This window comes from Salvia hispanica, chromosome 3, assembly GCF_023119035.1.
Source record: "Salvia hispanica cultivar TCC Black 2014 chromosome 3, UniMelb_Shisp_WGS_1.0, whole genome shotgun sequence".
Lineage (NCBI taxonomy): Eukaryota > Viridiplantae > Streptophyta > Magnoliopsida > Lamiales > Lamiaceae > Salvia > Salvia hispanica.
Genome location: NC_062967.1, coordinates 46,671,746 through 46,743,834, shown reverse-complemented (window position 1 = coordinate 46,743,834; position 72,089 = coordinate 46,671,746). Strand labels below are relative to the sequence as shown.

The following is a 72,089-nucleotide window of genomic DNA, read 5'->3' as shown; positions in this document are numbered from 1 at the left end:
TATGTGTCGGCCATTTTCTGTGTTTAAAGAATTTTTTGCTTATGTTTTTGTGATGGCAAGCAACCACTCAACATTGAACAACAGCTGAAAAGCATTAATTCATAGTACTAGTAATTATATCTATTCATCTAATCAATTGAATAAAAGTATACATTGATGTATAGCAGTAGTATCAAAACAAGCAAACGCACCATCTAATTCTTTTAAAAGCTTGAATATGAAACTGCAACATTTAGAAGTAAAACACATTCGTTTCATGGATATTTTGTAAAAGACTGGAAAATATGTAAACATGGAACACAATCAGATGCGTTATTTATTACAGACTGGTGTACCTTGAGAAAACCAAAGTTATAAATTCCACTTCCCTTTACAATTTAACAGGGAAAAGTTCTGGTGAAACTCGGACCACATTCTGCCACTGTCAATACTTCCAGCTTCTTCCTATGTGACATGTAAAAGCTGATGAGTAATTCGTTTAGAAATAAGCAACCATGGGAAATATATTTAATGCGAAGAGGGTTGCAGCCCAAATATGTGAAATCATGTAAATCATTGGTGCAATGTGGAAAGAAGATGACAAAAACCAGGCAAGCATGCATGCCAACACGAGATGTTTCAATACAAACAAGCTTGATTTCAATACCGGAAGGAAGTAATCCTCAGTTTATCACCAGAATTTTGATCTCTGTCATCTAGTTTTTACCTTTATCAAGCTTTGGTTAGTGAACTTGGAATGATATCTAGCCAACCATGGGGAAGAGGAAAATCAATCCATGACATGGAAATGCTTGTTTCCCATTAAAAGGAGAAAGGATACTCTCAACTGGTTGTTTGTATGTCGCCAAGAGAAGAAAGTGTACTGGACTTTTGTACACTTCTATGTCATCTACATTATTTCTTTAACACAGATGAGTGCGATTTGCCAGGGTAAAATCCAGTTGTAGTGGAGACCAGGTAATTTTGCTCTTTCAAACTCAAATTCATCAGGAGAGAAACATGTCGATATTCATCAAGAGACGGACAAAGTTGTTTCTAGCATATGTAATATCTAGTTCCTATACGAAGTTGAAAAACATCATCCACGACGGATGCTGGTCTTATGTTAAAGCTGCAACAGACTTTACTTGGAACATAGCATGTTACTGCCTGCTTCTATCCTTTAAATCATCAACCAGTTAGAGATTCAATAATACGGATTTATTTTATTACTATTAAATTTTAAATCTAATTAGTTTATAACTGTTTCATATTGTGTAGTGTCATATCAACACAAAAATGTTTGTATCTAAGTCGTTAACACTTAAACTTAACAGACAGCAATTGTGTTGATATAGGGGCATGTGCTTATAGTGTGGTCGACACATGTTACACAACACACTAACACAGTTACATAAATTTCCAGCCCTAGCTTATACGGACCCAATAACTAACCTGAACACAGAGTGTTTAAAATCAGTAGATACTAGATAGCAGCGATGAATTGGATGCAATAGATGGCAGTTCACAGGAAATGAATTTTAACCAGCAGCCTGGTGCTCTACTATGTTTTTCTTAGTTAATGGCTATTGACTAAGACAAACATTACTCCCTCCGTCCCTCTAGCTGAATCGTATTCTTTTTTGGGTTGTCCCACTAGAGCTAAGTCATTTCCTTTTTAGGAAAAAAGCAACACATCTCCTCTCTCTTACTTTATTCTCTTTCTTACCTTTTCTCTACTCTCTTAACCCACTTAACACAATTTTCTTAAATTTTGTGCCCAAAAGAAACGCCTCTACTACAGAGGGACAAAGGAAGTACAGCTCTTGTACAGTATGAGAAGAAAAGGTAGCAACAGACTGACAGAGTTATTGACACACGGTGGTACTGGTTCAGTCAATGGTCAAAAGGAATAGACACTGGATTAATGAACTTGACTAACAATACTAGCAGTGAAACGAAGTACAAACTCAATCCAAGTGTGCCATGCTTGGAACAACCTAACAACTAAACTTGAATTCAAAAGAAAAAAACAGACCGTAGGGTTCCCAGAATGAAGGCCTGACCCACCCTAAGGCCTAATTTAACGAACTAGCAAGGATATTGATGATAATAGGTATATTGGTAAATCCTTGCAGCCAACGAAACTAATTTTCTTCAATCCCTTATCCAGATGACAATGAACTCTAATTATTGGTTTATAAATGATCCACAGAGGCCCTTGTGAAAAGGAGCTAAGTAATTTGACCAGAGAGGCCCTTGTGAAAAGGAGCTAAGTAATTTGACCAGATAGGCAGATATGCATCTACCAATCACTCACTTCTCAATTCAAAATTATTGCAAAAGAGTTGCTCTGAATATCATACCCCATTTTGTAGTCATCCAAAAAATTTAAGATACATTATGTATCACAGAATTTCACTACGAACTCTATTTCTAATGTATTCTAAAATCTCAATCATCCATATTACTAATCAGAAGTCATCCCTGAAGCCTAAAAACAGAGGACAACATGTTCATACTTCATAGAGAAAACAATGTTTGGCATACAAATGCGATATGATCCTCTTTCATAGCATTACCTCTTAAGCGTTCTAATTTTCTCCAAAGACATAAACATCAAATTCAGGCAGATACAGATGCAAAAATAAATCACTCAACAATGTATAGAATCCAATATTCACACATATTTACCATGCATCAATATAAACAATTCAATGAACTTCAATCATATATGCCGTTATGAAGGATCACGAACTTAATTCTAGGTTAATTTCAACAAGCTCTTTCAGGATACGTATATACATTGACACATATACAATGCGTTCGATTATCTTCAAATACAAGATCCAAACAGGGTCAACAGAAAAAAGAATCATGCTTCAAAGTTGCAGATTCTATTCCATTGAAAGAACGCACAAATAGGAAGAAGCCAAAAAACCACAAGATCATCAAGTAACCTGCTAAAACTGACCTTGAAAAGGATCATTCATCATCATCAAAATGTGGAATCAAGCATTGGCGGTTTTGGGGATTAGGGGAATGGGCTGCGACTTCGACTGGGCTTCGCGCTCGCGGATCTTCTGCATCTGGAGCATCCGTTCCATGACGAGCTCGTACTCGCACTTCTCGTAGATGTGGCGCTCGGAGCCGCACTTCCAGGGAAGGTAGAGCTCCGCCTGACGGCATTTGTTGAGGGGGATGAGCAGATGGGCGCATTGGTCTCTGTACGCCAGCGGCACTTTGGCCTCAACCATCTCCTCCTGCGTCGCTATCATCTTCTTCGATGAGCCCGGAGCCTCCATTGAATGAATGAATCGGACGGTGAATTCTGACTTCTTAGATTTGGGGGAATTTTCAATTTTGAATTGATTTTGTATGTTAGGGTTCCCTGATATTGTTTTGTCTGGGAAATTTAAGAAGCTTCTTCTTTTTTCCCCCCTTTATTCATTTTTACATGTGAGTTCAATTTGGAGTGCTTTTCATTTCTTATGAATTTCATAATGATTTGATCTGAAATTTAAAACCACGAAGCTAAAAAATTTCGTAAATTTGATGGCCAAATTTTAGTTGTCGTGATTTAACAAATTTACGATGATAGAAGAAACACAATATAACATTTTTTCCCATTTTATTTTCGAAAATGTTCAAATTGTTTTTTTAAAGCTGAACATAATGAAATTCGAAATCGAACCAACTTGAACTCAATGTTGGGTACGGTTTATTTTCACTTGTCACTCTTAATTGGTTTCTTTTCAAATTATACTATTGAAATTAATTTAAATGGTACAGTATCCTAGATAAATTGGACATTGAAATTGAAGTATATAATTATAGCATTCTCCCAATTTTATCATCATTTAATAATTGTTGAGATTTAATATTATAATTATTAATAAGGTTATTACTTTTTTTTCATAATACAAAACAGAGTGAGTTATGAAATTGAGTCTTTTGAGACATGAAGCCCAGAATCCTCTAGAGCATGGACTAGCGAATCAAATAAGTATGAACTTTCCAAGACAGTATATTTCAGGGTCCAATGGATTTTCCCAACTGGACCCAACCAAAGATTGTGAATTTGACATATATCAATCGGAATGTTTGAACTTAGGTACACAAAAATAATTTACTTAAAATATTACCACAACATGACATTAGTGAGTCTAATATTACCAAATGATCCGTATCAAACCCGCTCAATATCATTTGATTGAATAGTTGACCCAGCCATTTCAATTGGTATTTTTTCACGAAAAGCAGACATGAGATAAGAAATCCAGTGTTTCACTAAGATTTCGAATAGCGGTCCCAAATTTAAGTTGATTCTATTTCGCCTCTTCCTCAAAGAAAGACGATCAAATAATTCCCAATCACGGTCCTTGCGGATCGGACTATCCATATAATATACAAAAAGAAACTCCAAATATTTGATATCTTTCTCTTTGAGTAAGATCTCAATTCCAGTGACGATTTCATTAGATATCTTACAACTAGAATCCCTCTTTTTTCCGATCTAGTTCCTCCACCACCGCGAACCCCAGTTAGATTCAGGCATGCTACACTTTTTAGTTATTGGAAGAACCCAAGTACTCTCTTTCGGATTCAGGAAACAACTCTCAGAGATCTTTTTTCCTTTTGGAAGATACAAGAGCGAACCAATCAACCTATTGATATTGGAAGACCCAACCGATTCTTCCAAGGTATCATTGATGAATTAATTTATCTATATATTTTATTTTAAAAATAATTTAAAATTCTGTGTGGGACCCTCTCAATATCTCAAATATAGTATTCATATCTAGATCCAAACTCGTGTTTAAATATGGGCTTAAATAATGTCTTACCAATCTTAAACCATTGTTAACATTTCATTTAGGCTTAATAAAATAGCATTCGAGTCCAGGACTCAACACCAGTTGCCCTTATTTCACTTAATAGTTTTTGAAATGCAGTATCTATTGCTATAGGGAAGATGGAAAATGGTGAAGACAACCATTTTTGCCGATCATTACATGTTTTGCACGTGTCTCTTTTGATTAAGGTATGGATTTCACATAGTAGTTCATGTTTTATCAAAATATTTTTGGTTAATTGCTCTAGCATAGAATACCTTTTATATACTATAAAATGATGGATTATTGCATACATATGAGATGAGATGTGGGGCAAAAAAAAAGGAAATTATAATTAATAGGACATTGTTTTCCCAATTTTGATCACATTATTACAACAACCATTGCATGGTCCAAACACACATGCCTTAAAGAAGTTTGACCAAGGCTATGATGATATATATTGACCATATATAACTAATACTCTCAACAAATGTTGAAATTAAAATGATAAAGAAAAGCATGAGATTGGCGTGAGCCCACCACGGTAGGAGTGAAGAAAAAGTCGCCAAAATCAAATAACAAAAGGAGAAAACAGTTGGAAAACCATTAATCAAAAAGAAATAAATCCCATTTGAATTGTGTCCTATCGCCATGCAGTCAATATATACTCTCTCTCTCTCATACATATTCACATTTGAACTCTGCAAATCAAATGCATCCACGTGGTAATTGAAATGATAGATTCATTATCATGTTTTAATTACTGTAGGATATTGTTCAATGTCCAATTATACTAGTAACAGAACTACTATTAATGATTTATCCTCGAAACTTCATATTAGTATAACAAAGTTGATAATATTATTCGAACCAAGAATAAATATACAATAGAGATAGAGATAGAGTATCACAAGAGGTTTTGAAATTTCACTTTATTGTATGGAATGGAAACAAGGTATGATTAGAAGAGCAATTATTTAGTCCCCCACTTTAACCCCACCAATGTTGTAGCCCCACATAAAGATTTGCAGAAATATGAAAAAGTTAAGCATATATATTTTCCGAATCCCAAGAAAACATATCCGTCTTTATCATCTCTTCTTTCTAGCCGTTGACTGCCGATTATCTATTTCGTTTCTTACCCAAATTCATTAATATTTATAATAGTAGTAGTAATTTATTCATATAAATTTAAATAAATACTATAAGTGAATTACTGGATATATGCATTGATGATGAATAATTAATAGGACGACGATGAGAAATTAGAATATGTTTATAATGAATATGTATAGAACGAGATGTTATGTTGCATGTCTTAGGCATGAGTGGATGTAGAAAAAAGTTGTAGAGTGATTCAATATTTTATAAATTTTATTTAAATGCGGAGTATAATTTTTAACTGATATATATAATTGACAGTAGATGTTTTTTCAATAACAATTTACATCAAATTTTGATAAATTTTAAAAAATAATCCTAGCTAGTAAGGCCTTCAATACCTTGAAATTTGCATTTGTGTCCGCCCATGATCTTATGTGATACCGCTCTTGTTTATTTCATGTTAGTATTATTTTTTATTTTATCTATTTGGTTTTAAAATTATACTCTAAAATTTATTGTTGATGCCATTAATTTTCTAAATTTAAATAAAAAATAATTTTTTATTTATTCTTATACTGAGTATTTATTTATTTTGAAATTTGTAAAAGTAACGACATTAATGATAACTTTTAAATTATTGGAATCAAACTAAACTAAAAAACAAAAAAGAACTTAAGCTAACATGTGCTAAATGCGATGCGAGCATGTATATAAATAATGCTTGCATGATATCCGTAACATACTCCCTCAGTTCCACGATAGAAGTCCTATTTAATTTGGGTACGAGTTTTAAGAAATGTCTAAATGCGATGCGAGCAATTTATATAAATAATGGTTGCATGATATCTGTAACATACTTCCTCCGTCCCACAATAGAAGTCCTATTTAATTTGAGCACGTGTTTTAAGAAATGTAAAGAAAAGTAGATTGAATATGTTAGTGGAATGTGAGTCTCATTTATATAAATTAGTTTTATAATAAAATGTGAGTGAAATAAGTTGATGGAATGTGGAGTCTACTTATCATTTATGGTAGAAGTGAAATATAACTTTTATTGTGGGACGGACGAAAATAACAAAATATGACTCTTCTTATCGTAAGATGGAGAGAGTAGTAGTAACATTTATCTATATATATATATTGCGATTGGTAATAAATTAAGATAATAGTATAAGTCATCCTTTAGAAGTTGCTATAAACAATATGTACTTTTATGAAGTCAAGCATGTCCCATGTCTAACTGTGGAAGAAAATGACTTAATTCCCTTAATGCATGAATATATCAAAATACATGGACAACAATTTATGTCATCATGACTTATGTAAGTAAAATTTATCTCTCATTACAATTATTAGAACATTACCAAATTTTAAAAGAAGCAATTTGGCCGTCTTGAATAAATATACTATAAATTACTCCATAATAGGTAGGAGGGAGAGGGAGAGATAAGAGAGATAGAATGATGGAGGAACTTGAGTCCATAGCTTTCAGTGGTAATGTGCAGAGGTCATCCATAGCTCACAATCTTGGAGTTTTCAACGCAGACATGTCTCAATGTATTCATTCTTCTTCCTTCACTTTTCCCCTTTCTTCTTCTTCCTCTCTTCTACCTTTAATTTATCCTATCCTACTTCGCTTTTCTCTCTCTCACACACACTATCATGGCAACTCAAACAATTCTATATAAACACACAAACACTCTCTCTTTAGTCTTTAAATACGCATGCACTCAACAACGTTAAATTAATTGTTCCTAATTTAATCAGACATGGAGAGATCAAGCCTACAATCCTCATTTATCGACGATGAATTCTCCACCGGATATCTCCAAGATGTCCTCTTTCAATTCACCTCCAAACGAAGAAGGACCATCGACACCTCCATCAAGGTATTTGTGTGGCAATACATACATATGCAATTATGCATTGCCATTTTTAACATTTTTAATTGATTATGCGCAGAACTGCTGGACGTCAAATTTGATGACCGAATTCGACACCATTTCCGGTAATTCATCTCTTTTTACTTTTCAAATTATTATAAATTTCCAATTTGGAACTAAAAATACAAAGTGTGGCAGAATTGAAAAGCCCTGAAGATGGTGCTGTTTCGGAAACCTACGATTCTTCTTCTCAGAAAGAATCACCTGAGAAAGGAAACCTATATTGCATAGACCCCAATATTTTTGCTTCTGGTAACTACTTTTCTTTTCTATCTCTACAAATTACTCCTACTAACAATCATTTTTAATTTTGTTGGACTTAGATTTCTTTCCTTAAGAATCTTTGTCCCTCAAAGTGTTCCCTGCACTTGTCTTTTCCTCACAAAGAACTGTCCTTTAATTACAAGTAATAAAGAGAGAGACTTTAATTAATAAAGAATGACCGTATACAAATTAAAGTCGGCATATATACTTTGCTTCACATCTTATTCCAAAAGAATTTTATTTATTTAAGTATTGCTTTTCGGCTAATCAATTTATCTTTTCATATGAGAGATTATAAAAATGTAAAACTGAGTATTTAAGTCAACAGCTTCAAAATTATTCATTCATTATTATTTTTAAATTTATTAATTCCATAACTCAAGGTAAATACTGTATCAGGTGGTAGTGGCGAAAAAAGGAAAAAGAGGGTGGTGGCAAAAGTGGTATACCCATTTGCTCTAGTGAAGCCGGGGGGATTCGAAGGGGATGCCACGCTAAATGATATCAACGAGAGAATCCTAATGCCCCCGACGCGGCCGGTCCGACACCCTGTGGGTGACTTTGCTTGTCGGCCACTAGTCTCGCCTGACGGACTAGGTCTGTCCGGCAAGGTTGTGGTGGCCTTCACAAGAATTCATACACAAGGGAGAGGCACAATTACTATAGTTCGGACAAGAGGTTGATGGGAACAATAAATTAATTTCATGTACACATTTTCATGCAAGATTTGGGTATGATGAGGATCCTACCTATGTACTAGTGCGTTTCAATGCGATGGCTATATGATGTGCTAGATAATGAGATATAATTCAAAAAGATAGAGAAGGGAAATAGTATGTGTAGATATTATGCGTAAGTATGTATGTAGTATATTTGTTTTTATTTAATTTGAAATCTTAGACTTAAATTAAAGTTGAAGTGACCGTCAAGCAAGGAAAATTGCGTTTTTTTTTTTGTTTTGTTCTATATGTACATTTGTGCTTTGTGGGTATGAGTATAATTAGCATTACTATATTATGCCATGAATTCATCCATGTCTCTTGCACATAGATGAGTCATGTGACTAATTAAGCTACACAAGGTACATTGGCTGGCTACACTTTAAAATATTACTTAATTGTCTTATTTTATAATTTTCAACCAACTTAATTTCACTCATATTTTATTAGTATAAAATTAATATATAAAAATACAGCTTATCCTTCCACTATCACTTTCTAATCATTTTGCAGTATATTTCTTAAAATTCGTATAAGTCAAACTGATTCTATTACTCGCGGACAAAGAGAGCATAATACTTCATCCATTTTAGAAGTAGCTAACACACGCGTAGTTATAACATAGTAAATTTTAGTTAAAGTTGGATAGTACTAGTAATATAGTTTGTGAATGGAAAAATAACTTTATTTTGTTGTTTCTGTGTTAACTAATGTACCTAATGGTACTTGTAAATAAATTATATAAAATGAGGGTGAAGGATATGATCGGTTGATAACTATTTTAAATTGATAACCGACAATTATGTTAATAATTCACTTTATAAATGTCAATATGAAAACATTTGTATATCAACTAAATGTAGTTGACATACTTATATTTTTTGTTATCAAATTAACATAGATTATTTACATAGTTGTCATTTATCAATTTAAGATATTGTCAATCTAATAGAATCCATGAGACCATGAGAGTAAAGTATCAAATAAATGTCCACAAAAGAAAGGTTAAGATAATTGAAACAACTTGAGATTTGAGAATAGCTAAGTATGCACTACTCTCTCTGTCCACTATTAGGAGTGCTATTTTAGTTTGCCCGTCATTAGGAATTCAGGTTCACTTTTACTATAGATGGTAGGTAGAGCCCACTTTCTACTAACTTATTCCACTCATATTCTATTATAAAACTAATGTATAAAAATGAACTCCACATTCCAATATCTTTCTACACCCACTTTCCTTCACATTTTTTAAAATCTGTGTTGAACTCAAATGAGACTCCCAATAGTGAATGGATGGAGTATTTTTTTTTTTGGACGAGTGAATAGTAGTAGTAATATATATAGGCAATGTTACAATAAAATTAAGTATGCGATTGAGGGCCTATCGAAAGCTATTTATATCAAATACTCCATTTGTCCCATAATATGAGTCATATTTGGTGTTGGCACGGGTTTTAAAAAATGTAAATAATAGCGAGTTGAAAAAGTTAGTGAAATATATATGGTTCACTTTTTTATATTTATATTATAATAGAATGCGAGTGAAGTGAGTTAGTGGCATTTGAGATTACTTACCATTTATAGTAAGAATGAAATGTGACTCTTATTATAAGATAGACCGAAATAACAAAATCTCTAACTATGACCGTGAAAGTGGGACAGAGGGAGTAATATATATTCCATTTCCATATCCCTATTAAAACACCCACTATAGTTCATATAAAAGGTACAACTGCTGTTAATCACTGTATTCTATGTACGAAATCCATTCGTTGGAAAATGTATCCAATGAACAATCATTCACCTATGTTGAATAAATCAAAATGAAGAAAGAAAGAATGGCAAACTCCAGATCTGTCATTAAATTCTGGCAACAATTAAGAATAAGCATTAAAGTCATAGTGGTTAGTAGTATGTCGTTTTGTTCGCAGGGTCAAATTTGTTAAAGTCATAACTAATTATACCATTGCCTAAAAAAAATTATTTCACCTAAATATCTTCTGAAACTATCCACTATTCAACTTTCATCTGTAAAAAAGACCCAATTTCTTCTTTTGTTAATTTCAGTTCAATTTGCCAATAATCATAATACTCCTACTTATTATAAAAATCAACAGTTAAAGAACCATTATATATACGGTCATGTATATGTTCAATCAACAAAGACTGATACATTATCAAAATCGTAGTAGTATTTAATTTTTAGGTGTTATAATATTAAGGGAGAACTCCAAAAACTTATCCATATATTTTCTAAAAAGAATACAAAGTAGGAAAAAATGGATACAATTTGTCTGCATAGAGAAAGTGGCTAGTAAAAGAGTTATAATTAAAATTTACATTAGGTGGTCACTATGTTAGTGCTTTAATTAATACTTTAATTAATTAGGTAGTTGCCGTCAACTTCTCTTGGAAAGTAGAATTATTGAGAAACAGCTGTTAGAAATTGAAATTATTTATTTTCAAAATGTTTGACACAAAATCTCAATGATTCTGGCAGTGCAGGTGGAAGGCCAAGAAAATCTAAATGACGTTTTATGTGGCAGCCCACATGTTTTTTTTCTATATTTTTTTAATAATATTGTATCATTTGCAAATCAATTGATTTGTGTCAGCTCATAATTCCGTAGAGTTGTTATTTCCATGATTTCGTTGTGTACAAATACTGTATTTATTTTATCATGGACGTGTTAATGGATTTTCACGTACCATATAGCCTGACATGATATAATTATTATTAGGATCCACGATAGTTTACAACGTTAGTTTTGACTTAAAAAACAAAAACTATCGGTTTTACATTTTCTTTTATGTTAGTATCATGTAACAACTCATGCTTATAATATACTATGATTAAATCTAACATGTTCAATAACTCATTCTTTCGGCATCAAACTTCAATAAACATATTTTATGTACAAACTCTATATATATTGTATAAAGTCTAAAGTCTAAACTATTATTTGGATTGTTTGAAAATATAATAAAAAATGACAAAATATCAACAACAAAAAATATCAATATAACACCCGTCGTTGACATCTTTTGTTACTATATTATTTTGTCGTCTATTGTGATTTTCTAACGGTTCAGATCATAGTTTGGAGTTTGTTCAATATTTAGAGTTTACATTTAATTACATCCCACATTTTATTAATAACTACTGATGTAACGAGTATTTTTAATGTCAAACAACCCCTAAATATACTTTAATCATATTGATATACCTATTTTGAGTTTCGAGTTGTGTATGTTACAAAGCATCTAGTACAACTCATCCATCATAATAGGCGATTTTCCAGCGATTCAAAATAGATTAAAAACAAATTAGTTGAGGAAGTATGTGAAGAGAGGGAAAGGGAACATTCTTTCAAGGGAGACAGGAGAATAGACAGAGCATATGATATGATGGTGGGGAGGGAACACTTTCACTTAACCCCACAAATTTTTAACAAGACAAGACCCCAATAAATCACACCATGTTGTACGTGCTCCTTCTCACGCCTTTCTTCGCCCACTTGGGTTATTTTTCGCCTTTTCAGACTCACCTCCTTCCTACTGTCTTTGGAACTGACTTCAAAGTTGAAAACGATGTACTACACCCGTCCCAAGTTAGTTGAGACGTTTCTTTTGAGCATCAAGATTTCAGAAATTTAAGTTTAAAGGTTAGAATGAAGAAATAATGAAATAGGATAGAGAAAGAGAGTAGGAGTGCTGATAAAGTCTCTTGCCAATAAAAAAAGGAACAAAATAACACAACCAACTTAGAACGACAAAAAAATGAGAATACGACTTAATTATCTTGGGATAGAGAGTAATAGTATAAAATTCATGTGGAGAATAAGGGTCTACCAACATAAGAGCCAAAAGAAGATACTACCTCTTGTCTAAAAAAATTAGTCTTAGTTGTATATAACACATGTTTTAATGCAAAATTAGTAAAGTAAGAGAGAGAGAAACGTGATTGAAATATTATACGCATAACGTGGACTATGTTTTAATGCAAAATTAGTAAAGTAAAAGATAGAAAAAATGATTGAAATTTATCCGTGAAAATTACGAACCAACCTCGTTAGAAAGAAAAAAACTAAACTATTTTTATTATAAACTCAAAATGAAAAACAGAACTACTTTTTTCGTGGAAGGAGTGATATATAAATTATGCCATGCTACCATATATGTGAATCGTAAACAACAACAGTATTGTGAAAACGATTCCCTGTACACAAACTACCAACATCTTTTTATGATGTTGTTAAATATAGTCAAGTCGATAAGCGCACTCGATAACTGTAGCTTTGCTTATCTTATAGCTTGCGATATAGTACATGGTATGCTACAAACAGAGACAGAGGCAAAGTAGCAGCTACGGGGACGATTCAAGGAGCTTGGCGGAAAGACAGTCTGCTTGGTGAATCAATCCTGACAATATGTTCTTCCTCACCACCGGAATCATCACTTGATTCGTCCCTTCTTGCATGGCTTTCATCGGGTTCCAGTGCATTGCCTACTTGTTTATAATCTTGAACTCTAAATTTCTGTTTCAATGTAGTCGACCCTTCTGATTTAGCTGAAACCATTGGACGATGAGTAGGAACCGAAGGAACTCTGGGATACGAAAGACTGTGAGCTGGCTTTACTCTCGAACTTCTTAGGAAACTTCGAGTGCGCCGTCTTCGTAGGTTTATCTGATGATCAAACCGCATTGTCATTTGTCAACAAGCTACTCTGAGAAACAGTGTTTGTGTGTGTGTGTGTGTGTGTGAGAGAGAGAGAGAGAGAGAGAGAGAGAGAGAGAGAAACCTACCATGCTGCCATAAATGCCTAGCTGCATTGCCCTTGCAGACAAATTGTTGTGTTGTTCACCTGAAGTTTCCCCATCATGACGACTGGAGTTCATTAGATGTTGAGGCCAATTCATAAGACCACTATGCTCTCTACTGAAAGATCCAGAGTGACGATCAGCCGAACGTGATATCAGAGAAGACGTCCTCTTCTGAAGACTTTTGCCAGCCTCAAATCCTGCGATGTCTAATATGATCACCCTTGCCCTCGTCTCAACTTGATACACCGGAACTTGCTGATAGAAACTTCCCGCTCTGGCGCCTGCTAAATACAAAGCAGATAAGTAGTGATATGAGAATTATAGAATGTTAGCTGAAGTTTCAATTAAAATATTGAATCAACTTAATCGATCTTTTCAACTTTTTAATAATAAAATAACTGCTTCTTTCAGCACACCAGAGTGACATATCTAACAGCAGCATATCTGACAAGTGACAAGCAGTGTACCTAATGTTTCTGATTGCGAGAAACTTTGATCTAGACGTGGCAAAATAGCTGTGGGAGCTGTAAGCATCTCTTCTTGTCCACCCTGCTTTCTTATAAAACCTTCCAATAGGAAACCAACAGATTGAGGGAGTAACTCAAAACTCTCCCCTCTGATGTAAATATTCATTATTGATCTTTCAGCAGTAAGTGTTCGCAGGTCTTGCATTGACATTTTCTCAAACACGCGAGGAAGCATGATTTTGGCGAGAGCAATAATACTTTCCTGCATAAAAAGGGGTTCCTTAGTACTTCAGCTAAGGAAAGATCATAAGAAATTGGATTGCCACTTGATGCTAATTGTTAAGAGATCTTTACTGCTAAGATGGAAGATGAAGAATGCAAGTAAAGTAAGTAAAGGAAGCCAGGTGAAAATAAGGACAAAAGAAAAAAACAGGCTACTTATACCGACCCGCCAAAAGAAATCTTCTACTGCGGGATCAGATCTCAATACAGAGAGTATTTTTTCGGTCTCGATAAAGAAGCACATGACCACAGAGTTAGCCACAATATCGCAGGTGTAGGGCTTTTCAGCAAGCACTTCATACAATCCCAGAGTACTCCCATGAGTAAATGTTGGGTGCAGGAACTGCTTAGTGCTTGTATCTTTAGTCGACCACTGCCAAGCACAGGTATTCCATGTGTAAGGGATAACACAAGAAAATCAGTTAGCAATTGCAGGGCAAAAATAGTTGCAATATACCTTCACCACTCCGTTTGACAATAACCAGATACCAGTTGGCTTTGATCCCTCCTTATAAAGGGTGGTTCCAGATAGTCTCATTATTTCTTTCGTAGATCCTGCTAACGCCTCACGTGCTGTGGCTGGCAGTGCTCCCAACAGAGGATTTGCTGATATCAGATCCTTTATTTTGGGAATTTTCACCATAGGTGGATTTCTTAGGAGCTTTTTCAAGTCAGTCTGTACAGAATATTAAAAGTTGTTTATCAAGATTTCAAACAAAAACATTATACAATCATAAGCATAAGAAACTTGGGGATCGTAATCTACCTGGACAGCATCATGAAGGTGGCTCATCTCCTTTTCTTCTAGTAAGCCTATCTTCTCAAGATTATTAACATATTCAATCAAATGACTCAGCACTGAATATGTAACTTGTCTTGTTTTCACAACACGTAGCACCTGAAGGTGTTGTCAAAATAAATATCACAGAACATAATTTGCAGCATGTGCAATAAATTTACCTTCTATATACCTGAGGAAATGTAACACGAACATCTTCTAAAAAGTTTCTTGCTTCCTCACCCTCTTGCTCACTTTCGCTAATAACCATGGATGCAATCTCACTGTCTCCTAAAAAATCAATGCTTATGTGAGAAAAATTAAAAAAAGAAAAGTTAAAAAAAGAACTCAAGCAGAAGTGTACTCGAATTATATTAGAAAGTAAACTACAGTATTAGAGAAGTTAGTCATTGATCACAAATTTCTTTTGCTTAAACTCTGTAAGGAGCAAGTAGCGAATTTTATGAAGACATCCTCTGGGCCAGGAATTATTTGTCTATATACAAAGATGACGAAAGATAAAAACATGTGATGCTCACGATTTGAAGAAAATGAACACATGAAGTTCTTACCAATAAATTCATGTAGTTGCTCCCTTGCAATTCTGTGGGCACGAAGAAAGGCCGCACAAATATAGCAAGCAGACTCTAATCTCTCCACAGTAAAGTATGTAACAAGCTTTTGAGAGACAATGCTTGACTGAAAAAACTTATAGTGATTTGGGATATTCACATAAGATTTTAGACCTTTCCAATCACACAAAGCTTCACTAGATACAAGATCAAGCGCTTCGTCAACAGATCGCATTAGAAGATTCGCGGTAGTTTGGTTAATCCTTCCCTCATCAAGCATGACCCAGTAAGCTGCCTGAACACCTAAAATTCCAAAATTTCCTAAAGTTAGACCAGGTAGCAACGTTATGCGCATGAAAAGTTGCACACATAGTTCAACCAATAATACATTAACAAGCATCACAGCTTTAGCACAAGTATAACGATTGTCAATTCATCTATAACTTTTATCATCTCTGTCAATCAAAAGTTGTTGAACTTTTCCTTGCTTGGCTGCCATTTCATATTATCAATTTGATCACATGTTTCCCAACACCGACTAGTTATATTAGTTCATTATCAAGAAAACTGTTTCCTCAAGTAATAAACAAGTTAAGGTAATTGAAGAGCAACAGTACGGCAATTTAAGATTCCATGCCAAAGAGCAACAAGAACAGAGCCTTGGGTAATCCAAAAGTACATCTTAAGAACTAAAACAGCTATATTTTAGCTAAAGAAAAAGATCACAAAGAGCTTAAGATATCAAGTGTTGTGCTGACAATGGCTACAAGAATTGTAAATAACCCATTTGAACCATAAACAGATAGATTAATAAAGTAAAATACAAGTAGACTTAAGAATTAAGGAGATCAAGACACAAATTACTTACCATTTAAGAAGCGGACTCGAATATCTTTCAAATTCATATGGTCCGGATTATTATCATTTTCAGATAGAGAATGAGGGTGTATTTGTTCACCATCCGCATCATTTAGGCTCGTTATGTATCTTTTAACAGTAGGCCAGTCAGCCGGTCCCAGTTCTTCATCATCCCCAAGATCACCAAAGGCTTCCAGTGCTTTCTTTAACATTTCATATTTTGTGTAACTTAATATCCGTTTCTGAAACAATAACATAAATAAAAAATGTTAATCCTGAAAACATATCAGGAAGAGCATAGTAGGAAGCCAAAACTTTATATTGGCTGCCGAACCTGTTCTTTTTCAGTTAATTATGTTTTATTCAGCTTTAGTTATCATGAACACTACCGCCACAACAAACTCTATTTTCTAACAAAAGGATCTCTCCATCATTTCACTCGAGTTACAAGCTTAGTTTTTTTCTTGCTTTGTGTTGAAGTACACATATATTCTTGAATTATAAGCAGGAATTTGATATCTGATCAATCCGACAAATCGATTAGGCATATATTTTCCTATGCTCATCTATGAAGGAATTGGGCTATATTTTAAGTTAAAACACACAACACATAAGTAATCTAAGGTAAGATCAGAGTTTAACTTAAAAATAGTTAAGCTTTAACTTAACTATTTACATGTAAACTGTTTTATATTACTGACTAAATATGGAACAATGCCTAATCAAGAGATGCTAAGAATTAAACAAATACTAGGATTGATTACTGAGTTAAGTTATCATTAGTTATGACTATCACAATAGGCATTGGTTAAGTGCTTGAATTGCAAAATTGATACTATTTAATATCACCAGTCAACAATTAGATGAAATCTTTGGCCAGAGTTTGGCATGATTAGGCTACTCATTTGCAATTTTTTCACTCTTATTTCTGTTAATGCATAGTTTTATTTTACTTCGAGCTACAATTACATAATATAATTCAAAAACTCCTATTTTGGTTGCTTAGCTGGAGTCAGACTTAAGAAATTGTTTACTAGTTTGCTTGGATTTTACTTGATCCACTATTGCCATAATTTATTTAATTTTACAGTGTTAGATAAACCTACCTGCCAAAAAAGCACACAAGAGCAATCATGTCTTTCATTTATCAATAAATATTAAATATGTCGAAGACAATGATCATATTTGTCAGTAAAAGCTGCTTATACATTTTCAATAGCATTTTACCTCAATTATGATAGCATTTAAGTATACAAAAGTCATTGAATAGAGATGCAGATTAACACAGATGAGATAACTGTACCTTTGCTGGCGAAAGATCATCCATCTTCAGAAAATGTAAAATAAACTGTGTAGTAGACCCATTCACAATAAGCGTAAGAAAGACGATTCCACCAGTCAAAAAGACAAACTGCAAAAGCATGAGAAGGTAGGATGGATTATATGACATGCAAATATATAAGTGCACATTCAACTAATTTGCATACAATCTATATATAGATATATAGGTAGAGGATCAAATATAAAGTTTCCTCCCATAGAAGGTAAAACTCAACCTGGACTGATCTTTATGTAATCCAGGGTTATCATCTTAGTCATAATGCATTTTATCTATTATGGCAATGCATCATTTGATGAAAAATGTAGATCCTAAAAATAGTAATGATCCGAATTACGTTTTACATGCTCCGTGTAACGGGAATGGAGTTTTCTACTTGATCTTGTCCCTTTATTATAATGGGAGTGGTTTAAATAAAAATTTCTTATGGTGAAAACTGTGGGAATTATTGCACAGACCTATAATTTAGTCATTGAAACTAATGGTAATTCACAATATTTTTGGTGTATTCAGTGCAATTACTCTATAGGGTTCAGTGCACGAGTTCACACAATTCTCACAATAAGAAATGGAGTATTTGTTTTAACATCTCCTTATTTATTCATGGTGTCTTTAAAATAGCAACCTTATTATTGTGCTTATGTGAAACTGCGCTCAATAAAACGGAATTTTTGTCCCTAATGGGATTTGAACCCGGTGTTGCATTCATCCAACAAAGAGATGCATCCACCATAGATCTTCGCAATCGAAGGGCTGACAATAACAAGGTTTTTTATTTCAAAGTATCCCTATATATTTCACTTGTTCTAGTAGATCAACTAAAAGATACTTTATGTGCATTTACAGCTGAATCGCAACAATTCTAATACGACGTACCAAATCTCCAGTATCGGGAGAGATGTATGGTGAATTGTCACTGGAACGCTGAAACACCAATAAATTTCAAAGTTAGATGACAATCAAATATGGGATGCAATAAAACATATGGAAGTTGAGAATCGGCCTGTGAAAAAAATAAGCAACAATGACAGATAATATTGCGAATTGCAGTGGAAAATTGGTTAGAAATAGGAATAGGAATATTGATGAGTAAGATTGTATCTGCCTTTACCTAAAAATCTACTGCAGTATTTTCCATTTACCGGCTCTTATTTTTGTGAACCAAAAGTAAATTATGTGAGCTAGAAGTATTGATCATGGTAGGAAACTGCAACAAAGATGATAAAAACTTGCCTTGACAGAGAGTGATAGTGACAGTGCTACAGCCCCACGCAGGCCAGACCAGACAAGAATAATGGCTTCTCTCCAGTCCAGACCATAGCCAAAGTATTGCAGAAATGGATACAATACTCCAACCACAACCACTCTAGATGCTTGAACAAAAACATACAGAAGGACCAGATAACCCCAAGAATGTTCTGTGAGAAAATAATACAAGTTAATATAAATTATGTAATATAGAGAACAGATGCTCACGTTCTAAACAAATTTGACAAAGATGATAAGTGGAACTGCTACTCGAGAAAACTCAACTAATAAACTTCGACTGTGTACATTCAGTAATAGTATGAAAGTATGGACCGGATACTGTTTACAAGCATTCAGTCATCATCAACAGCTGCCCAGTCCGAGTTACATTGACTCTTTCCATATCACTCTACCTTAAAGTTATTTACATGTTCAGAAAGTAACTGTCAATTTACTACCCAAACATGAAATAACTTTAGATCCCAAGAGTCCTGCTTTCATCAACAATCATTTACTAAGGACAAAAGTAAGGGATGGAAGATTGGGTAACTGGAAGCACAGATTGATTCTACTTACTCAAAGAGAGGGTGATCCTTATGATCCAGTTAGTTTTAGATCCATTGCACAAATTTTGTCAATTAGGAGAACTTCAATCCAAAATAATTTTCAACATTAAGCACATAAATCTGAAACACACCATGCCTTCAAGGTGGGCCCATTACTAAACGTGAGGGGTGGAGTAGGGGATGGTGTAGGAAAAGTATTAGGTGATCCCCACTGTGCATGCAGTTTCCTTCAAGTAATACAAGATCTTAATTCCTTTTCCTTTGACATGGACCATCAAGAATCTACACTCAAATGGATTGGATGTATTTCACAAAAAGAAAATTTATTGTGAGCTGTTTTGTTCCACTTCAAATTCTAAGGAATCGTGAAACATGGATTCATGCATGTGCTTTGTCTGCAACGTAGAAGAAAGAATATATTTACCGTGGGTTTCAAATATGTTGTCGCTGCTGAGAACACTCTCAGCTATAACTACACCACTGCATAGAGTAAAATGCCATTAGGATCATGACAATAAATTAGGATGTAAAGCAAGTGAAGCTAAGTAAGATGTCTAATCAAGATTAGCTACACAGAAAAAACCGCTAATATGGCAGACAATAAAGTTTTGACATCATAGAGAGTGCACTGACAATTTTTCTCATATAAATGTAAAAGGACCAAAAAAGGTTTGTTTAGTCCCTTGTGCTTTTCCGCTTTCCAGAGTTCTGTTGTAACTAAAATATCGTGAACAAAACTGCATTACCCCCTCCTACAAAGAAACATATACTTCCACATGTTTATTATTTGATTCTTCTGAACCTTGCACGAGTCCGCAAGCACTTAAACAATTGCTGACTCCACATTGGTATGATATTGTCCAAATTGATTGAAGCACAAGCTTGAGTGATTTTACTTTTGGGCTTCCCCAAAAACCCGTCAAAATTCATAATCTCATGTCAAGGAAAGCGTTGATTTCCCGAAAGGTGACTTCTTATAAATGACGGAGTCAAAAAAGCCTTCACAGTTGACCACACTGGCTTTTATTTTGATTCTGTAAATATGTTAGATTGATGGGGATAAAAAAGGCTAAGTGACGTATATGTCATTTAATGCTTATCTCAAGCTTCTTGCTGGCTTTATAAAAATTTGGAAATTCTCATTTCTGCCAGAGAAAAGACTGAATCACTGAAGATGTTGCCAGTTATATGCATAGAAACTTTAACAATGGCTGAATTATTTAATACTACATCCAGACAGCTATATCACATCAACAATTCTTACTATATTTAATGTACCAAAAAATGCTAGACATGAAAAGATATGTAACTAGAGTAACCGAGCAGGATACCAAAAATGATGTAAACTTTGCTGGCTTTCCCCCTTAAAGGCAGTGCGAGCCACAGCAGAGTAGAACCTGTCCAACGTCTCTCTTTAAAGCAGCTGTTTATGAAAGTCGTATGATTAAATTATGAAAATAAAAAAAACGTACATCCCCAAAGTCATGACAGCCAAAACTCCAGAAATTTCAAATCCTTCTTGAGCCTGTCAACAGCATTTGTACTCATTTATGCTCTCATACAGTATAAAGAGAGAAAATAAATGAATATATGGTTATCCAGAGATTTCAAAAATTAATGACATTCTCAAGAGAAAAAGGTGAACTTATTAAGAGGATATATGTAGCGTGTTTGATATTTTTGTAGAAACAAGAAATGTGATAACACGTTTCAGAATTACTCAAACAATCAATTCTTTCAGATTCCTGTTCCTTATTCGGGGATTCCTTATACCTTTTTAACATTTCACCATTAGAATTAACAAATTTTCGGTTTCACATAATTATATCTAAGTCTCATGCTTCTCTAGTCGCGATGGCAACTCAAAATCCAAAAAAAAATGTTAGTATGATTTATCTAATGTTAGAAAAAACTTATGGGATTTCTCTCAATCACTTCTTTAGTAATGTTTTGCTGAATCTGGTTCAACCCTCAAAGCATCACCGCATAACATGATAAGAACAAGACAAAGGACAAAAAGATGTATATGTAAATCTCTTAAAACTGGTTTTGGTTCAAAGGAGAGTAGAATTGGCAGGATAAACGACTATATAAAGTAAGCTATAAGAAAAAAGTAACAATGAGATGGTGTAAAATGGCTGTACTCTTTGAGCTAAAAGTCTATTTTTTGACTGAAGATCATACATTTCTATATATGTTTCAGAATGACCTAAAAATAACATTACCAAGTGGTTAATGCATGACTGTCTTGAGCTGAAGGATCTTTATGTGCAGCAGTAGTATGTTATCACTTATCAGTTTCAGTTAGCAGTTAATAACTAGTCCAGATTCAAGAACACATGAGTTGAATTGTGTAGAATCAATTATAGTCTCACAATATACAAAATCAAAGCGCATTTGAGCACATTACACCAACAATTCATCTATAAGGGCAAGATAAAAGAACCTTCATGCAACATAATCCCCAGATCAACAACAGAGTGTCTCGCAATAATAACACACAGGTTTAGAAAGGTACATACAGTGAAAAATGCTAGGTAGCTCACGGCCAGTGTGAGAGAAATCTCAATAACAGTGTCATTGAATATAAATCCCAGCCACAAGACAGATGCTATTCCAAAAGCAAGACCCATAGCCACACTGTCAAATGAGATAAAAACAATTAAGCTATTTGCATCAAGTGTTGAGTCTAAAAATCTAAAGGTTTATGGACGTACGCTCCAAGAGAGACTTGTGACAAAAATTTGACTAAGCCACCCCAGTTGAAATCCCAGCCAAGAACCATCCGGTAAAACAATTGATAGACAACAATTGCTGTCCTGAAATTAAATAAGCAGACAAATAAGAGAGAAAAACAAATCATCGATATTTATATGTTAACCACTTGAAGTGTCAGGACACCTAAGCAAAAGTCTCTTTTGACAATAGTTATTGCTCAAGAAATTTATTGAAGAATATACCCATCATTCATCAAAGACTCTCCTTCAATTATTGTACTCAATTTTTTGCTAGCTCCCAGCTCTTTAAGGAGGGCTACAACAGCCACAGGGTCAGTAGCACTGAGGAGACCACCAAGCAGTAGTGATGTTTTCCAGCTCCAGTCATACGGGAAAGCAAGCTACATATTTATAATATTCAGAATACTTAAGAAAAGTTAATATTAAGTAAACAAAACCTTCAAACCTTAAGAGCAGCTCCAAGACAAAAGGTTGAAATGAGAACTCCAGGAACAGCAAGTAGAAACATTTGCATCATACACCTCTGTATTGAGTCACTTGAGTGAGAAAGCAAAGAGAAGTTAATTTATTCTATGATTCTAATCATAAAAACATCCATTTTATTGAATGACGTTGAATTACAACCAAAAAGTGAAACACTGAAAATAGCTAAAGCTGAATGCAGAAAAGATAGAGGGCAGCATAAGTAAGGTTATAACTAGAAAATAATAAATGAGAAAATTTAGAAACTCATCCAAATGGCGAAAATTAACTCTAAAAAATGAATTTCAGTAGAAAACAACCCAGGAAAGGGATTTGTAGTCTAAGCTTGAGACATACAACAGATGATATGGTTTCTTTATCTGCTTGGATAAAACTTCAAAAGAAACTTGGAAATATGGTGAAATAAATATAAGGCTGGAATCTGACACTCATTCACATCACAAGTGGAAACAAAAGAAGCCTCATTTGGATTAAGATTATTAAGTATTGTATCTACTATCTCATCTTACGTAACTAACCATGACCTTATATGATCACTACTGGGCTCTTGCATGCTTATGGTTAAAATCCATTTAATATAACATTCCCTGTTGCAACAAGACTAAAACCACTCTTAGAAAAAGAAAGCAAAAACTTGGATCTCTGGCCTGTTTTCTGCTTAACTATTCTCTACTTCTTTAGCAACCACCAAGCAGCCGAATCCACAGGCCCCTTCCCCACAAGCCAGCACCTACTCTAGTCACCAAACCTCTGACCCCTCCCCCCCAGCCCAACACCCAGAATACATTACCTACACTTCTATCACTGTTATAGTCCTATTTAAGTTCTGCATTACTAAGGCTTCAGATGTGGCTATTACCTCCTGGCACTATCACTCACTTCAAGATAGCTTTTAGGGAAGCGTTTTATGCAAAAAGCTGTAATGAGTGATACTGAAGTAAACCATTGCCTAGTCAATGTCGTGGTAAGGGTGAACTATGGAGAACTATAGTGCATCATAATTGCAGAAGGGGGACTTCAGAAGGGGTGACGAGCCTGCAAATCCAGTCAAGGTGGAATTGCTGTGCATGGGCTTCGCATATGGCTGACAACTTCTTCACACCCTCAAAGCTGATTTTCTGAAGAACATCTTAATTCTTCTTCTTACTCATATGGAGTGTCCTTCCTGTATCTGGCCGATTCTTTTCACATGACCAAATACACCAAATACAGTATAGAAGGTATAACTGTAACATTAAAATTATTATTATCAACAATCTCTCACATGTGAAGCGGGTTACTTTGGGTTAAGGCTTTGCACTAAGAAACTTCAATAAATAGGTGATCGAAAGAGTTCTGGCTCTGATATCTGAAAGCTTATCCATTAGCATCAAATTAAATTCTTCAGTAGTAATATACTATCATTCTAAATTGCTCAAATATAATTTAAACTTCTAGAGCACCTCTAGATGTTCATTACTACTGCAGGACTACTAGTAATATTTACATAGTTTAATGAAAATCATATGTCAAGAGGTGAGGACAAGGATTTTTTATGCATATGATTAAAAGAAATACTTACCACCAAATCACCTATTGTAACTTTTCCTAATTGTCAATGTCATACAGATTGCTAGACATAGACACTTTATCACAATCCACACACTTTTAGAACTTTAAGCTTAAAAAACTATGGACTTACAGCTATGTATTGGCAATGCCTTCCAAGACAATATATGCCTTGACACATGAAAGCATCAGATATAGATATAATATTAGTGCGCCAGAGTATTGTACCAGGAAAGTAGTAGATTGTTAAATTACTAACGAAATACTACAAAGATACAATTTACAGAAGAATTTCTGCAGACCTTTATCTGGTGTACTTCCATTAAAAATGAACTCTCAAAGAGAAGTGCGGGAAGGAATACAGCCAAGAGAAGTTCGGGATTAATATTAGCCCCTACACAAGGAGCGACAAGAAACATTTCATAAATAGCTGACAGATTATAATGTTCATAAAATATGTTTTACCAAAAACTGCAAGAAATATGTTTTTCTTCTTGCCGCAGTCATTTTAGGGACTTCAATGATGGTGCAGAGAATTTCACTTACAAAGACGGATCCCGTCGCCAATCTTTCCAAATTTATGGTGTGTTCCATATTCTGCAAAAAAATGTGCATGGTTAAAACCTGACTTCTCCCATCCTTGATGGACAATTGGTAGTTCATAACAATATAAGCTTTCAGTGAACCATAATTCACTTATTCACATAAAACCACCTCCCAAGCATGAGTGAAAAAAATATACTAGTATAATAACTGCAAATAGACGTAAAACAAAAAATCAGCTGCTTGAACTTGCTTCCCAAAATCAGATTTTGGTAAACATAAACAAAATTAAAAAATCGTATGTGAAGTTCACTAATTACCAGATTCTGGTCCCCATGTGGCCACATTGCCAATACAAGAAGTAGTATACATATATGTATAGAATTATTGTAGTAGTGAAACAGTTGGCTCTTTTTTGAAAGATGGAGTACTTGTTTTTAGCATAAAGCATATGCATCTTTTACTGAAAGAAATAACATCACTGCGGCTGGGGCAAGTAGATGAATATGTGCAGCCCAACATCGACGTATAACGACAAATGTGATTTTGATATTCCGAAAGTTGGAAAATTTAAGGTGAGGCCATATCACCTTTTCAAACAAAAGAAGCCAACTATTACATATTCACGGATTCTGCCTTGCTGTCACTGTCAAGTGTGAATAGTGCTTGAATTTTGTACTTAAGGAGTAGCTGCATTTCTGAAACTGGAATAATTCAAGGTCCTTATTCGGAGAGTGCTGTTGCACCAATTTGTGTTTCAACAGTTTGTCCCTAAATAATGAGAACCAACAAATCCTTATAATTACTGATTGAGACTACTCAATCTCTTATAAGTACAGAAATTTCAGTAGATTTCCAAGCTATCGATGAGCAACACGAACTAAATAGCACTAGATAATTAAAAAGGCACACTAATCTCCATATGCACAACAACATAAACACAGGAAGAGTAACCATTGGAACTCCAATTCATGCAAATAAAAATGACTCCTATGTTGCAGAGTTGGATTATGTAGCAACTGAAAATAAAATAAACCAACCTAAGGCGCCAAGTCCAATGCCGAGAAGAAGCAAAGCGACGGTGTAGGGCACTCGCGTCCCTCTGAGAGCGTGCCTACACGCAATCCCCAACACTAAGCTGATCCCGAAGAATAGCACCGCGGCGGTGGGATCAGCCTCCGGTGCAGAGTCCTGTTCCAGCAATCTCAGCGGAAACGCCGCCACCGTTCTACTAGCCAAAATCGACGCCATGATTCGGTCAACTCGGTCGATCACACTGTCATGCAATCAGCGACTTCAACTTGGCGAATCGAACTTGTGCTCTACAGAGTGAGTGGAATCAATCGCATCTCCTTTTGTGTGTGATTAAAGCCGTTGAGATGTGAATTCACATACTTTAATTAAGCAAAGCTTTATTTTATGTCAAAAAAAGCAAGCACTGAATAAAATAAAGCATTCAAGAGGTGGGGTGGCTCTGTTCAACTCTTTTTTAATTCGTTTCATGTCATTAACTATAAACAATTGAATTTGGAGGTTAGTATAAACTATAAAGTCTAGCGACAATGACATTTTAATCACTACAATGCCACACCAATAGTTCGTCCGTCATAACTATTTTCTACTAATATAATGCTCGTATATGAATATTTTTAATTATTTAATTACTTCTCATTCTCGAATCTTTTCCCTTGCTTTTTTTTTTTCACTTTAGTCCTTATAGGGCGGCTATTCTTCCCCCATCGTGTTCATGTTGATGGAGGCACCTTCCTGCTCATCGAGTAGTTGCCGCTGGCCGAGAGGGTCATATCATTCTACACCCGAGACTAGTGCTTCCATAGCATGTCATAATCTTCGGCCCATCTATAAAAGTCGACATCTTGCTCTTGCCTTCGACTTGTCATCTATTCCATATCATTGAGCTCATAGTCGTCGGTATCAAAAGTATTAGACAACATGGACATAAAACAAACAACTTTGGTATTTTGTCAAGGTGCAAAATAAAAAATTCAACTAATTATACTCCCTTAACATCTTAGTCACAATTTTCTGGGCCAATATTTCTTTGACTAAGCTAGGAAAATGTGTACTAGCCACCAAAATTGGTCATACTATATTTTATCTTGTAGACTTAAAAAGTGGACTAAAAACTCATGAAATTTGGCATTGCAGCTAATTTCAGCTAATTTTATCCGCAACTAAACTTTTCAAAAACCAAATCTTATGTGACATATCGGAATGCCTGTTTGGACTATTCAAATGTTCAAAAGAACGAAGTCCTTTTGAGGTTCTCAAAACAACGCCGTCCTCCACCATCTCGTCCACTTGTACAATCCTTCACCCAACAACCATGTTCGTGTCCAGGGGGTACATTGCCAGTGCACAGCGTTACGGACGGACGAGCACCGTCTGTGTCAATCTCGAAATCACTGAGAGCATCCGCAGCGGAGAAGGCTGCGGTGCTCGTTGGTCCGTGCTGCTGAGCATGGTGTGTCCGTCCGCCGATGACGCTCGTCCGTCCGTGCCAGCGGCACGGCGCTGCTCTTAGCTAAGAGCACGTCCGTGCCGCTGAGCAGCACACGTGGCGACGCCTCATTCGCCAACGGCATAGCCGTTGGCTTATTTAATTTATTTTTTTTTAAATGCAAAATTAATTGAAAAAAATGTTTTTAAATAAAATATATATATTTTCCATTTCCCAAAAAAAATATATCCGTTTTCTTCCCACTTTTAATTTATTTTTCAATTTTTTTCCCCCAAAATTCACATTTTCATTTATAAATACCCCTACTTCAACACAAAAAAATCACATTCTCTTCTATTCTATCATCATCTACATTCTCTCATCTTTTTTCCTCACACTCTCTCATCTGAATTCCCACCACACTACACAATGCCCGGCTCCGGCGATCACCCCTCCGGCAATCGCGATTGGAACCACGATTGGTTCGACTCCGAGGCCGGATTTAGTCCGGAAACGCAATTTACGGCCCCTCCTCAAACCCAAGGTTCGCAAGCTCCGGGTGGCTACCGTCCTTACCCGGTGCACGACCTAAACGCCTCCGGGTTCGGGTGGGCACCCGAACCCGGATCGGGAGAAGAGCAGTAGCTCTACTCCTACTCCTACTGCTCTACTCCTACTCCTCCTGTTCGTGGCACCCCACCCCGTACACTCCGGGTGAGATGATGGCGATGTTCAAAGCCTACTTGGCAGTCTCGAAGATCCGGAAGTTGGCACGAACCAGACCGGGAAAATATATTGGTGGCGCATCACTCGTCTTTACAATGAAACCCGGCCGGAGGGAACCATCTATCGCAATGATAGTAGGTGCGCAATTGCATCTTCGAAGATGCAACGAGGCAATCAGTAAGTTCCAGGGGATTTACCTCCAGGAAGAGCGGTCGGCAGGGAGCGGCACGAGCGAGCTCGACATCATCACTACCGCCTTGGAGACCTACCAACGCACGGAGTTAAAACCGTTCAAGTACCTGGATTGTTGGCAGGAGGGGCGCCAACATCCAAAGTATAGGGGCGGCATAATAGCATCCTCCTCCAGCTCCTCTAGCAAACGATCGAGGTCGGTAGCCCTATCCGACGACACCTCCGATGATGTGGCTACCCAGCTTGCCGGAGCTAACTTGGGTAGCCCCGACGCTGGCCCGAGCAGTTCCCGCCGGCCGCAAGGAAAGAAGAAGGCGACGACCACCCGCCGCCGCGCCTCGACTCCATCCGCCTCCGCCCCTGCCCCCGCTCCCTTTGTGCCTCCTCCACCCCCGAACAACACGTTGTGGACCCTCTTGGGTCAACTCTATTTGAACGATATGTCTAAGATGACTCCGGATCAACTTGCAAAACATGAGCAAATGATCCGGGGTCTCAAGCGCCAATTGGGGTTAGAGGACTAGTCTTCCACGTATGTAATTTTTATTTTCTAGGATTTTAATTATGTATTTTTATTTTTTTAGTATTTTAATTATGTAATTTTTATTTTTTAGGATTTTAATGTAATTTTTATTTTTTAATGTATTTTTATAATGTAGAAATGTTTTTAATAATTGGAGTATTTAAATTGAATAATAGAATGGTGGGACCCTTGAGCTTGTCCTTAGCTAAGAGCACGGATGTGGGTGTTGTGCTCTTAGCTAAGGACAAGGAGTAAAAGTGGGTCCGGCCCACTTCCGTGCTCTTAACTAAGAGCACGGATGGGGATGCTCTGACCTTCTTCTTTGTACTCCCTCTGTCACACAAATGTATGCACTTTTATTTTTTTAGTCCGTCTCATGCGAGTACGTAATTTTTAATTTTTGAAACTATTATACTCCCTCTATCCCATTAGAAATGAAACGTTTTTCTTTTTAGTTTGTCTCATTAAAAATGAAATGTTTCCTAAAATGAAAACATCTCTATCTCTACTTTTTCATCTCTCTTCATTTACTCACAAAACAACACTACATAAAAACTCGTACTGATTCCCTAAATGTTGCATATTTAATGGGATGGAGGGAGTACTCTATTGAGGAGTACTCTATTGAAGTGAGACATATTCTTCATTAACAATACTTTAATTACATTTTCTTCCAATCTATCTCTTACTTTACCAATTGTGCATTAAAACTCGTATCCAACCAAAATGCATACTCTTGAGAGACGGATGGAGCATTTGTATGATTATAGCATATGAAGTACTCCCTCCGTCCCACTCTATATGGAGCATTTCTATTTCGGCACATGATTTTATGTAGTGATCTTGTTGTTTTGTGAGTAAAGTGAATAGAATAAAGTAAGAGAGAGAGAAAAAAAATAGGAGAGTGATGTTTCTATTTTTAAAAATGTGTCATTTAGAGTGAGACATTTAAAAAAGGAAAAGATTCAATTAGAGTTGGACAGAGGAGGTATATAATGTATAGATTACATTTTAAATTTACTTGTGATTACATTTTTACCATTTAAGATTGTGAGTAGACACATTCAAATTTCATCAATATACTCCATCCATTTGCCATTAAACGTCACACTTTGATCTAGCACTCTAGCACGAATTTAGAAATATACTCCTCCCGTCTCTGAAAATTTGTTATTTACTTCTATTTTTCTTCGTCCCTAAAAATTTGTCACCTTTCACTTTTATCATTTTTGGTAGTGGACATTCCACTAACTCGTTCTCACTAATATTTTATTATAAAACTAATATAAAAATAGGACCCACATGCCACTAATTTTTTCATCTCACTTTTCATTACATTTATTAAAACTCGTGCCATAGGTCAAATGATGACAAATTATTAGGGACGAGGGAGTAATGATAAACTTGATTGAAAATGTTAGTGCAATGTAAGTCCTACTTTTACAGTCTTATGGAGTAATAAAATTGAGAAAAATGAGTTAGTGGAACGTGAGGTCCATTATCAAAAGTAGTAAATAATAAGTGTGAAAAATATTGGCGGACGGATCGAAAAGAAAACTAGTGACAAGTAATGGCAAACAGAAGAAGTACTCCCTCTGTTCCATGTTAATAGAGGCGTTTCATTTTCTGCACTTAGTTTTTAAAAAATACAAATAAATAGTTAAAGTAGTGAAAAAGTAAATTAAGAGAGATAATATTGTCTCTTACTTTACTCTTTCTTCACTCTAACTATTTATTACTATTTTTTTCTAAAATGAGTGCAGAAAATATAACGCCTCTATTAAAGCGGAACAGATGGAGTATTTTTTAAAGGTACAAGCATGCTTTCAAAACAGGCGACGTTGACCTTCTCCGAATTAACTATCAAAACTGTTTTAATTGTTTTAAAGGAAAATTGTCATTTAAATCAAAACTTTTTTTTGATTTCTGGTTATCTCATAAGTTATAAAGTAGCTAATTAAATCATAACTTTTGCACATTTCTCAATTGTCTCATGCAATTAAAATTTGATGAAATTTGTTGTGACTTTTTTACTTTTGGTCATAATATCTCCACCAATTACAATATAATCATCTAAAATCGACCTTTATAATATAAAACATTGCTCAATTTATCCAGAAATTAACTAAAAGTTACTCCCTCATTAGGAATCCCATTTCATGGCGGCACGAATTTTAAGAAAATGTTAAGAAAAGTGGGTGGAAAAAAGTTAGTGGAATGGAGGTCCCACTTGTATACATAACTTTTAAATGAAATGTGAGTAGAATGAGTTAGTAGAAAGTGAGACTCTATTACCATTTATAGTAAGTGAACCAGGACTCCTATTCACGGACGGACTAAAACGGAAAAACGAGACTCATTCGCGGATGGAGGGAGTACTTCATAAACCTTAATTTTAGCAGCGAATATGCAAACGCCATTATCTGTAGATTTTTTTGTAATTTGCTACTACTATATTAAATATTAACATTCTATAAACTTTTTCCATACTCTTTATTTTACACTTTCTTTGTCCCGACTAAGTTATGTCATTTTTTTTTGGACACGGAGATTAAGAAATTGTGTTGAATGAATTAAATGATAGTAATAAAATAATATACGAGAGAAAAAAATAGGAGAGATAAGAGAAAGTAAAATAGGTAATGAAATAAAGTAAGAATGATTAAATGTGTTTTGTTTTTGGTCAAAAAAGGAAAATGACTCAACTTTGTTGGGACGTTCCATGAATTTGAATCAACTTAGTTGGGACGAAGGGAATAGTATATTTTTTAAAACATGTGACAAGTCAAGTTACACTGACACATTTTTCATGGATAGATGAAAGAAATAATTATACACAATAATTATATGCATTTGCATTTGACATTGTCAATTGCAATTGGAGAAAAATGGTGTTCCATTAACATACATAGCATATATATAGATTATGCCATAACACCATTAACATACAAAGGATATATATAGATTATGCCATAATGGTGTTCCATTAACATACAAAAGATATATATAGATTATGCCATAACACCATTAACATACAAAGGATATATATAGATTATGCCATAACACCGTTAACATACAAAGGATATATATAGATTATGCCATGCTATGGGAGTATGTGAAATGTGAATCATTAACATCAACAGTATTGTGAAAATGATTAAGTACGATTGTATCAAGTCCAAGCCCATTCGGTTAATGTAGCTCAGCTTAGCTTATAGAATAAAACATCATGAAACATGATATCCTATAAACAGAGGTATAATTGAAAGTAGCATCCAACTGCAGGGACGACAACAATGGCGATTCAAGGAGCTTGTCGAAAAGGCGGTCTGTTTGGCGAATAAAATTCTCACAATATGTTCTTCCTCACCCCAGAAGCATCACTTCATTCATCCCTTCTTGCACGGCTTTCATCGGATTCTGGTGCATTGCCTACTTGTTCATACTCGTGAACTCTAAATTTCTGTTTCAATGTAGTCAACCCTTCTGGTTTGGCTGAAACCATTAGACGCTGTGTAGGAACCGAAGGAACTCTTGGATTCGAAAGACTGTGTGCCGACTTTACTCGACTTCTGATCAAACAGCATTGTCACCTGAAGTTTCCCCATCATGACGACTAGAATTCAAAAGATGTTGAGGCCAATTAATAAGACCACTATGCTCTCTACCGAAAGATCCAGAGTGACGATCAGCCGAATGCGATATTAGAGAAGATGTACTCTTCTGAAGACTTCTGCCAGCCTCAAATCCTGCGATGTCAAATATGATCACCCTTGACCTCGTCTCAACTTGATACACCGGCACTTGACGATAGGAACTTCCCGCTTCGGCGCCAGCTAAACACAAAGTAGATAAAGTAGTGCTATGAGAATTATAGAATGTTAGCTGAAGTTTCAAGTAAAATATTGAAGCAAATTCATCAATCGTTTCAAATATATAAATCAGGAAACTAGAGTTCTTACGAGTTAGACCTTCTCGAAAGTCTTACATACATAAGAATCTATAGTTTCATGCATCATGAGCTTAACGGTCTTGTTTGCAAGCAAAATCCTAAGGTTTTAGATGAATGTAAAATGGCAGATATACATAGCTAAGACCAGACTTCAAGTGATACAATACACACACACACACACACACACACACACAGAGAGAACATTGGTTTTATAAGAGACTGGTAACCAAAGCAGTCGTATTGTCTCCACCACCGGTCTAGGTTTCTAACCCAATAAAAAAAAATCAATATCAACTGCTCGACAAAATGGCCCACTAAGGGAGCTTGCTCTCACATTCACTATGTCATCGTGTTCTTGGATGCCTGGGACTTTTGGATATTGTTAGAAGAGTAGCACGAGTTCTTTCTCTGTTTGTTCAAAGAAATTTCTAATTTGGATGGCTTGATACAGCTCTGAATATGGTTTCCTAAGCGAAGATGAAGCTCAAGCTGTCTTTTCATCCTTCTTGAACTGGACGCTGCTGCTAAATCCTCATTTCATCCTTCTGTAACGACACAGCCTCATCTCATAATATGCATCCAAAATCCAGCATGTTGGCAGAGGGTAGTACATCGAGGCATCAGATCTTGATAGTGCAACAGCTTGTGTAGATTGGGTTTTATGTGATCACGAGTCCACAATTGCTTGGTCTAGGAAGCTTGAGGTTGAAGTCTCGAATGCAGGCTAAGAAGAAGTGAAAGGAAGCAGCTAAAGAAGTAAAGAATGAAGAAAGAAGCGTGGATAATGTAAAACAAGTTAGTTAGATGCATCAGTTGTTAAAGAAGCGGTTATTTCCACCAGCTTCAGCTGAAAAATACCTGATTTGTAACAAAGTGTAGGCATCAAAAAAATTATGAGTGAATGAACTCTCTGGAGAGAGCAGTAAGTATTCAGAGAATGCTTGTTTGTGTTCTGTTCATATGCTTCGATGTTATTCACATCATTCTAAGAATAAACTGCACCATCGTTTCAGTGGCATACTTCATTGAAAAATTGGGGATGCTGAATTTCCTACAAGTCAGAAGGCAGTGATATCAAATTGGTCAAATGCTGTGATTTGCACTGACCGAACACAACATCAATCAAAGGAAACCCTACACAGACATATTTTTCTCATTGCATTTCATCACAAAATCCATTTTTGGGGTTTTTAATTTCTACATTTTTTTCCGGTTTGAGGGGTTCATATTGGCTCTTTCCAGTTTAACAGTATTGCACACTTATTGGGCTGCAGTGCCATGATAATTTAAATTCCATGCATCATACTGCACACGACTGAGTCTAAGAGTACATACGACATAACCGGATTAAGTACTATCTTTCTGCAAGACTTCAACATCGAAATTGTATATACCGGAATATCATATTGGCAGATCATGAGAAAAAGTTCAAGGAAAATCAAAGACGGAAAGCGTGACAGATAGTTCAAAGCTAGAAATTGTAGCAATGAAATATCTATCAGCAAAGCGAATATCTGACAAGTGACAAGTAGTGTACCTAATGTTTCTGATTGGGAGAAACTTTGATCTGGACATGGCAAAATAGCTGCGGGAGCTGTAAGCATCTCTTCTTCCCCACCTTGTTGTCTTATGAAACCTTCCAATAGGAAACCGACAGATTGAGGGAGTAACTCAAAACTCTTCCCTCTGATGTAGACATTCAATATTGATCTTTCAGCAATAAGCGTTCGCAGGTCTTGCATTGACATTTTCTCAAACACGCGAGGAAGCATGATTTTAACAAGAACAATAGTACTTTCCTGCATAAAAAAGGGGTTACGTAGAACATCGGGTAAGAACAAATTGGGTTACCACTTGATGCTAAGAGATTTTTACTGCTAAGATGGAAAATGAAAAATGTGCCAGAGTATTTTCTAGTACAAGGATGATGACCTATCTATTTTTGTCGCTGCTAAATAGTATGTAGAAGCATGCAAGTAAAGGAAGTGAGGTGAAAAGCAACAGAAGGATAAAAGAAAAAATAAGGCTACTAACACCTACCCGCCAAAAGAAATCTTCCACAGCAGGATCAGATCTCAATACAGAGAGTATTTTTTCAGTCTCAATAAAGAAGCACATGACCACAGAGTTGGTAACAATATCGCAGGTGTAGGGCTTTTCAGCAAGCACTTCATACAGTCCCAGAGTACTCCCATGAGTAAACGTTGGATGCAGGAACTGATTAGTACTTGTATCTTTAGTTGACCACTGCCAAGCACAGGTGTTCGATTCATATGTCAGGGATAAACATAAGAAAACCAGGTAACAATTGCACAGAAAAAATAGTTGCAATATACCTTCACCACTCCATTTGACAATAACCAGATACCAGTTGGCTTTGATCCCTCCTTATAAAGGGTGGTTCCAGATAGTCTCATTATTTCTTTTGTAGATCCTGCTAGTGCCTCACGTGCTGTGGCTGGTAGTGCTCCTAGCAGAGGATTTGCTGATATCAGATCCTTTATTTTGGGAGTTTTCACCAACGGTGGATTTCTTAGGAATTTTTTCAAGTCAGTCTGTACAGAATATTAAAAGTTGTTTATCAAGATTTCAAACAAAACATCATACAACAATAAGCATAAGAAACTGGTGATCATAATCTACCTGGACAGCATCATGAAGGTGAATCATCTCCCTTTTTTCTAGTAACCCTATCTTCTCAAGATTATTAACATATTCAATCAAATGAATCAGCACTGAATATGTAACTTGTCTTGTTTTCACAACACGTAGCACCTGAAGGTGTCATTAGTATAAACATCATAGCATCATTTTGTAGCATGTACAATATATTTACCTTCTACATACCTGAGGAAACGTAACACGAACATCATCTAAAAAGTGTCTTGCTTCCTCACCCTCTTGTCTCACTTTCGCTAATAACCATGGCTGCAATCTCACTGTCTCCTAAATAATCAATGCATGTAGGAACAATTACAAGAAAAGTTAAAAACAAAGTCAACTGGAAGTGCACTCAGAATTATATTAGAAAGTATTAGTATATTAGAGAAGATTTCACATTCAGATTTCATTCTCTGTTGTAACAGTTTTAAACATCTAAAACTGAAAAAATAGTCATTGACTGATTAGGTATCTTGGGTATGAGAGAGAAGTTTCTAATATAACTCAAATACTCGTCCTTTTTCATTGGAGTACATCTCTTAGAGAGAATCTCACATTGCTTTGGCATTCAAGAACATGATGTTCTGACTCGCAAATGGTGCCAGACTATTAAGAAGCCAGGTCATGTTGGAGCAATAATCAGAAAAACCAAGTCTCGTAGTTAACATCCGTAGCAGCATGCAGGACAGTCAAAACATGACTTTGTTTCTTCAGTTACCCCAAATACATGAGAAAAGCACGGGACCAGACCATATAGTTGGAACCATTCAACTTAATGGTGGTCCTGATAGAAGGTTTAGGATCAGACATGATTTAAAAAAAAATAGGACAGAGAGCAAACTCTAAGTAGATCAGCATAATGAGTCATTAAACGGGCAAAGTAGAGCAGGAGAACAGAGGCTGCGGCAGAAACCAAAGCCCTAATTTCATTTTCTTAAAGATTGCATTAGAGACAGATTCGAATCTGCTCTGATACCAGTATAACAAAAAATATAGACGCAAGTGGAAAAGTATAGAAACATATTAGTACATGACCCCACCACCATATCCCTTATATATTTTAATCCCATTAAAACCTAAATATTTACAAATATACCTACACTTGACAACTTAATTACATTGCACATGATGGGACTCTCTCCACTTAAACTACATCTACCACTTGATTTCTAAAATCCTTTCCGCACAACACTCTTTATGAACAGATGAAGTCCATAATATTGTAGAGCAATAAAGTATAAAGACATATAAGAGAAGAGTGTTGCTTGTATATTCACATTAAGGGAGACTCTCATACATATAGGTGGCAAAGAGAGCTAGGGTTACCTCTAGCTTAGATCTATTCCTAAATTAACAAAAGATGAATAAGGAAAACTATAAACAAAAGATAACTACAACAATAACTTTTTTTTAGTTGGGAGATGGCAGAATTGAGATTTGTACTGCAAAGATATCACAACCCACCCTAAGATATCCTTTTGTAATGTGTATTATCTAGTGATGTTCTTCTCTTTCAAATAATGTCAAACAATCATATGTTGGTTGATAAGAGGATGATAGTTATTCACCAAAGTACTTAACTTACAATCATGATCACATGAACTATCGTGATTATAAAGTAATTGGACATAAGAGTTATCCAGATCATGTCTTCCAACTTACAAGAATTTAGTCAATGATCATAAACAAAATTTTCTGACATATCTGTTAAACTCTATTAGGAGGATATAACAAATTTTATAAAGAGATCTCCTGGGCCAGGGAATTATTTTGTGCTTATAAACAAATACGGCGAAAGATAAAACATGTAATGCCCACAAGTTGAAGAAAATGAACAAATGAAGTTCTTACCAATAAAGTCGTGTAGTTTCGCTCTTGCAATTCTGTGGGCGCGAAGAAAGCCCACGCAAATATAGCAAGCAGACTCTAATCTCTCAACAGTAAAGTATGTAACAAGCTTTTGAGAGATAATGCTTGATTGAAAAAACTTAAAGTGATTTGGGATATTCACATAAGATTTTAAACCTTTCCAATCACACAGGGATTCATGAGATACAAGGTCAAGCGCTTCATCAACAGATCGCATTAGAAGATTAGCGGTAGTTTGGTTAATCCTTCCCTCATCAAGCATGATCCAGTAGGCTGCCTGAACACCTACAATTTCTTAAAGTTAGATCAGGTAGGAATGTTATGCACATGAAAAGTTGCATTCCTTGTACAACGAATAATACATTTACAAGCATCACATCTTTAGCTCAAGTGTAACAATTGTCAATTCGTCTATAACTTCTATCATCTCTATCGATCTAAAGTTGTTGAAATTTTCTTGCTTGCTTGCCATTTCAGATTATCAATTTGATCACATGTTTCCCAACAACAATTAGTTATGTTAGTTCATTATTATCTCAAGAGAAAATTTCCTTAAGCAATAAACAAGTTAAGCTAGTTGAAGGGTAACGGTATGACAATTCAAGATTCTGTACCAAAGATGCATCTGGAGAGCTTTTCAGTTGTTGGTTAAATTAGAATGATCTATTTCACACACAGAAAAGACCGTTGGCATAATCTAAAGCAACACCTTGAAGCCTAAAACGGCTACTATAATCTGTTCAGAATTTAAAAAAGATCAGAACGAGCTTATAGGAATCTGTGATGTGCTGACAATGGCCAAGAGTTGAAAATAACACATATGAGCCTTAATTAGATTATTAGAAAAATAAAGCAAAATCATGGTAGACTTAAGAATTAAGGAGATCAAGACACAAATTACTTACCATTTAAAAAGCGAACTCGAATATCTTTCAAATTCATACAGTCCAGAATATTATTATTTTCAGATACAGAATGAGGGTGTATTTGTTCACCATCCGCATCGTTTAGGCTCTTTATGTATCTCCTAACAGTAGTCCAGTCAGCTGGTCCTAGTTCTTCATCATCCCTAAGATCACCAAAGGCTTCCAGTGCCTTCTTTAACATTTCATACTTTGTGTAATTCAATATCCGTTTCTGTAACAATAACGTATATAAAAAATGTTAACCTTGTAAACATATCAAGAGGAGTTACAGTGGGAAGCCAAAACTTTTATATTGACTGCCGAACCTGTTCTTTTCAAGTTAATTAGGTTTTATTTTGCTTTAGTTTTCATGAACAACACCACCACAACAAAACTCTATTTTCTAACTAAAGGATCTCTTCTCACTCTTGAGTTTACAAGAAATGTTTGCTATTTCACTTCGGAATTTACTTGGTCCACTATTGTTTTTTTCGTGTTAGACAAACCTAGTGATAAGCATATAAGTTATGGAGCCCTAGCATAACCCAAAACCATGGTCAAGGCACAGGGTTGACTCCCACTTATTCTATTCCACACTTTCGTGCAGAACCGATGTGGGATCGTATCAATCCATCCCTATTCCAAATAGGACGTCCACGGACAGCACATGCTAGTTGGAAAACCCAAAGCCACAGGCCCACCATCCATTTTATGCCCTTTTTCCCTCGGGACAACATTTTCGGTGGCACCCTTTTTGGTCACACCTACAAATAGCCTCTTTCCTTAGGCCGTACAGATCACGTTCAACACACCAAATTGATAGCATGTAAATTAGGGATCACGACTTGATCCAAAACCATGGCGAAAGGTTAATGGTTGAATCCCACTTATATGTTATTCCACAGTTTCGGGTAGAATTGATATGGATCGTATCACCCACCCACCAAAAAGCATACAAGAGGCTATCATGTCTTTCATCTATCAATAAATATTAATTATGACAAAAAAATTTAATCATATTTGTCACAAAGCTGGTTATATATATTAAGTATACAAAAGTTGTTGAATAGAGATGCAAATTAACACAAATGAGATAATTGTACCTTTGCTGGCGAAAGATTATCCATCTTAAGAAAATGTAAAATAAATTGTGTAGTAGACCCATTCACAATCAGAGTAAGAAACACGATTCCACCGGTCAAAAAGACAAACTGCAAAAGCATGAGAAGGTAGGATGTATTATATGACATGCAAATATATAAGTGCACATTCAAACTCAACCTAGACCATTGATCTTTGTATAATCCAGGGTTTTCATCTTTGTAATCATGCATTTTCTCTATTATGGCAATGCATCCTTTGATGACAAACATAGAACATATATAAACAATGATCCATATGAGGTTTTACATGCTACAGGAATAAAGGTTTCTACTTGATCCTTTTCCTTTATAAACGGGTTTAGTTCAAATATAAATTTCTTACTGTGCGGATTATGAGAATTATTGCACTGAACCTAAAAAGTTGTTGCCCTTAATCTATAAGTGATTTGCAATATTTGTTGGGTGTATAGTTCAATGGAATTACTTTATAGGTTCAAAACATGAGTTCACACAGTTCTCACAATAAGAAGTTCTTAATGAACACATCTCCATATTTATTTATATAGAGCGTTGTTAAAATAACTGCACTCAATAAAATTGAATTTGGCATCCCCTAATGGGAACTGAACCCTGATGTTGCATTCATCCAACAAGATGCATCCATCGTGGATCTTCACCATTGAAGGGCTGACAATAAAAAGATTTTTATTTGAAAATCTCCCTAAATATGTATATCTACTCGTTCTAGTCGATCAATTAATTGATACTTTATGTGCATCCTTCACTGCATTTACAACTGAATTACAACAATTCTAATACGACCAACAATTCTAATACGACGTACCAAATCTCCAGTATCGGGAGAGATATATGGTGAATTATCACTGGAACGCTGAAACACCAATAATGTTCAAAGTTAGAAGACAATCAAATTTTGGATTGGGATGCAATAATACATATGGAAGTTGGAGAATTGGGCTGTGAAAAAAATCAGGTAACTGGCAACCATGACTACTATTCAAGAAATAGTTAGTTGGTAATATTGCAACATGTACTGGTTCAAAATAAGAAAAGACAAATCAGGAAAACTGAAAACATTTAAAATTTCTCAATTCAGAGGGTTTTATCTAAGTTTTCTAAACAAACCAATAATGTTAATGTTTTATTATAAAAGTTGATTTATCATATAGACTTTCTGCCATGTTAGTTTATAATAATAATGCCCACTCCATCCAATAAAATAATGCCACTTTGGGATGTCTCACAAAATCATGCACACTTCTTAACTTTTTTTTGGACATATTTCCTTTATAGTAGTACTATTATACCATCACTTTGCCTATTTACAAAAAAAAAAAAAAAAAAAGACAGCCCACGATTATCTACATTAACAAAAAAATAATAGTGTGACCCTTTCTCCAATCACAAAACACAGTGCCTAACTTTTATTAAAACAGGTGTCATTTTTTGGGACAGAGAGTAGAATCACTTTTTGCTGTATTGAACTTTAACAGTGCATTATAGACTTGATATGTGTTGATTTATTTTTGTTGTATTATTCGGCTCGAAAACATGTATTTCAGCTTCTATATGTGATAAATGTGTATTTTAGACTTGAAATACACACCTTATTTAATTTTAGTACATGCTCGATACCAAAACATCAAAAACTGTATAAAAACATCATCATAAGAAGCACATTAACATAGAAGTCTAGTTAAAACTTTTTCCTACCAGACCAACTAGATATCTGACTTAATTTATTAATGAGTAAGAATGTATATTTGCCTTTACCTTAAAAAATAGCAGTATTTTCATTTACTAACTCTTAATCTTATGAACCATAAGTAAATTATACAGCCTCAGATGTTGAAAAGAGAAAGCCTCCATATTTTACTTGGATTGGGAGGGGTTAAGTGAAGCTGCAATAAAGATGATAGAAACTTGCCTTTACAGAGAGTGACAGCGCCAGTGATACTGCCCCACGCAGGCCAGACCAGAAAAGAATAGTGGCTTCTCTCCAGTCCAGACCATAACCAAAATATTGCATAAATGGAAACAATACTCCAACCACAATTGCTCTAGCTACTTGAACAAGCACATACAGAAGGACCAGATAACCCCAAGAATTTTCTGTGATAAAATAACAGAAGTTAACATAAGTTAAACATATAAATAGATGAATAGATAATCATAGTCTACACAAGTTTAACAAAGATGGGCAGTGGAACTGCCACTCAAGAAAACTCAACTAATGAACTTCAACTGTGTACATTCCGTAATACTAGTATAAAAGTATGGACCAGATATTGTTTGCATGTATTCAATCATCATCAACAGTGTGCAGCCTGAGTTACATTGACTCTATCCATCTCACCCAACCTTGAAATTATTTACATGCTCTGTCAAAATACTACCCAAACATGAAATAACTATAGATCCCAAGAGTCCTGCTTTCACTATAAATCATGATTGCGGTAACTGGAAGCACATATTGATTCTACTCACTCAAAGAGAGGGTGATCCTTATGATCCAGTTAGTTTATTCTGTAATTCAAATGTTACAATTAGGAGAACTTTAATTCAAAATGATTTTCAACATTCAGCACGTGAATCTGAAACCCACCGTGCATGCAGTTTCCTTCAAGTGACACAAGATCTTATTCCTTTTCCTCTGACATGGACCATCAAGAATACCATTAAGAATTTACACTCCAATGGATTGGATATATTTCACAAAAGAAAATTTACTTTGAGCTGTTTCGTTCCACTTGTATTAGCATGATCAGATCACAAATTTTCCTTTAATTAATATAAGATCTTTTTCGCCGTTTTTTCTTTAACTAGCAGCAGAATCATTTCAGTACTGCTAATACCATCATAGCATTAGGTTTTCTTTTAGAGCTATATTGCTATAATAAAAAGGAGCAGGCTCAAGAACCACATTGATGCTATTTATTCATGACAAACATGTAGAAGTGCACAACTCACAAACTCCAAGCATGATAATTACCCGCCTAAGTATGCCCTCCAACTACATGTGTCAAAAGAATTAAGTGAAAGTGTAAAAACAGCTTCAAATTCTAAGGAATTGTGAAGCATGGATTCATGCATGTGCTTTGTCTGCAACATAGAAGAAAGAAAATATTTACCTTGGGTTTTAAATATGATGTCGCTGCTGAGAACACTTTCAGCTATAACTACACCACTGCATAGAGAGTACGCCATTATGTAAAGCTAGTGAGGCTAAGTAAGATGTATTATGAAGATTACCTACACGAAAAACCGTTGATATGGCAGGCAAACAAGATTGTACATCATAGAGAGAGTACACTTACAATTTTTCTCATATAAATTGTAAAATTAATTAAATCTAATCAAATGGAGTATATTACAATGACACTCAAAATGTAAAAGGACTGCAAAAAGGTAGTGTAGTCCTTTGTGTTTTTTTGCTTTCCAGAGTTCAGCACTACAGCAGTCACAGTGTAACCTTAAATAAGGTGAACAAAAGTGCATAACCCATTCCTACAAAGAAATGTATACTTCCACTTCCACAATTTTATAAGTTTGATTCTTTTGAACTTTTCACGAGCATGCAATCTCTTAAACAGTTACTGGACTCCACATTGGTATTATGTTGTCAAAATTGATTGAAGCGCAAGCTCGTTATACTTTTGGGCTTCCCCATAAAAAGCTTCACACCAGTCATCATTTATAATCACTCTCATTTAAAATTTTCAATTTCTACTGACTTATAGTTGTGACTGATGAGGGACATGACGCCAAAAATAAAAAGAAGAGGACGAGAATACTAATTATATAAGAATGGTAAAGTGCATTCTTACCTTAAGATGAAGACTAAAGTATTAGCAATATAGGCAACCATTTCCCTGAAACAAAATTTACACAAATAAAAAAAGCAATCCCGGAATTGCTATAGACAGTTAAGCATTCAAAAAATGTGCAAGCACCAAGCCCCAGAAATAAAAATGGAGAGAGATGGATATTTAAAATCAAAGACAATGCTAGAATTTCTTAAATGCTTTTGACTGAATAAATATTAGATAATTGAATCACCAATTGGAGTTCCATTAAAGAATAGGTAGGTGGAACTTTATTACATCAGCAAGTCCTAACCATAACCACCTTTACACGTTTATATATATGAGATTTGTGTTTTGCTACAGAAAATGACTCTTTCAGGCCACTTTCTAGAAGAGCCAAATTTCAATTACTTTTGGATATGCTTGGAAAAACCAAACAGATTTTTGGAAAGAACCTATTAAATGGTTCACCTGCTGATTATTTGCTAGTGACACTTTAGAAACATCCTCCAGTAATATTGCTTGGAAGGACTACCACAAGAAGCTCTCATAAAAGCTTCAAAAATCAATATCAGATTTAACTGTATCATTTGCCAAGGTAAAGTAACTCCACATTTTTAGTGGTCAAAATAAGAATCTTTCAGTGGAATACTGTTGGAGGATGCACACATGCTAATCACCATTGAAGTAAATCTAAGATATTACTCTTTTCAGGTAAGCTATTGTAAGTCACTGATGCTGAACCTTTTGAGTTAATTATCAGAGAAATTGCAGCAGTCAGAAAACAATGGACAGCCTAAACCAGATTCAGCCTAGTTATATAGCTTTAAGAATGTCAAAATTGTAATCTTCCACTTCATATAAATTCAGAAAAAATAATATGCAATAATATATTTGACTTTAAATGAAAAATCCAGCAGGAGCCATTATATTGTAATTATAAATGTAAGAATTAGGAAGTAAAGAACACAACCATAAAAACAAATATCAAATGAGAAACTAATTAAACTGAATGATCTTTGAGACGGCAACATTATTCAACAGTTGATCACTGGATTTTATTTTTACTCTGTAAATATGTTGGATTGTAGGGGAAAGACTTTTAATGCCATTTAATGCTTATCTCATGCTTCTGCTGACTTTGTAAATTTTTAGAAATTCTCACTTCTGACAGAAAAAAGACTGAAAGAAAATATTTCAACGCCAGTTATTCGTATAAATACTTTAACAATGGCTGAAATATTCAATTCTACATCCAGACAGCTATATCACGTAAACAAATCTTACTATATTTGATCTACCAAAAAAAGGCAGATATGAAAAGACATGTTATAATAGTTAATTAGCAGAATACCAAAAATGATGTAAACTTTGCTGACTTTCTTCCTTAAAGGCGGTGCGAGCCACAGCAGAGTAGAACCTGTCAACATGACTAACTCTAAAGCAGCTGTTTATGCAAGTCGTATGATCAAATTATAAAAATTCAAATGCGTACATCCCCAAAGTCGTGACAGCCAAAATTCCTGAAATTTCAAATCCTTCTTGGGCCTGTCAACAGCATTTGTACTCATTTATGCGCACGTGATGGATAATGATAGAAGAAATGAATATATGCTTATCCAAAAATTGCAAAAATTGATAATATTACCGAGACAAAAAGATGAACTTGTCAAGAGATATACATAATGTGTTTGATTTTTTGCAGAAACAAGCAATATGATAACAAGTTTCTGAATTACTCATACAATCAATCTTTTCAGATTTCTGTTCTTTGTCGGGGATTCCTTGTCCTTTGTAACATTTTACCATTAGGACTTTTCTGGTTTCATATAACAATATTGAAGTGCCATGCATCAGTTCTACAGTCGCAATTGCAACTCACAATATTTTGATTTATCTAATGTTAGCTCAAACTTAGGGTTATCTCACGATCACTAGCTTGGAAAATAGTAATGTCTTGCTGAATCTGGTTCAAGGGTCAAAGTATCACCGCATCAACATGTTAAAAAAACAAGACAAAGGAAAAAAGATGAATATGTGAATCTCATAAAACTGGTTTTGGTTCATAGACTATTTTTTGACTGAAGATCATAAGTCTTGAGCTGAAGGATCTCTATGACCAGCAGTAGAATGTTGTCAGTTTCAGTTAGCAGTACATCACTAGTCCAGATTCAAGAACACATGACTTGAATATATGAATTATGTAGAATCAATTGATAGTCTCACAATATACAAAAGCAAAACAACTTTGAGAACATTATCAACAATTCATCTATAAGAGCAAAAGAAAAGAACCTTCATGCAACATAATACCTAGATCAACTACAAAGTGTCTCATAATATAACACATAGGGGCAGTGAGGATCGTACAGTGAAAAATGCTAGGTAGCTCACAGCAAGTGTGAGAGAAATCTCAATAACAGTGTCAGTGAATATAAATCCTAGCCAAAAGACAGATGCTATTCCAAAAGCAAGACCCATAGCCACACTGTCAAATGACATAAAACAGTTAAGAAATATCCATAGAGTATTAGAGTCTTAACAAATCTAAAATTTATGGACGTACGCTCCAAGAGAGACTTCTGACAAAAATTTTACTAAGCCACCCCAGTTGAAATCCCAGCCAAGAATCATCCGGTAAAACAATTGATAGACAACAATTGCTATCCTGAAATCAAATAAGAAAGCATATAAGACGGGGGGGGGGAGGAATCACCTATATTTATATGTTAAACTCTAGAAGTGTCAGAACATCTAAGAAAAAATCTCCTTTTGACATCTATTTATTGCTCAAGGAATTTATTGATGCCTATACCCATCATTCATCAAAGACTCTCCTTCAATTATTGTACTCAATTTTTTGCTAGCTCCCAGCTCTTTCAGGAGGGCTATGACAGCCACAGGATCAGTAGCACTGAGGAGACCACCAAGCAGTAATGATGTTTTCCAGCTCCAGTTATAAGGGAAAGCAAGCTACATAATCTTATTATTCAGAATACTTAAAATGACAAGTTAATATCAAGTAAACAAAATCTTCAAACCTTCAGAGCAGCTCCAAGACAAAAGGTTGAAATGAGAACTCCAGGAACAGCAAGTAGAAACATTTGCATTATACACCTCTGTATTGAGTGGGAAAAGCAAAGAGAAGTGCATTTATTTTTAAGATTCTAGTCATAATAATACCCAATTGATTGAATGATATTGAATTACAATCAGAAAGTGAAAAACTGAGAATAGTTAAAGCTGAATGCAGAAAAGAGAGAGGGAGCATAAGGAAGGTTAGAACTGGAAAAACAGAAAATGAGAAAATTAAGCAACTCATCCAAATGGAAAAATTTAAATCTGAAGAGTGAATTCAGTAGAAAACATATCAGGAAAAGGATTGTAGTCTAAGCCTGAGAGGTTGAGAAAACAATAGGTGATGTGAATTCTTTATCTGTTTGGAAAAAACTTCAAAAGAAACTTTGAAAGATGGTGAAATAAATATAAGGCAAACTATATGCTAGAATCTGACACTCATTGACAAAACAAAAGAAGCTTCTTTTAGATTAAAGTATTGTGTCTACTAGCTCAGCTTACAACTTACAACAAGACTAAAACACTCTTTTCCAAAAAGAAAGCAAAACACCAAGCAGCTGAATCCATGGCTCCCATCTCCGCAAGTCAGCAACTACTCTAGTCACCAAACCCCTGACACCCCCCTTCTCCCCACTCTGCTCAATATTCCAACACTAACCTCTACCACTGTTATTATCCTATTTAAGTCCTGCATTACTGAAGCTTCGTATGTGGCATATGACCTCTTGGAACTATGACTTGATTCAAGCTAGCTTTTAGGGAAGCGTTCTATTCAAAAAGCAGCAATGAGTGATACTGAAGAAATCCTCTTGCCCGGTCAATGTCGTGGTAAGGGTGAACTATGGAGACCAATGGTGCAGAATAATTGCAGAAGGGAGGCTTCAGAAGGAATGATGAGCTTACAAATCCACTCAAAGTGGAATCGCTACGAACTGGCTTAGCATGTATCTGACAACTTCTTGAAACCCTCAGAGCTGGTTTTGTGAAGAACTTCTCTTCTCCTGCTTTCTAATATGGAGTGACCTTCATTTATCTGGCTGATTCTTTTCACATTACCAAATACGGTAGAGAAGGTATAATTGTAACATTCACAATGATGACAATGGTGTATGGTGGTTTAACCGTTCATGGCAGATAATAATAACAACATTGTGAAAGCATCCAGGTATAGATGTAATACTACTAGTGGGGCAGAGTTGTATCAGGAGACTAGTAAACTGTTCAGTTATTAAAGAAACACAAAGATACGGAGTACAAAATAAGGAAGAATTTCTGCAGACCTTTATCTGGTGCACTTCCATTGAAAATGAACTCTCGAAGAGAAGTGCGGGAAGGAACACAACCAAGAGAAGTTCAGGATCAATATTAGCCCCTGCACAAGGAGCGACAAGAAACTTTTCATAAAAATAGCTGACAGGTTACAATGTTGATAAAAAATGTTTTACCAAAAATTGCAAGAAATATTTTTTTCTTTATGGCGCAGTCATTTAAGGGACTTCACTGATAGTGCAGAGAAGATAGATTGACTTACAAAGATGGATCCCATCGCCAAGCTTTCCCAACCTATGGTGTGTTCCGTATTCTGCAGAAAAATGTGTATGGTTAAAACCCTGAGTTTCCCTATCCTTGATTGAGTGTTGGTAGTTGATCATAATAAAAGCTTTGAGTGAACCATAATTGACATTTTCACATAAAACCACCTCTAAAACCCATATTCAAAACAGAAGAGCAAAATTTCCAACAAACTAAAAACATTGATTTCAGTGCATTTTCAAGTTAGCATAAAAGATATAGTAACGCACGCCTAAACGCTTCTCTATGAACAACAAAAACTCACATGCATATTATAAAAGTAGATAAAAAGGCATGCTTACAATCTCCTTTTGCATAATAACACAAACACAGGAAGCAAATAAAAAAATCATTATCAACTCGTGACAAACATAGGCGCCATATAGAGTTAAAAAATAAAGAGAAAAAGATAAACCTAAGGCGCCAAGGGCAATGCCGAGAAGAAGTAAAGCGAGAGTGTAGGGCACAGGCGTCCCTCCGAGAGCGTGCCTACAGGCTATCCCCAACACTAAGCTGATCCCGACGAATAGCACCGCGTCAGAGGGATCACCCTCGGCCATGATTATTGTGCCGCTCACACTTGAATCTTCGAGAGGGAATCGTATCACGCAATTAGCAAATCTTGGCAAATTGCTCTCTACAGACTCCTGATTGAGATGTTTAAATAGATAATAGTTGCACTGGGGCAAGGGCAACCCCATCAGTCTGTCCATCCAATCCTACTCAGAGAAGCAAAAACTTATTATGATTGCTCTGCCAATTGCCAACTCAGTAATGAAATCCGTATTACTCCGTTATCATAGGTACCAATATCACGTTAATTAAATGACATATTTAGTTACACAAGACGTAGGTATCAAATCACATTCACATCCATTTTGTAATCAAGTAATAGCTGAATAAAACAAAGTATTCCATGGGTGTGGACGTGTGGTTGGTAGCGTGGTGGACCTCAACTGCTCTATTTTTATGATAATATATACTACTCCACCCCACTTAATATATCCATATTTTTTGTATCACCGGATATTTCATTCCACTTAATATATTCATATTTTTTTATAACACGAGATTTAAGAAATTGTTAGATGAAATAAGTAGAAAAATAAAATTAGTTAAATATTTTAATGAGAATAGATGAGAGAGAGGTTTATTCCGAAATATAAAAATTAGACATTTTGAATGAGACAAACTAAAAATTAACACCTTTAATGGGACGGAATGAGTAATATGGAGTACTATTTGAGTCGTTTTTTCATCTCAAAAAGTTCCTACTTGAGTAATTTCCATATATAGTAATAGTAATAATTAATTCATTATTTGCCTGTCGGGGCAGCGGCGCAGTTAGTTCTAGAGAGGCAAAGTTGAAAGAATAATAATTAACTCACTTTCTCTTTACTATTCCTTTATCTCTCTTACTTTTATAATCTCTATTTTATTTTTTCTATCTCATTATCTCTCCTACTTATTATCTCTACTTTATTCATTTTTTTATACTCTCTACATTTTTTTCTCTATTTCTTATTTTATAACCTATCCTTTTAATACACAAAATATTCATTTCAAACAGAAATGCATCGTACTATGAAGAAATGGAGAGAGTAATACGAGAAATTGTTCATTTCTTAATTATCAATACCCGTGATGTCCTGATCATAGTACTAAGGTGGCCTTGTCATTGTCAATACTTAATTATCAATTATCAATACAAAATTTGAAGGACAGTGCAATTGCAAATTAATTGATTCGATGCCATTATCTCATTAAGTCATAATTATCAAAACAATACATTTTGATTGCATTTTGTTTAGTTAAAATATCAAATAAATGATCTGTGGTCAAGTTCTAATAGCCATCTTATTTTTACAGAACGGAACTATAATTACAAATTTGAAAAATTTACACTCATCTCATATTTCTTGATTTAAGTGTCAACTAAAAAAAATTTCGGTAACATTTTAGAGCAGAGAATCAGTTGAAGAGCTATAGAAAGTTTTGCATACACCGAGACTATATGTTACGATAGTCACAAAGAATAATTACTTCCACAGTGTGTGCACACTGAGAGCTAACATTCTCTTGCTCTCTATCTAGTGTAGGTGATAGTTAGTACAAAATAAGTTAATTTGATGGTAATGAAGAGTGCAAGTGTTAATTAGATGAAAACCACCCACCCGAACATGGTTTGCGAAACATATAAAGATTGCTATTGCTTTGATGCAGATTGTGCGATAGTACAATGTGGTGGAAATGAAAGGGAAAAAATGACATTTGGTATAAAAATCTCCATATAAATATAGTCCAAGTCAAGGAAGGTAGTGAGACAGGATTTAGATGTGTGTTGGGATATTCGAGCATTGTTGGGAAAGCACGATGACAAATGGGAGGCTGGAATATAGTTTATTGGCCACACTTGTATCAGCCACCGCAGTTATAGGAGATAAGTCAGCCTGTCATCATCCATATAGTGCTTTGTGTGTGAGATATCAAACAAAAAATTATATTAATTACAAGACACCTGCCATTTCAAAAGATATTAAGAATAAATTTATGTGCATATTAGTTATAAGACCTCATTCAAAGTGTCCTCTTGGATAAATGAAATGCTAAAAATCCATGGCATTATTGTAACACAATTGGATGGTCAAGGTTTTTTGGTGTTTGCCAATCTAACCGTCCTCCAAATCTCATATTCCCAATATATTGTAGCACAATTGGATGAATAATAGACATGTACTATACATTTCCCTCATACTTGCTGCGCAATGCATTCTTGCATATCCCAAACATTACGTCAAATGTGTTCACTTTGTATAGTTCGATGGATCATTCCAACCGCATAAAGTTTTCTTCTTACATTGGACTACCTAGCAAAAGAATAATACTCCATGAAACAATAACTAAACTAAAATCACATACTAACACTAAATTTGAGAGCACATTCTCAAATCCTAACTTTCATCCAGTATGGCAAAGTACTCGTACTCAGATATGATATGACCACAACAATATGCACAATCAACTGGTGTCTAACTAGATAAATTTATGGTGCATCTTTGATATGACCACAACAATCAACTTCTGCCCCTTCTCGCAGTTGCCATCGGCGCACAAGTTGATTGGATGTATACAAAAACACATGCTTGTAGCTGCTTGTAAATTTCTTATTTCTCTAATTTATGAGAAGAATTTTATTTATTTTATATGTCATTTATCATTATTTGTATATTAAATTCATAAAAAATACGTAATGGAACAAAGAATCTTTCTTCTAAATTGTATATTGATCAATAGACTAGTAAAATAAATATTTCTTGCTCGACTAAACCACGCGAGAGACCGCTATATATGAAGCTTAATATTTGCTCATTGCAAGTCTCCTATCTGAGTACTTTTCCTTTTAGGGCAGTGAATCTTACTTGATTCAAATTTTACCACTCATTATTCAAGGAGATTTATTTGGGCTTGTTTTTCATTACCAAGAAAAGAGAGATTGAAAACAGCAACATATGTAATTCTTGTAATGAACATTATTTTTCGACTCGAAAGACAAAATCTGCGATCTGAAAAAGCGACTGAAAAAAAAACTAAATCCATTGCTATTTCAGTGGTCACTTATAATAAGGAACCCATTCTTCACTAGGCCATGCACTCTGTATTATTTCACTTTTGATAACTAAATGTCAACAGAGGTTGACAAGCAGATGCAAAGTCCAATCCAAAGTGGGAAAAGCATATAACAGAACAAAACAAGCTACAAGAAAGTGAAGATGATAACTTTTTCTTTTTTCTTTTTGGAGGTGAAATAGATAAGATAACTTATGCTCTATAGATTTTATTCATACAAATAATATTACTTGAGGATAAGAAATCACAAAAACTAGAGATAGAATTACGGTTTATAATTTCAAATGGAGTCGAATTTTTTTTGTTGAGAGAACATATTAATTTCAGTGTTGATGAGCAAACCCCACACCAAGTATAGTATACAGTAAACACAGTAAGCAAAAACATCATAATTAACATTCAATTATTAATGTCGTTTTAGGGGTAGAAAGTCATAAATTTAGTTTATTAAATTCAAGTATGCAGATAAAAATAAAATAATCATGGAATTCCTTATCTTATTCTTTCATCTTTTTTCCTCCTGTTCAATTCCCCAACCCAGTATCATTTCTCCATTTCACAATAAGAAAATCCAAAAATATTAAAAAAATTAAATGAAGAAACCGTAAAATGGATGTAATAACGTTCGGGATCATCGTGGGAATTATAATCCTCTTTTTATGCGCCGTTTGTTTCATCACAATCGAAGGCACCTGCAAGCGAAGAAGCCCTCACTCTTAAACCCTTACTCTCTTTCTCATCTTACTCCAATCCAAACGCGCCTTTATTGGGGAAATGGGGCCCGTTTCAGTTACCCGGCGGCAGATCTACTACTGTATGTTGGGCGTTTTGGCCGTGGCGGCGGCGGCGGCTCACCAGTGCAGCCACCACCATCACCATCATGTACATGATGACGATCATGTGGGGTTGATAGAGAAGAATCAGGGGCGGCAGTCACTTCTTCCCGAGGAAATTGCGGAAGAGGAAGATCTGAAGATGATGTGGGGACATGATGATGATCACCATGATTGTGGGCACGGGCATCATGAGCATGATGGCGATGTGGAGCTTGCTGGGCTTGGTAATTAATTTATTGTTCATTTAATTTCCTTCATTTTTGAATAGCAAAAATCTTTGAATTTTCTGTTGGAATAACTCAAATCAATTAGACATTGCTGCATTGTTAACCTAGTATGCAAACAGTTTCTCTTGCGGATAGATTTACATTTTTACTGTTTTGAACGTAGGATTGTTGATTGAATGATTACTCTTGGTCATAATGTTGTAGAAAGCATTTCAGAAAATTGACACGCAAGAATATTTTAGTGCAGTACTAATTGGGTTATTCGATTTGGCAGGTCTCTGGATCAATGCCATGGGTTGCTCTCTGTTGGTTAGCTTGGCTTCCCTTATTTGCCTCATTTTGTTGCCTTTCATATTTAGTAAGTTCTCTAAAGCCCATTGCATGCTCCTTTTATAGCTTTCTGAAAGATATCAATTTATGCTTATGGCTAGCTAACAAAGGTTGGATTTTATTTCGTGCAGTTCAGGGGAAGCCATCAAAGGCTTTTGTTGATTCTTTAGCATTGTTTGGGGTCAGTTTCTTGTTTCTCTGTCCACTCTTTGTTAACACATTCATGGACAAAAGTTTGTTACTCATTCTCTCTGTATATTATAGTAGATTACATTGTTGTCTGTGGCTTGAAAAGCTACTCCTTTAATTTTAGTAGCTTATCTTACAGTACTAATATATCTTATGTTGAAAGAGAGAATAATTTATTAAAGATAGTCTAAGAGAAGATTAAAAATTTGGCAGACTTCAGCATAATAGAAGTGAACTATTTTTATGGAACGGACCAAAAAGGAAAGAGTCTCTATTTTTAATGGATGGAGGGAGTATATTTTAGTACTATAATTTTTTCATTAGGTTGCTGGGAAATCAGATTAATTATGATTTCTAAAATACTACCGCATAGTGTGTTTACCATTAGGGGAGGGGTTAATATTGATATATTTTCCTGAGAATTGCTAGTTTAAGGTCATATGTTGTCACTTTGAGTGTTCTGCAGATTAACTCTATTCCTAACTCATAAATAAGAATAAGCTCATTTGTTGAGTGCTTTCATGCTATTTGGTTTTGCAGCATACCGATCTATCTAAGAAAAATAGTGGCTTTGTTTGTTTGGCTGCTAGAAGCTAGAATACAAAATTATCAGTAGTTGTCCTATCTTATTTATATGAACATCTCTTATGCAGGCGGGAGCTATGCTAGGTGATGCTTTTCTTCATCAGTTGCCACATGCTTTCGGTATGTATACCTTTTAAAAGGAATGAAAGATAGCTTTTGTGGTTATTTTGGGACTTTGTCTGTTGCTCGTGAATGTGATGCATCTTTCTCTCTCTCCCCCCTATTCCCTTTTGCTTTGTTGTTTCTTTTGTTTTCTTTTTAGCATTTTCAGTTGTCTTTTAGAATAAATTTTTTCCTGGAAATTGAGGCTGGACTAGGTTTTGAAATTGTAAGTTAAAGTATACTCCCTCCGTCCCAGAATAAGAATCCTATTTAGTTATGGCACGGATTTTAAGAAGTGTGAAGAAAAGTGAATTGAATAAGTTTAGTGGAATATGAGTCCCACTTATATATATTAATCTTATAACAAAATGTGAGTGGGATAAGTTGGTGAAATGTGAGACCTATTTACCATTTATGGAAAAAGTGAAATAGGACTCTTATTGTGGGACGGACCGAAATGGCAAAATAAGACTCTTATTGTGGGATGGAGAGAGTATTTTTTTTTATGATGATCATATTTCTTTGGCTGGCAAGACCTTTGCATAGATCAGTTATCTAGAAGAGAAATTGCTTGGAAGATTTCCTTTGTCTATTTGTACCGAATGGACATTATGTTTTGGGGCATTGCCAACATGTGTTCGTTCCTTCACCAAAATTTGTGCATCTGTCAGCTTCAGTTGCCATATTTCCATTAATCTTAGCTCTTGGAAACACTGGTCAAAGATTCTTGTCAATGCCTTAGTAAGAAACCAAACTTGTTCTTCCATGTAGGCATTACAAGAGAGATGTAACCTTTGGAGAAAAGTTGGTATCCTCACATTCATTCAGAACACCCAAAGTGAGATAATGATCTGCAGAAAGTGACACCATTTTTGCAAATAAACTTGTCTGGGTCCATTTGTGATGTTATGATTGGATTTTGTTTTCATGTTTTTATTATCTAGTGCAAAGTTTTAAATGTACTAGGTAAAGTAGCAAACTACTTCCTCCGTCCACAAAAAAATTGTCATATTGTAGATGGCACTAATTTTAATCAAATAGTTGCTGGTGTGTGACTGGAGTGAAGGTCCCACTGTAAATGTGCGGTGGGTGTTGTGAGTTGTGTGGAGCCTGCCACTATAGATGGAAAGAGTCAATTTTTTTTTAACTGACCAACAGGAAATTGTGACCATTTTTCGTGGATGGAGGGGGTATTAGTTATGTGAATGTCCTTTCTTTTTCCTTTTTTTGCTGCCGTTACTTGTTTAACAATTAACCTTAGCCAACTTGAGACCAGTACTTGTTATTTGTGATGCTGTTGTTGAGTACTACCTTTTGTTCTCACTTTTGTGCATTTAATTTTATGTTTTCAGGAGGCGAGCAGGCCCATTCACATGATCACCACGATGACCATCATCATGAGCATTCTGGACAGTCACATTCACATTCTCATTCATTGAAGGATCTTTCTATTGGTTTGTCAATTTTGGGTGGGTAACATGCTTTTACATTTACTGCAAGTATTTTGCTTTGCTGCGCAAGCATGCTTAAATTTTGAAATTCTGATAAACATAGGGTTGTTTAGTTTTTCTCTTCATTTCTTTTTTTAATATTTTATAGCGTAGTTGTAATATAATCTTGCATTGATTTCCTTGTGAAAGTGAACTCATTTACATCCAACATAGTAATGTTAAATACTTAAATTTAGGGAGGGCTAATATTTTTTCAATAAATATGTATGTCATGATGACTTTTGACAATTCAATTATTTTTCTTAGTTTTCGTCAATCAATTATGTTGGTTTTAGAAATTCTTATTTGACTAAATTGTGGTTTCTGTTAAATCAGTCATTGTCAGATGAATCATCAAATTCGCATTGCTATTAATAAATTGTCCCAGTTTGTCTAATTATATGTGGATTTAACTTGATGGTTATAAATGTGAAACTACGTACTAATCTGATACTTCTGTTGCAATGATGAACTAACATGTTCCTCGGTCTTTAATCTAATTATTACTCCTAATAGTATAAAATGCAAGTTTCTTTAAAGAGAATAGACAGACTAACATGTTCCTCGGTCTTTAATCTAATTATTACTCCTAATAGTATAAAATGCAAGTTTCTTTAAAGAGAATAGACAGACTATTGCATAGATGGTTCTATTAGGTGATTTTATGTATCCATTTACTGAAGATAGTTTTGTCACTTAACAGCCTTGCTCTCTTGAGAACTGTTTTTTTCTCAATGCTTGTTATGTGTGTCAAGAAGTTAAATAGAATTTCATAACTGCGAGTACATAGGATGCTCATCTTGATATTTGAATTCCCTCATGCATCTTATTTCCCTCAACTACTTCAGTGGAGTACATTTTAATCATACTCTTTTGGTACAGCTGGAATTGTGGTGTTTCTTATTGTTGAGAAAGTTGTGAGGTACGTTGAAGAATATTCTGGCGGAGAAAATGATTGGAATACTGGTCATCACCACCACCACCACCACAAACACTCTAACAAATTGAAAGATGATGATCATGTAGATGAAAATCATCAGGCACAGTCACATGATGAGAAATCATCTGAAGGAAAAGAATTGGATAAGCCTGCTAAAAAAGCTCGCAGTGGTAAAACTAGTGAAAAAGATTCTCTGCGAAAGGTAGGGTAAGAAGTTTATCCATGATAATTAACACGTATAATCAGTTAGGGTCCTCCTTAATGCCACCTTGAGATAATGATCTGCAGAAAGTATATTTGCCCATTTCCTTATATATTGGAAAAAAAAAATACAACTTGCTGGTTCCCTTTTTACTTGATGCAATATGCTCATTTCCTTATCGCAACTTGAAGCAATACATTAAATCTCAATATCTCCAATAAAATAGATTAGTGAATAGAGATGGGCTTTTCAGAGAATTGTGGATAGTCTGTCAAGTATGTGAAGTAAAGAATAACTGAGAGATGCTTCTTCGTGCTGAAATTTTCTCCATTATTCTGTCCCTTCTAGAGAACTACTGGTACTAATGCTACCGAAGACACACTTGCTGAAAAAGTCCCCAACGGTAATCTTGACTCCGTTGAGAAAAAAGCACCCATCAAGTCACAATCAAGTTTGGTGTTTGGCTACCTGAACCTCTTTTCAGATGGAGTGGTAAGTCATTTCAAAACTAGGTCTTCTTGGTTGCCTGTTACTCTGCAGCAACTGAATTTATGGCAGTTTATTTCTAGACGTATCTGACTAGGACAAAAATGTGTATGTATTTTCGCATGAGTCATGACACTTTACCTTTCTCAGCATAATTTTACCGATGGGATGGCTTTGGGAAGTGCTTTCCTCCTCTATGGATCAGTTGGTGGCTGGTCAAGAACTCTGTTTCTGCTTGCCCATGAGCTTCCTCAAGAGGTTTGATTTTCTGAATTGATGTGCTACAGTGCCATTCTTCATTTAAGTTCAGTAAAAAAAGCACCATTATATATGTGACATGTCTTGTATTTGGGTTTTGGTACAATATGCTGTGGTGATCTCATATATATGTATACTTAGCATTTCTGGGTTTCGCAGATAGGTGATTTTGGAATTTTGGTGAGATCTGGTTTTACCGTCTCCAAAGCCCTCTTCTTTAACTTTCTGTCTGCACTGGTGGCACTGGCAGGAACTGCTCTGGTTTGTAGTCTCGTATACCTCTCTTTATAACAAAACCTAAGATGGTATTTTACTAATTCGAGGGTGGCTGTTTTACAGGCTTTGATGTGGGGAAAAGATCCTGGGCAGTCATCGTTGATTGAGGTAATAGTTTCTCGGCCAACAACTACACACTGCATATTCGATTCTCTAATCTCGTGTGATTGTGAATGTTGTGCTGTGAAATTTTCAGGGTTTTACTGCTGGTGGTTTTATATATATTGCCCTCGCTGGTGTTTTGGCTGAAATGAACAACGGCACAACAGCTTTGAGGAACACAGCGATACAATTAGTGTCGTTGCTAATGGGAATGGCTGTAGCCCTTTGTATATCACTTGTAGAATGATAGAGATTATAGTTTTTTCTTCTTGAGGAATGTACAATGTCAAAAAATATGAATTATTCCTTCTATTATCACAACTTGTATACAAGAATACACATCTGGACAAAATGTTGCGCTCGATTTATGTTGTTCACCTTAATCGAAATGATATTGATTTGAGTCCTATTTATTGTGGACTCAAAATGTGATGGGACAAAGGAAAGCATGCAACGAGGTATACTATATTAGAGCACTCCCAATGCACTCGGCGATAAAAACCGGCGTTTTAACGCCGGGTATCCCCGAGTATTCGCCGGCAATGGGGAGAAGTCGGCGTTTTTCCGGCGTTAATTCTACCGAATTAACGCCGGTTCCCGTTTTAACGCCGATTTATCGCCGAGTGAACGCCGGCCACTGTAGGGCGCGTTCGGCGTTTTTTCGGCGTTTTTTTTTTTTTTAATATCCAACGGCTATTTTTACTCCCCTATAAATACACACCTTCTCTTCATTCTCTCTCCATCCTCATCCCTTTTCTCTCTTCATTCTCTCCTCATCCTCATCCATTTTCTCTCTTCATTTATTTTCTCTCTCTCCATCTATATTTAATGAATTCTGAATCATCTTCTCATTCTCGGTCCGACGAGGAGATATCTCGTTCTTCTTCCGAAGAGGAGGTACCTCCCGCTCCCACCGGATGGGATGTCGCGGGTTTCGCCAACAACCCAGTCAACAACTATATCTCCCGTTTCATACAAAGCGAGCTTGCTCGAATGCAGCAGCCACCCAAACGGCCAATCCGCAGGCGGCGCCGATACATCCCCCGCGACCACGGTGTCTCAACCGAGTCCGAGTCCGCCCGCCGGGGTGTACCGTACAACGAACATGAACGGTTCAAGGCGTTCATGGACATACACCAAAAGGAGGCCCATCGAGCACTACAGCACGATATGATCGAAGAATTGTGGGCAAATAGAAACCGCGCCCACCGCACTTGAATTTTTTTACTTTGAATTTTTTTTTCCATTCCTGTACTATATTTTTTTTATTAATTTTCGTCGTTGTAATGTTTACTCGTGTTTAATACAACGAACTTTATTACTATTATTTGTTTTGTCTTATAAATTAAATTAGCTGCTTTATTATATACAAAAATAAAACAATTAAATTAGTAATGATGTAAAAATGAAATGTTGAGTTAGGGAGAAATAAGGAAGAAATAAGGGAGAAACCATTGGAGCAGTTGGCTAAAAGTTGGCTAAAAACTGGGGATAAATTTTGTGCTGATGTGGCGCTGATGTGGCAGGAGTTAGGGAGAAATAAGGGAGTTTTTAGGGAGAGCATTGGGAGTGCTCTTAGTCTCTTAGTCTCTATATTTATGTGTCTTTTCAGCCCATGTAGACTTGCCAATTGATGTAATTGTGTCGATAGTTTTTTCAACAAACATGGCATGCACCTCGTGTACATGATAATGTTTCAAATACCATTAAAAAGTCTCAGCTTCTTTCAAACAAGTAACATCATCACCTCACGAAAAGTCTTGTCCATTATGTTTTTTTTCAAATGTGTGGACTTTGGGGGTATATATTTTTGTTACGTATAAATAATTTAAAAGCGGATCAAACTTTAAGAGCATTCACAACGGGGCGCCCTATAGCCCACTTTATAGTTTTAACGACTATTTTGTACCATTTACATTTTATTTTTTTATGTTTACAAATATGTCAATTATCAGCAAAATAAATATAAATATACCACAAATTAAAGACAAACCTTACATTTAATTAAAAAAAAGTTACAACGATAGGAAGATAGGAGGTAGGAAGAGTGGAAATTGAGATGAGGAAGACTAGAGTGAAATGTGTGAAATGAAATAAAAATATGGCAATATATATAGAAGAAATTAAAAAAAAATGAAAATGTGTTGCATCGTCCGGACCCCTGCAATGGGGCGGAGGATAGGCCGGAAGATGCAAAAAATTGTTCATCGTCCGCGGAGGATGCGGGGAGCATCCTCCGCCCTGCTGCAGTGGCGGAGGATGCATCGGGTGGGCTATCCTCCGCCCTATGGTGGATTCTCTAAGGACTTATGACCAAATAAATACTTGGGCCTTACCGCTTAATTGCTTTGAAATTGAATGGTAATTTTCTCCCATAATTTTTGAATTGTATAAAAAATTACTACTATAAAAAATAATCTTGCCAGTGAATGATAAAAATTTTAGTGCAGAATTGATAAAGTAGCATAGATAAAGAAAAAATAGTTTAAGTATATTTAATGAAAAATTACTCTCACCTCGTTAAAAGAAGTAACTTTAAAAGTACTTAGAAACTAATTTTAATGCACTGATCAAAATAGAAAAATAAAAAATTTTGATGGACGTGCCAGATTATATGGTACAATTGGTTGAGCATATGTGCATGCTCCCCAACTGCAGAAGTCGTCCACCTCTCCATCTTCGTTTACAACTACAAAATAAGTATAATAAAAAAAGCAAATTAACCAAACACAAACAATCAAAGATGCAAAATAACACTAACTCCCGGTTTGGAGATAAGATTAAAATAGAAAATCAGGCAAGCCGCACCATCGTCATTGCAGTGGAAAATGAGGTTATGGAAGCGAACCTCAGATGCCCTTATGGGACCGAGTGTGATTTCGAAGGTCTGGTTCGGCTACGCCTGTTACCGTAAAGGGAGAGGAGGTGCATAATGTTAGAATGGACCACTCCCCACCTTAAAAGGTCTTGTAAGGGGGAAGATTATCCAATCATTTATAAAGGAGTCAAGACCACCAATTTGTCGATGTGGGGTAGGAAATGAGTTCAATGCGCCCCCACAATATATAGGCTAGGATCATCATTAAACTTTTACCCTTGCAACAACGAAACTCATAACTGACTTGGGTCCAATCTATACCATGTTATAAATGAGTCACTCACTCTTTTAAAAACCTTTGTTGTGGGATAGGGAGGGGACTATCCACTCATTTATAGAGGAATGAAGATCACGATATTGGAAATAAAAGGGTTCAATACATCTATCCATATCCTTACCACGAACTTTGAATGTGGTAAAATATATTTCTTCCGTCCACGAATAATAGGACACTTTGTGAATGATACATGTTTTAATATGGAATTAGTAAAGTAAGAAAAAAGTAGTTGAAAATTTTCCTTTAAATGTGTCCTATTCTCCGTGGACAATTAAAAATGGTAAATGTACTCTATTTTTCGTGGATCGAAGGAGTATCGTACTAATACTACTATTAATTTTTAGTGTGCAGTCAATTCACACAATCAAGTATGCTAACAAAATTAACAACAAATCTATGTGACCAAATTTTGTACAACCAAAAACTAGTTTATTTGTATAAAAATAGGTTTATTTATGCATTTTATTAAAATATATGGATGCATATATAGTACATGGAAAGTGTATAATATTATGGTCATATATTTATGATTTATGTATATATTTTTTAATTTTTTGGAATCATTAATTTTATTTAGTGCATACTTTAATTCAAAATTTAAAAATAATAGAAAGAAAATTCAAATATAAAAATATAAATGAGGTTAAATGCTAATAAGTCTTTTTAACTTATCCACTTACTATATTTATGGTTTTAATATATAATTAATACATTAAATATTAATATTACCTTATTTTGGTTGTACAAAATTTGGTTGTTTATCATTACTCCAAAATTAAATCCTAGTACTATATGGCATGTCCCGTGTCTATTATGTGGAGTTGACATGAACAAAATTAGGGTTGGGTCGATACGATATACCGTATCAAAAATTTTGTTTCGTTATCATACCGAAAATATCGATATGAAAGAATTTCATATCGTTATTGTTTCGAAAGTTTCGGTATACCGAAATTTCGGTATGGAAAAAAACTATACCGTTACCGTTTCAAAATTTCGGTATATCGTACCGAACTTCGGTATACCGTTCTGAACGGTATATCGATATTTCGTATGATATACCGAAATTTTATACAATTTTGAATACCCGTATACCAAAAAATATAATTCAAAACCGAAAAATAAAACCAAAATTAATGTATAATTTTAACATAATAAAATAATCATTGTCCACATCTTCATAATCAAAAAATATATGATTAAGTTATATGGATACATTTATGATTTAAACTTTTAATCTTAAAAAAATAAATTATATTCTTGATTTAATCATCGGTATAAACGATATGTATCGATAATTCGATACATATTGATTTTCGATATATTTCGGTATACCGATAATATCGATATATATCGTATATTCGATATAAAACGGTATACCGCGGTATAAGAAAATTCATATCGTTATCATACCGAAAACTTTCGATACGGTATTGTATCGTACCAAAAGTTTCGATATACCGAAAATTCGATATTTTTCAATACGATACGATCGATATACCGTTTTTTCGGTATATTTACCCAGCCCTAAACAAAATAGTGTGAAATGAGAAGTTAACACATCAAATTGGTGTCGTTATGATGACTAATTAGGTGTATTATTATATGTAATTACGATGCATTTTGATCTAGTTAGATATTCAGACATGCTACTTCAGACTACGACAACATCGGATATGCACCTTGGATTCAATTTGGGCAAATTTTGATTTTGTGGAAAATTGGTCACACCTTTGGTTTCAGAAGTTTAAACACACCAATAAATTTTAATATTGAAATTTATAAATTACGTACTCTTCCATAATAATAATAAAAAAAGATATTGACACCTAATATCATTAAACTTTAAAAAAGTCGGGTTTTTCCCACAAACTTTGAAATTGACAAATAATATCACGAATTTTGTCCAGAGTTTGTTACTCCTATTTCCCACTAAAGAAAAAATTCCGGCTATATTAATAGATCAAAGAACAACTTTGGAGGGTGTGCTTCAAGATAAATTATCCTCAAAGATTAAAAAACTTGAAGCTCTTTAAGTTGTTGTCGAAAAATTACGAAAAAAAAATATGTATCATGATATAATTTGCTGGAAATTTTTCTTTAGTGGGAAATAATAAACTCAGGGTAAAGGTTCATGATATTATTTGCCAATTTTAAAGTTCGTGGAAAAAATCCAACTTTCTAAAAATTTAATAATGTTAGGTGCCAATATTCCATTAAAAAAAGATGAAAAATTTTCTAATTGAAATGTACTCCTTATTTGTAGTTTGAATAAAAAAGAAAAATAAAACGTACTAGTCGGCTTTAAATGGATTGAGAACAATTTCCGAAAATAATTTTTCCTACTTATCTCGAACCATTTATATATTTCTTACAAAAAGAGACTATTGATATTGAAAGCGACATCTAACTTATTGGAATGAAATTCAGGTCAGTCACACTTTATCATAAACCCAGGAAATAATAATGGTGGGCTCCTCTTATTCTAGGCCACAGCGATAAGTCATAATCGTACATCAGACATGAAACCTCACTACTAGACTAATAGGCATAGGAGAGAGAATGCATCTCTCAACAGTTTCTCTTATTTCACTTTCAATTTTCGAAAATCTACAAAATCCATTATCAATAAGTTTCAATACATATTTTTGACTTATATAGGAGTATCACTTTTTCTATGGAAATGGAAAAGCCATCATTTTGAGAAAGAGAGAAGGCCAAGTTTCACTGTCAAAAATCATAAAGAATCAAACAGACATTCTATAAGAATGTTTGATGGTCTATAATGTAAAAATGAGTAAACATAGTAGCAAATAAGACAGATGAGAAAGCCAATAATAGTATAGGGAAAGTAGAGACATTAATCTGAAAATCATTCAGTAGGAACAAAAGAAATAATCCATTATCCTATCCAGGGAAGGCCAGAAAAATGTTGCTAGCCTTTCAAGTAAACAAAGGAGGAATTAATTAACTTGTTTGTGAGGAAACATGTTGCATAGTCAAGGATTTCAAACATGTATCATGAATATGAAATTTCAAGGCCTACAAAATACCAACGAAATAACAGCAAGAGGCCACAGAATATATACATGAAAAGCGGACCAGATGCGGTTGAGGCCATGCCGATGCTTCGCTCTATCTGATTATCACAAACTTGTTGGTGCCATGTTTTGCCCAGTAAGTCCTCAGGTCAATGGGGTTAGCAAAGTTATATCCATCAGTAGCAAGTTTTTCCAAAACCTTCTTGAACGCGCCCTGACTCATCTTCCGTCCAGCAATCCTGGCTCCGCGCCTTTTCTGGCTCATTGGCAATGGATACATTGATATAGTTGTGGTGCAGCATGCCGACTGCCAGCCCCCACATCCCCATCTATAACACTGCTGTGGACTACCGGTGCAAGAGCAAACAGGAATCGGTATCCCAGTAATATCCATATCCATTCCATTGATAACAACTTCAACGTTCTTCTTAGCTGTTTTGGCACGTTGAGCAGAAGGATTACCATTGCCATTACCATTTTCCTTGGGGGCAGGGTTTTTCCTAGTCTTCTTTGCTTTTGGGGTTTTGGTGGTTGCAGCAGCCGCCCTCTTTTTGGCTGAGCCGCCCTCCTTCGCGACTGGCTCTTCAATGCTTGTCCTCGTCTCTTTGACTGTTTCTGGTTGCTGCTGGGGAGGTGGCTGCTGCACCATCTGCATCTGATGGTGGCCAACAGAAGACTCAGGAAGAACAGAACTGTAAGGGTTCCCCGGGAACATATGCAAGAACTTCTCCCTGTGGTTTATCCAGCTATCCCTAACATAGTCCATGTGTGTGACCGGTGGTTCAGCAACAACACAATCCCGAGGATGAAAGGAGCCATTCGCTGAAACCATTACAGGATTGTCGCGCCCGGTTAGGAAAGGCTTCGTGTCTCGCTCTGTCAGAGACGACATGAGCTGGAGACCGAGCCCTTTAAGGGGCGGTTCATAATAACCCCAATTCCTTAGACTGTCGTCGTCCATATAATCTACAGATCTACGCAAGTAACAATACACATTAATTTAAGTCCCAAATATTCCATTTTATCACCATAGATGCATTTTCTAATATGGCAACAAAAAAGATCAAGAAATCGGCTGAGCAAATGTGATCAATATAAAAGCAGCAAACTTTAAAATGCCTGAACATGTCACACAACAAGAGCAAAACAACATCCAAATGCAAAATTGAACCAATCAAAATCTAATCAATCCACAATTCAAATTGTGAACCTTTCAACTGTTTTCCACCTAAAACTATACCATTATTTTGGGGGCGATCGAACAAGAAAGGCAAAAGCATTTGCACAAACAAGCAAAGGGCAAAACAACCATTCTTCGTCCAATTGAACAACATTAATTTAAAATTCTAAAAATGTGAATTCAAATAGATCCGCCAAATCAACAATTACCCTAAAAGAAACCATAAAGAAAACACAACCCGTGAAAAATCGGGAACCCTAATAGAAAAGATTCAATCTTTGACATTTCGCACAGATCTGAACACAAAGTCGCACAATAACAGATCTACAATAACAATTAATGCATCAAGGCAGATCAGAACAAGAATCGCATATAGATTTTCCAAATTAAAAGTTTAAAAGCACATTAAATATTCCAATAGATATAGAGGAAGGCGGAGAGAGAAAAGGCCCAGATAATATATTTTGAAAGATATAGAGAGAGGGAGGGAGAGAGACGGGGGGAGAGAGAGAGAGAGAACTTACTTGTGGGTAAACAGCTCTTTTAGGTTTTTTCCCTTCTGGAGAGAGGAGAGAGAATTCGGTGAGATGAGAGAGAAGATAGAAACCAGAGAGAGACAGAGAGAGGCCCTCCAAATTGAGTTTTCATCAAATAGGTTTCGGGCATTTAATATTAAAAAAACATTACTATGAATTAAAAATATGCTAATTAATCTCGATTAGTACAGCTGTGCTATAAATAATGTTATTTCCGTTTTCAAAATTCAATATTCCACGTAAGCCTATTATAATGTTCTATAATCTTATATAGAGACTAGAGATATGGGAGAATAATTTTGTCACATTTAATGAAAACCCGTTATTCTTCAGTCTACATATTATTGTATGAGAAAGAAGTAATTATATCCAATATACAGAAATAATAGATAGACCATTGCATTAACCTAGACTTAGAATTTTTTATAGTATGTCTGAAGTCCGTATTTGACTATTAGTAGACTAAGGTTTTAAATGCTTTTATGATGAAATGCTAAATTACCAAGTTTATCGACCAACCATATCTAGTCCATCCGTAGTAGTGGGTATTCGATCATGTCGAATTGAACCACTCCCCAACAAGTTGTCTGGCTAGTTATTTTAATTTTTTGCCAATAATAGTTTATATTAGAATATGCAATAAATAAATTGATTAAGAAATTAATCAAAAATATAAATATGAGATCCATGAATATTTGAGGAAATTAATGACGAATTGGATGTGTTTGTTTCTTAAATAAAAATTATTATATGAGAAAGACTTAATGAAATGCATGTTCGAACGATTACAAGAGATGAAGTATAACATCATTTGTTCACGATGTTGGGCTCAAAAATTACTTAAGGGGGTCATTGGATATGATTATTTGAGTAGCCCAAAGTTGTAATAATTTAATTATATGCAAGTGGATCGCAATTTAAAAAAGATATATGATAGTTTGATGAAAATCAAAACCCAAAAAAATCAGGGCATAAAAAAAATTGATTATTGGAAGCTTTCAAGTTGTGTTGGTAATATATTGTTTTCCTAATTGGAAGAATAAATAGATAAAAATGTATAGTTGTTATGATATTCTTTCCTCTTAGCAATTAAGATTTCCTTTAAATTCAAATTTTCTTATATTTTAATAATTGTTTTTTGTTATATAAATACCTCATTTAGATGAAAGAAGATAAATATTTCTCAATAATATTTTTTTGTGTTATCACTAACTTTGATCCATGGTTATTATTTAGTTTGAATGTTTACTTATAATTAAAACATACGATCTATATTTATCTTGAATGTATACTTAAATTACAAATACAATCTATATTTATCTATGTTATCTATGTTTTTCGTTTTATAGCTTTAACTAAAATGCGATCAACAGACACTACTTTATTCCCATAGAAAAGCTGAGTTCACATGCAGTAAGTTAAAATAATGATAGTACATCACAAATCGATATAATTATTAATTAAAAATTATAAAAGCAAAAGTATTTTGTGTGAGTGGGACGGAATTTTAACTCGAGCTATAAAATGAATAATGAAGATAAGTACTCCAATTTATTTTTGTCATTATTATAAATCCAGACAAAATTTTTTACCAATGGGTATAGTTAAGTCAAGGTTGTTCTAATGAATATTCCTATTATATATATAACTTCTACTTATATTCAATGTTCACTTTATAATTTGATTTGAAATTTTCAGCTAACTAAAGCCGATGAATGACGCCGAATACTACTAATTTATTGAATGTGAATGCAGTGCTGTTGTAGAAAAAGACAATGTTAACAAATGAACTTTCAATAAAACATGTCAACTTTTGTTGGCCATAAATTTTAACTTGAACCCTTATGTAAAACATATATAAATATAGGTATGTTATATCTGTAATAATTGTAAATTCGGATTTAAAATTCACCACACAAATAAAATAAAATAATTTGAAATTTTTGAACTATTTCTATTTCATGCGTTTTCAGCTAGTGGGTTGGTCAATAAAGAGGGAATTCCTTATTCCGTTGTAGTCGATCAATGTTTTTAAATGGGCTCTCTGCACAGAGTTTATGGGGCCTTTGGGCTGGTACAAGTTAAGAGAAGGGACCCTATTCAGAATACATACATCTGTTACATATAGACACAAAAAGATATATACTACTAATAGACCCTATACTAATAAATTTATAGTAATTATGTCGAACGTATGCATATGATCTTGTTGTTACTGACAAGATAATCTCAAAATGAGAAATCGAAAAAAGAAAAAGGAGATGAAGATGACAATTGATATACTAATTAATTTCACTTATATTCAAATGACCAAATCTTGAATGATTTGGCCACGTACTACAACAATCAATTTCTAGATTTTTTTTTTATAATTTATAAATTATTACTAATAGTTTATTTTATGGAAGAAAATTATATATATGTCTAATTTACTCTGTAATGACTTGAATACATGTAAATTGACAGAAAATGGTCGTTAATAATTAGGAAGTAAGTACATTGTTAAAAGCTAAGTGGTCTTGTTCATAAGAGCCAAGGATGAAAGAGATGATGAAATTCCACAGGTGAAAAGAGCAATGAGGAGGAATATATTCGGAAAATAAGCCTTGTTAAAAAAATAATCGAATTTGGGGACGTTTGAGGCAAATGAGGTGTTGTCTAGATACACTTCAAGTATATCCTCCATTTCATGAACCTTCGTCTTCAGCTCTACCGTCGCAGCAAATGCAGCACCCACACCCGTTGCTACTATTGTCACAATCGCCTATCACATTCATACATCATTCAATAGTAGTAGTACTACAGAATTTATGTTTATGTAATTAATATGTACAATTAATTCACCTTATCAGAAAGAAACTCGTAGAAGAGATTTTTGGGATTGGTGACATGGAATGTGCCTGATTTGAGTTGCTTGAATGAATAACGCAGGCGATAAATGGTGTAGGACGATGCTGTGACGGCAGTGCTCAGTGCATACTTGTAGGCGTAGACGTCGTTGAGGTTGAAAAGGAAGGTGGAGTTGTTGAGTGTGATGGTGGTGGAATTGGAACTTATGAGGCTGATTGAAAATATGAGGGAAATTAATGTGATGATCCGAACAATCATCGCTAGTCGAGCCATCGATAGGAGTGGTGGCCGGGATGGTGGTGGCGGTGGAGAGGCTTCGGGTGGTCGGGCGGCCTCGTCTGCAGTTGTTGTGACCGTTACACGAGCCATGTTAATTTGCTAATTAAATTACACTTATCGCTATTGTGCCAATTACACCTCATATATAGAGTTGATTTGGACATGTGAATCTAAGAATATTGGAGTTTGGAAATATCATCTCCTTGTAACAGTTACAAGAATACTTTCTTTTGAGGAATCTTAGGCCAACCATATTTGATGATATCGTATCCACAGATGATGGTAAAAGAACGAAAAGGAATTGTCAAACATTTGAAGATTTTAATATGAGAATAATTGCATATATGGGCACTGTAAAGTTTAAATACCACAAATTTACCCTTACAAACAAATAAATAGGCAAATTCCAATCGAATAATATTCAAACTGTATTTTTTAGATTACATTTAAAAAAAAAACAAATCATATATTCCGATTTGATATTTGCAAATACCGTAATGAATCATATACGATCGAGTAGCAAAAAACATTTGCAACATATCACAGATTCAAATATGCACTACCTTTAAAAAAATACTCCATATTACTACTATTTGTTCATCCCTAGTAGTACTAGTATTAAATAAGTATGAAAAATAAGAGAGCCTAAGTGTTATTTTCTGCCGCACCCGCTTATATATGTCCAAATTAAGTCAATTTATTTACACTAGGAATTAATTAATTGAAAACAACAGTTTTTGCACGCATCATTAATTACGAATATAAGTTTCCAAATCAGTAGTTACCAAGAAATAAGCACAAAATGGACAGGTACGCGTTACGCGTCTTTATCGATTTGAAGTTTATCTTATCATTATTAACGAGTTAGGCCCAACTTTTAAAACTTAACAATAAAATCAAATGTTAATTGTACATAGTATTTAGAAATTAGACCTATTCAAAATTTTACGCTGGATCGATAGTTAAGATGTATATTCATGTGGAGTTAAAATCAAAATTGATAAATAAATTAGAGACTTACAGTCTGTTGATATGCAAGTGAAAAAAGAACTACAAGAAAATAGTTTGAAGACTATATATTCAAAAAGTCAAGTATACAGTATAAAAGTACAATTTAAATTTTGGTTAATACTAGTATCTTGATGTTAATTTATGCATGTTTCTTTTTTTCTTCAAATTTGACACACATTATTTAAAAAAGTTTTGTTTAGATTTTGATTTGTTCAGACAGTATTAAACTGCAGATTTCGTAACATATATTCATATTGTTGAGTACAAACTCATCTCATATCGGGAGTCTGAGAGAGGTTGGAAGGTGTATATATATTATAATTCTTGTTCAATCCCAATCTGTTTGAGGCCCTTTTTGAGAGTGACCCAAAAACAAATCCATACGGGCATGACCCAAACCGGATAGTATCAAACGTCTGAGGTTTGTTGAGTTGTATATAATTTTTGTCCAATCCAATCTATTGGACTCATTTTGGGAGTGACCCAAAAACAAATCCATGCGGGCTTGACCCAAAACGGACAATATCAAATGTATATTGTAGTCGACAATCCGAACACATATATTGGTTGCACTTGCAAAGATACGTTATTTTTTATGGCCAGATAAAAAATATCTTATTAACGTTGCTTATATGTATTGATTAAAAAAATCTTAATGTTGCTTATATGTATTGATTAAATACAGAGTGGTACCTAGTTGAAATAACATTATAAAGAAGTCTTCCACAAAGTCAAATTGAACAGAGAGAGTTATTATTGAGCAAAAACTTTAACACAATTAGGGTTTGCAGTTGTGAGGACATATAAAATTTTGTTCAATTATTTAAGGATACAACGAAAATAAACATACATGAATTATGATATGATGAACTAGATAGGTGGACATGAGCTATGTGGTCTTGTTGGTGAGAGCCAAAGATGAGAGAATGGAGGAAAGTCCAGTGGAAAGAAATGCCAAGAGAAGGAATATTGTGGGGATATAAGCCCTATTGAAGAAGTCGTCGAATTTGGAGACGATTGGGGCAAACACTGTGATTCCGAGATACAATTCATATGCATTCTCTAAATCATCCATCTTTGCCTTCAGCTCTACTGTCGCACCAAATGCAGCACCCACCCCTGTTGCCACTAGTGCTAATATCACCTACATATTATTTTTATATTTAATTGATAAACACAACAAATTAATTAATCATAATTTATTTACGTTTATATAACCTTATCTCCAATAAACTCATACAGAAGAAATTTGGGATCATTAAGGAGCATTCCTGATCTCACTTGCTGCAAGGAAGAAATCAGGTGCATGAAGGTGTAGGACAATCCTATCACACCAGTAGCAAGTGCATACCTGCAAATTAACAACCATACTAGTATTTGATTCTATCTTCACAAATCACAAATCCTCCATATAAGTATGTAGTAGTACTAATAAATAACTGACCGGTAGGCGTAAATATCGTTGAAGTGAACGGTGGTGGTGGAGTCACCAACTCTGATTGTGGTGGAATTCGAAGCTAAGAGGCTCACTGACAATACCAGAAATACCAAGGTGATCATCCTCATAATTATGGCTATTCGCGCCATTGATAGCAGTGGCGGCTGTGGTGGCGGTGGAGGAGGAGCGGGCGTCTGCGGTGGTGGTGTTTGAGGGGCCTCATCGGCTTCCGTTGACAAACTTGTACGAGCCATACTTGCTAATTGCTAGTTTATCTTAACATATTAATATGTATATGGTGTCAATCGCACCTTTTATATGTAACATGTAAGTGATTTTAAACCATACCCTGGCCTATCTCATAAAATAGAGAATTTGGAAAAGACATGAGTATTAAAATTGAAAATTTGGAAACAAAACACGAGTTTTAACGCGAAAGTAGTTAAATGGAGTATAAAAGAGGTAAAAAGTTAAATTAGTTAAATACAAAAGAGGTAAACAGAAAAAGAAAAAAAAAAGTGTTTGTCTTATTAATGAAAATTGAACTTACTTCCATACAAGAAAAACTTAACAAATAAAAAGAACAGACTTATTTTTGGGAATTAATCAAATATAGCAAAAGAGGCCTACTTTCGGAATGGATGGGAATATACTACTATTGTTAATTTTGAAATCAAGAAAATTTACTTTGAATTCATCACTTTGCTGGAAATATTTCTAGTCCTTGGATTTACTGAAAAACAAGATAATTTTAGTGTAGTACTATTTGATATGATAGGTTATTTCCCCTCTGTTCCTTAAAATTTAAAAATATGAATTTTAATGCACAATTGCTAGTAATTTTATATAAGGGATAACAATAATACTACTATGTGACAAATATTGCACGGAGCATTCCAACTACTTAAGGTTCATTTTTGTTTTATGGTGTTATCATTATTGAAAGAGATGTTCAGAAAATGATGATGACACATCGATTGTTTTGT

The 72,089-nt window shown here is 34.9% G+C and overlaps 7 protein-coding genes and 1 pseudogene across 8 annotated transcripts; 2 read left to right on the top strand and 6 right to left on the bottom strand.

The window, feature by feature from the left end:
• Positions 1 to 231: 231 nt before the first annotated feature.
• LOC125210949 (NADH dehydrogenase [ubiquinone] 1 beta subcomplex subunit 7-like) lies at positions 232 to 3,407 on the bottom strand. Of its 2 annotated transcripts, none has more exons than XM_048110600.1 (2): positions 2,954 to 3,407; positions 232 to 440 (listed from the first exon to the last, which is right to left on the bottom strand). In XM_048110600.1, the coding sequence occupies exon 1, from the start codon at positions 3,282 to 3,284 to the stop codon at positions 2,991 to 2,993; it is 294 nt and encodes a 97-aa protein (XP_047966557.1). In that variant the 5' UTR covers positions 3,285 to 3,407; the 3' UTR covers positions 232 to 440; positions 2,954 to 2,990. The 2 variants fall into 2 exon arrangements, with proteins under 2 accessions (XP_047966557.1, XP_047966556.1); XM_048110599.1 differs by having other exon boundaries at positions 232 to 444; positions 2,954 to 3,406.
• A 3,959-nt stretch (positions 3,408 to 7,366) lies between these two features.
• Positions 7,367 to 9,142, top strand: LOC125216552. The gene is made up of 5 exons (XM_048118297.1): positions 7,367 to 7,478; positions 7,689 to 7,810; positions 7,884 to 7,929; positions 8,003 to 8,116; positions 8,528 to 9,142. Exons 1-5 carry the CDS (start codon positions 7,382 to 7,384, stop codon positions 8,809 to 8,811), a joined length of 663 nt encoding a protein of 220 aa, XP_047974254.1. The 5' UTR covers positions 7,367 to 7,381; the 3' UTR covers positions 8,812 to 9,142.
• Positions 9,143 to 12,995: 3,853 nt separating this feature from the next.
• LOC125214155 lies at positions 12,996 to 26,513 on the bottom strand (annotated as a pseudogene).
• A 5,560-nt stretch (positions 26,514 to 32,073) lies between these two features.
• On the bottom strand, positions 32,074 to 48,742 carry LOC125212968 (sodium/hydrogen exchanger 8-like). The gene is given in 23 exon segments (XM_048113284.1): positions 32,074 to 32,832; positions 34,486 to 34,747; positions 34,989 to 35,195; positions 35,285 to 35,503; positions 35,592 to 35,723; positions 35,796 to 35,852; positions 35,854 to 35,894; positions 37,461 to 37,763; positions 38,384 to 38,615; positions 39,487 to 39,594; positions 40,331 to 40,378; positions 41,435 to 41,619; positions 42,639 to 42,694; positions 43,335 to 43,379; positions 44,668 to 44,733; positions 44,809 to 44,861; positions 45,684 to 45,801; positions 45,880 to 45,981; positions 46,129 to 46,286; positions 46,355 to 46,432; positions 47,672 to 47,763; positions 47,923 to 47,973; positions 48,379 to 48,742. Coding segments are annotated over 23 exon segments (3,171 nt in total). The 5' UTR covers positions 48,677 to 48,742; the 3' UTR covers positions 32,074 to 32,572.
• Positions 48,743 to 52,103: 3,361 nt separating this feature from the next.
• On the top strand, positions 52,104 to 58,022 carry LOC125210820 (IAA-alanine resistance protein 1-like). The gene is made up of 11 exons (XM_048110417.1): positions 52,104 to 52,650; positions 52,928 to 53,011; positions 53,115 to 53,164; positions 53,826 to 53,877; positions 55,212 to 55,328; positions 56,232 to 56,491; positions 56,840 to 56,983; positions 57,128 to 57,235; positions 57,395 to 57,496; positions 57,575 to 57,619; positions 57,708 to 58,022. Exons 1-11 carry the CDS (start codon positions 52,365 to 52,367, stop codon positions 57,858 to 57,860), a joined length of 1,401 nt encoding a protein of 466 aa, XP_047966374.1. The 5' UTR covers positions 52,104 to 52,364; the 3' UTR covers positions 57,861 to 58,022.
• Positions 58,023 to 63,628: 5,606 nt separating this feature from the next.
• Positions 63,629 to 65,613, bottom strand: LOC125215062 (protein BASIC PENTACYSTEINE2-like). Its single transcript, XM_048116370.1, has 2 exons — positions 65,514 to 65,613; positions 63,629 to 64,783 (listed from the first exon to the last, which is right to left on the bottom strand). The coding sequence occupies exon 2, from the start codon at positions 64,768 to 64,770 to the stop codon at positions 63,904 to 63,906; it is 867 nt and encodes a 288-aa protein (XP_047972327.1). The 5' UTR covers positions 64,771 to 64,783; positions 65,514 to 65,613; the 3' UTR covers positions 63,629 to 63,903.
• Positions 65,614 to 68,034: 2,421 nt separating this feature from the next.
• LOC125210348 (CASP-like protein 4D1) lies at positions 68,035 to 68,744 on the bottom strand. Its single transcript, XM_048109910.1, has 2 exons — positions 68,370 to 68,744; positions 68,035 to 68,289 (listed from the first exon to the last, which is right to left on the bottom strand). Exons 1-2 carry the CDS (start codon positions 68,742 to 68,744, stop codon positions 68,035 to 68,037), a joined length of 630 nt encoding a protein of 209 aa, XP_047965867.1.
• Positions 68,745 to 70,554: 1,810 nt separating this feature from the next.
• On the bottom strand, positions 70,555 to 71,357 carry LOC125210347 (CASP-like protein 4D1). The gene is made up of 3 exons (XM_048109909.1): positions 71,110 to 71,357; positions 70,884 to 71,016; positions 70,555 to 70,809 (listed from the first exon to the last, which is right to left on the bottom strand). The coding sequence occupies exons 1-3, from the start codon at positions 71,355 to 71,357 to the stop codon at positions 70,555 to 70,557; spliced, it is 636 nt and encodes a 211-aa protein (XP_047965866.1).
• Positions 71,358 to 72,089: the final 732 nt, after the last annotated feature.

Coding starts and splice junctions, on each gene's coding strand:
- LOC125210949 (XM_048110600.1), bottom strand. CDS start 3,284: ATGGAGGCTCCGGGCTCATCGAAGAAGATGATAGCGACGCAGGAGGAG.
- LOC125216552 (XM_048118297.1), top strand. CDS start 7,382: ATGATGGAGGAACTTGAGTCCATAGCTTTCAGTGGTAATGTGCAGAGG. Junction 7,811..7,883: donor CCATCGACACCTCCATCAAG/GTATTTGTGTGG, acceptor GATTATGCGCAG/AACTGCTGGACGTCAAATTT. Junction 8,117..8,527: donor CCCCAATATTTTTGCTTCTG/GTAACTACTTTT, acceptor ATACTGTATCAG/GTGGTAGTGGCGAAAAAAGG.
- LOC125210820 (XM_048110417.1), top strand. CDS start 52,365: ATGGGGCCCGTTTCAGTTACCCGGCGGCAGATCTACTACTGTATGTTG. Junction 52,651..52,927: donor TGTGGAGCTTGCTGGGCTTG/GTAATTAATTTA, acceptor TCGATTTGGCAG/GTCTCTGGATCAATGCCATG. Junction 53,165..53,825: donor ATTCTTTAGCATTGTTTGGG/GTCAGTTTCTTG, acceptor TCTCTTATGCAG/GCGGGAGCTATGCTAGGTGA.
- LOC125215062 (XM_048116370.1), bottom strand. CDS start 64,770: ATGGACGACGACAGTCTAAGGAATTGGGGTTATTATGAACCGCCCCTT.
- LOC125210348 (XM_048109910.1), bottom strand. CDS start 68,744: ATGGCTCGTGTAACGGTCACAACAACTGCAGACGAGGCCGCCCGACCA. Junction 68,290..68,369: donor ACGAGTTTCTTTCTGATAAG/GTGAATTAATTG, acceptor TGAATGTGATAG/GCGATTGTGACAATAGTAGC.
- LOC125210347 (XM_048109909.1), bottom strand. CDS start 71,357: ATGGCTCGTACAAGTTTGTCAACGGAAGCCGATGAGGCCCCTCAAACA. Junction 71,017..71,109: donor AACGATATTTACGCCTACCG/GTCAGTTATTTA, acceptor GTTAATTTGCAG/GTATGCACTTGCTACTGGTG. Junction 70,810..70,883: donor ATGAGTTTATTGGAGATAAG/GTTATATAAACG, acceptor AATAATATGTAG/GTGATATTAGCACTAGTGGC.